The sequence below is a fragment of the Lottia gigantea genome (assembly GCF_000327385.1).
Source record: "Lottia gigantea unplaced genomic scaffold LOTGIsca_30, whole genome shotgun sequence".
Classification (NCBI taxonomy): Eukaryota; Metazoa; Mollusca; class Gastropoda; family Lottiidae; genus Lottia; species Lottia gigantea.
Genome location: NW_008708987.1, coordinates 330,961 through 403,049, shown reverse-complemented (window position 1 = coordinate 403,049; position 72,089 = coordinate 330,961). Strand labels below are relative to the sequence as shown.

At 32.4% G+C, this 72,089-nt stretch overlaps 6 protein-coding genes across 6 annotated transcripts in view; 3 read left to right on the top strand and 3 right to left on the bottom strand.

Moving 5' to 3' along the window:
- The window catches only part of LOTGIDRAFT_161601 (hypothetical protein), a gene marked incomplete at both ends in the record, with an annotated part of 4,131 nt that extends 288 nt beyond the window's left edge, over positions 1 to 3,843 (bottom strand). The window contains 7 exons of the mRNA XM_009057451.1: positions 363 to 419; positions 739 to 821; positions 1,242 to 1,442; positions 2,029 to 2,119; positions 2,387 to 2,459; positions 3,134 to 3,255; positions 3,676 to 3,843. Of these exons, the coding sequence (XP_009055699.1) occupies positions 363 to 419; positions 739 to 821; positions 1,242 to 1,442; positions 2,029 to 2,119; positions 2,387 to 2,459; positions 3,134 to 3,255; positions 3,676 to 3,843 (795 nt within the window). The remainder of the gene's footprint in view (positions 1 to 362; positions 420 to 738; positions 822 to 1,241; positions 1,443 to 2,028; positions 2,120 to 2,386; positions 2,460 to 3,133; positions 3,256 to 3,675) is intronic.
- A 9,075-nt stretch (positions 3,844 to 12,918) lies between these two features.
- Positions 12,919 to 49,245, bottom strand: LOTGIDRAFT_178509 (hypothetical protein; the record flags this gene model as incomplete). Its single annotated transcript, XM_009057450.1, has 29 exons — positions 12,919 to 13,006; positions 21,292 to 21,347; positions 21,712 to 21,782; positions 23,413 to 23,505; positions 23,863 to 23,928; positions 24,319 to 24,401; positions 24,514 to 24,614; positions 25,240 to 25,402; positions 26,013 to 26,098; positions 26,456 to 26,535; positions 27,031 to 27,115; positions 27,871 to 27,921; positions 30,775 to 30,962; positions 31,017 to 31,071; positions 31,309 to 31,348; positions 35,285 to 35,323; positions 36,755 to 36,758; positions 39,313 to 39,394; positions 39,722 to 39,829; positions 40,216 to 40,297; positions 40,574 to 40,636; positions 40,950 to 41,081; positions 41,332 to 41,404; positions 41,812 to 41,854; positions 42,055 to 42,158; positions 42,615 to 42,679; positions 43,970 to 44,060; positions 44,581 to 44,638; positions 49,156 to 49,245. 29 exons carry the CDS (start codon positions 49,243 to 49,245, stop codon positions 12,919 to 12,921), a joined length of 2,340 nt encoding a protein of 779 aa, XP_009055698.1.
- A 2,114-nt stretch (positions 49,246 to 51,359) lies between these two features.
- LOTGIDRAFT_119099 (hypothetical protein) lies at positions 51,360 to 52,049 on the bottom strand (the record flags this gene model as incomplete). The annotated part of the gene is made up of 1 exon (XM_009057449.1): positions 51,360 to 52,049. A coding segment is annotated over one exon (690 nt), but the record flags the coding sequence as incomplete, so codon positions are not given.
- Positions 52,050 to 53,567: 1,518 nt separating this feature from the next.
- Positions 53,568 to 54,182, top strand: LOTGIDRAFT_74212 (hypothetical protein; the record flags this gene model as incomplete). Its single annotated transcript, XM_009057427.1, has 1 exon — positions 53,568 to 54,182. A coding segment is annotated over one exon (615 nt), but the record flags the coding sequence as incomplete, so codon positions are not given.
- A 2,361-nt stretch (positions 54,183 to 56,543) lies between these two features.
- LOTGIDRAFT_161597 (hypothetical protein) lies at positions 56,544 to 60,801 on the top strand (the record flags this gene model as incomplete). The annotated part of the gene is made up of 10 exons (XM_009057448.1): positions 56,544 to 56,711; positions 57,077 to 57,225; positions 57,834 to 57,984; positions 58,331 to 58,390; positions 58,539 to 58,582; positions 58,867 to 58,950; positions 59,171 to 59,231; positions 59,618 to 59,660; positions 60,150 to 60,268; positions 60,658 to 60,801. 10 exons carry the CDS (start codon positions 56,544 to 56,546, stop codon positions 60,799 to 60,801), a joined length of 1,023 nt encoding a protein of 340 aa, XP_009055696.1.
- Positions 60,802 to 64,228: 3,427 nt separating this feature from the next.
- Positions 64,229 to 68,353, top strand: LOTGIDRAFT_119273 (hypothetical protein; the record flags this gene model as incomplete). The annotated part of the gene is made up of 10 exons (XM_009057447.1): positions 64,229 to 64,333; positions 64,698 to 64,857; positions 65,171 to 65,250; positions 65,742 to 65,827; positions 66,268 to 66,504; positions 66,850 to 66,929; positions 67,056 to 67,156; positions 67,369 to 67,441; positions 67,662 to 67,756; positions 68,255 to 68,353. Coding segments are annotated over 10 exons (1,116 nt in total), but the record flags the coding sequence as incomplete, so codon positions are not given.
- Between the last annotated feature and the right edge of the window lie 3,736 nt (positions 68,354 to 72,089).

Genomic DNA, 72,089 nt, shown 5'->3' with positions numbered 1-72,089 from the left:
GCACTAGGGTCGATTCAATCCAACGTCTTAAACCTGACGATTTTTGGTCCTTAGCCAAACCTCTTGGCACTGATCTTTCCTCAATTATCATACCCATTCAAAGCTGGGTCATCTGCAGACCAAGATTACAGTCCACATAAACAGACAAAAGACATCAAATCTTATCTCTCTATCCAACTGAGTTACAGGCTGACCTCAATGATGAAGACAGTCAAAAGAAGCATGTATCTACTAAATTGTATTTGGTAAATGTCCATTGTCCAAATTGTTTATAAATTCAACTAGAAAAAGAGTTCAATATTTCAATATTCACTGAAATGATAAGTAAGCTCATTAGACAGGAGGGAAGAATATATACTTACATTTAAAAAGGAGATAGCTTCTTTACTAAACCTTGGAAATTTTTCTTCTAAAGGTTCCTAGATTAATGAAATTAGAAAATGAATCATAAGAATCGTAAGAAATTCTTTCAAAAATATTTTAAAAGCTTTCACGAACAAATTTGTCCCAAAACTAAATTAAAAATCTCACACAGTTTTGCCAAATTTGGCTTTTGTTATTGTGGAATTTTTATCAGAGCAGCACCCATAAAATGTGACCTTTTGAGTCTGTCCCTAAACACTGATATCCCAATCATATATCAAGTAGGGTATGGCAACATTTTTCGGGCCACCCAGACCTAAACTTCTAATATCTATCAAAAAATTTAGGAGGAGAACATTAAGAAACGTTACTTACCATTCTCTCAGGGTCAGGTATTATCATACCTTTAAAAAAAGCATTACACGAGAATATCTCCATATGCCGTGGTATTAAATCACCTGAAATAGATCAGGAATAAATAATGGAGATTTACATCAATTTTTTATCATCGTTAGGACCAAAAGTCCTATTTGGTAAGGAAAAAAACAAAAAATCACTACTTTCATATAGACAGAAGCAAACTCAGGAGTCAGACACAGGTCACAGACTGAGGGCGAAGGGATGCTACGAGGCCTTACAACTCTGTTTACAAATATTGCTATTCAGTCTGCCTCAGGCCCGTAGCCAGACTAAATTGTTCGGAGCGTCAGGTTATATATCTGCAGAGGAAATAGTTTAGTTTGCAGTAATGGAATTGGTCAGTTGTCTGAATTTTTTCGGGAGCAATCCTTTTTTTCCCCTTGCCCGCCTGCAGCTTTGGGCCTGGTCTGCCCCTAAATATCTACAAACCATGCCCAGTTTTATGTTTAAATTCTTACCTAAAGTTTTTCTGATAAGATATAACTGATCTAGATCAGATCGTCCAGGCCATAACGCCTGCCCTGTTAATAACTCTGAGAAGACGCAGCCAATCGCCCAGACGTCTACCGAAGGACCATATTGCGTATCACCTACTAATAATTCTGGGGCTCGATACCAACGAGTTGCCACGTAATCTGTATATTCATCACCAGGACCCGCTGCAATAATAAAAAAAATTTGATGATTATATTTTTTCTGTGATAAAAAATCCAAGTAAATATTCTACACTTAATTTTAAAAATCCACATGATCAGAAGCAAGCATATATTGTATAAATGGGGCTTAAGTCCAATTTTTGAAAGTGGATCGTTGACAACCATTTCCAAAAAAGCCATCCTGATAACAATAAGAGGACTCTAATCAATTACAGGTAGATGGTAATCAGAATTGTTATATGGTACACAAGATGACTATTTATTCATTAATAAGCACATTGGTAAGAAGTAAGCTCAAACCCGAAACCAGTCCAATGTGCCAAGGGGGGAGAGAGAGCTAAAGTATGATCTAATTTTTTGGAATTAGATATAGAATTCAATAATAGTGCTATCCACTATAGCAGACAGACAGACAGACAGGGGGGGTCATACTACAGATACAGTCTGATAGTCAGGAAGGCTCAGTTTGGGACTTTATTAATCAATCCATTTCAAATTATCTTAAGGCGAAAAAATGATATGCTCCTTCCCCTCTTTGATTATAGAATGAAAGCCTTAAGAAATTTAATAATAAAAGAATTATACTTACTAAGCATTCTTGCAAAACCAAAATCACATAATTTAACTTGCCCATTTCTTGTTATCAAAATGTTTTCTGGTTTAACATCTCTGTGAATTGCCTAAATTAGAAGAGAGTGGAGAATATTTGAAGATCTTTTCATAGATTTGTTCATTCAATGATGTACAAATATAGATGTATGTTTCAGCAACCATATGAGTTTGAGACAGACTTGGAATACGTAAGTAATCTTAACAGAGCAGCTGACCCAAAAATATACAATCTTGAATTTATTTCAGTCCAGTTTTCATGAATCCTGCATAAGGAAAATTGAGCTCCCAAATTTTCTAAAAAGAAAACTGAAAAAATAAAACTGTTATTGACTTACATTATGTTGATGACAGAAATTGACTGCTAATAAAGTTTGATAAACTATGGTCATTGTAGTATTCTCTCCCACTCTAAATAAAATAAACAAAATATTCAGTACAGTGTTACACAATTTCATTATAGAACATATCATAATATATTCAGTGGTGTAGCCAGTGGGAGTAGGAGTACAGCCCAGAAAAATAGATTATCCCTCCCCCCTCACCTACTTCATTTTGAATTACCGGTATGACTTTTTATAAGTTTTTGCTGCAAATTATGTGTCCAAATGCTTCAAATCAATTCTGTTTTACAAAATTCAACTGGAGAGAGAACCTCCATAAGAGGCCTGTGCCTATTTAGGGGCTTCTATCGCTGAAAACCCTGACAGTTGTCCGCCGCATTTAGTGAGTCTACCCTCTATTTGTACCCCTAGTTCTAAGACTCTGATATGCCACTACATATAAAACATATCTTTCAAATCTTAATTCAATATTTCAATAAAATTTCAAGCCATAAACTTTCACTTTTTCACTTTTGCAGTAATATTTGAATCTTATTTTATTTCAAAATAATCAAAGCATTGGCAAAAGTAAGTTTTGAATACTGACAATGTATATATATTTGACACTATGCAATTCTTAAATTAGTTCATTTGGCTTCTCTACTGGATTACAATTCTGAATTATCACTGAAATAATTTGCAATAAAGTCATCGATGATGGAATATTAAATGGCAAATAATATGTATTGTTTTAAAACGTACCCATTAGGATGAGAATCTAACTCGTGTAGCGCTGTATGATCAACATATTCAAAAACAAGATGGAGTCTTTTTCTTCTTCTAAACACTTCTATTAAATTCACTAAATTATTGTGTTTTAATTGCTGAAATGGCAGAATTAAACACATTTAAATCATTTAATTCTCTTTCACCTTGTATAACAACTCTCAATTTTGTGCCAAGTAAAATCTCAACATACTTTGAAAGGCCTTTCTCTATCTATCAATTTTTGACATCATTGCCACCTTTGACCTTTACAAGGATTCCCTCATGAAGGGTAGCCTATTAAAATCTTTTCATTCAAGAGTTTTTTTTGGATATTGACAATTCTTGGCAATCACAATTTCAATATAGATTTGAATTAAAATCTTTTTAAAGAACATCAAAATTTCAGATTAATAGAGATACGTTTTTCAGACGCTTCACTTCAGTGATAGCCTAGCCTACATACGTGAGTTAAAAAATTAATTTCAAATACAAATTTCTTTGAAACATCCATTTTGAATATTTATTACTATTCTCACCTTCAACATTCTGATTTCTCTCATCGCTATTTTCCGTATTAACGGATCATCTTCCGATTCCACAAATTTTTTTATTGCAACTAATTGTCCAGTGTCACGATTTCGACATTTATACACAAGTCCATACGAACCCTCACCAATTTTACTGATTCGTTCATATTTATCCATTTTGTCTTTTCCTTTTTCAGGGTTAAATTCCTTTCTCCCTGATTATAAAATAAATTGGCAGCTAACAACAACAAAGTCGACTAGATGAAATTCAAACATAATCCTGAATGCGTATAATATCCAGAAATAAACAGAATTCGTGTAAAATTATAAACTAAAATTGCAACACTTGCTGAAAGTAGGTTTTTTCTCTGCTTAGCAACACAATTACATAAATAAATTTCTGTCACTTTTTCTGAAAAGAAAAATCAATAGAATCAATTAATACATCCATAAAAAAAATGTCAACAACAGGATATCTCGAACTGTTACTATATTTATCAATTCTTAATGAGCTGTCAAAATTATCGAGTGTTGAATTTCATAGAATGGCCACCTCGGAGACAAACAATAACAAACCATAACGGTTAATCAACTTCAATTTTAACACAACAGCTGATAATTCGGACGCTCGAAACAACACAACCGTAGAACGCATCGATTCCAAAGCAATTTTAATAGATTCCTCGAATACGAGATGATAATTCTCACCAGAATATTCTTTAATCAAGCCATTTTTCTCATGTTATTGCATTCTTTTCTATGTTTCATTATTTCCATTTTTCAAGCACCTGCGACGCCATTTTAGAAATTCCAAGGATAATGCAATTCATACGCACGAGTTAATGTCATTGAGAAAAGAATATCTTCCTGCACAAATAACACAAGTCCCAAAACAACGTTTTTCACGACAAATTATTCCAAAATATTTCTCAAGGTGTCAACAAAAGGTAAAATTCATTAGAAAATGAACTAAAGCAATCTGCACTATTTTGTGTCAAAGTTTATCACCATCGCAACAGTGTCACGTGATGAAAACATTGTATACAGGTATTGATTAACTGAGTTGTACTATCTATGACTTTTATAATAATAACGGTATCCAACATCTTCAGGTTCAACGCCATGAAATTATCATTATTTGATGAAACAAAGCAAAAAATATGAATAACTTATATTAATGATGGTTATATAACGTGTAGTTTTATCTAATCGATAAAAAAGTAGGCTGGAATGATTTGATTTAATTTATAATTCATGATGAGATTAAGAATAAGAACTCTTCTATTATTTATCATTTATTGCATTGAGAAAATTGCTAATGCCTATCAAGTGTCCTTAATGGGTTAGGTTCCTCTACGGCTCTACAGTCGAATAGCCAGTCATTTTAGTCATCGAGGCTTCTTTTAACCTATATTTGGCCAAGTGCTACGTAATTTGGATTTGAAGCAACAATTTTTTGTGAACAAACATACCTCTGAATTTAGTCCAACAATTTTTAGGTCATTAGCCTGCTATGTTATTTTATGGGTTGAATTATGCATGATGTACTGATTAAAAATAAAAAAAAACCAACAAAACCAATAATTTTTCAGAAAAATATAATATTAGAAAAATATAAAAGTAAGATATGAATTGTTGTTCGATGACAATTTTTAACATTAAGCCAACGTCCTGGTTCATATTTACGCAATTTTATCATTAGTGTTCAGAGGATGTTCTCCTATTATCTTTATGCTGTCAGTTTTAACACTTAGGCCTAACTGTCGTTATAGTTTTATAAACTGAAACTGAAATTTGGATTTACCACAGAGTCTTTCCAACATAATTTGTCAATTGGTTGAAAAATATTTACTTTATGGCTTTATTAACTCTCGGAGTCGAATGTACTGTTTGAATTTCTTAAGTGGTTTTCAAATATTACACCAGTCAAATTGAAGTAGGTATTGAATATTATATAAGATATGATAACATTATTAAGTATTTTCATAAGAGCAATATTTTTGTTGTCAACGTTTTTTATGAGATATTAAAATGTTTACTGTTTTAATTCGCGTGCATGTGAGGTTTGGGTTTTTGAGCAAATATGTTAGATTTTTAAGAAGCTCATTGTACAAGAGCGATATCATATGCTTGTTTCTCATGCTCCGCCAAATACCTAAGCATTTTGGAAATGCTGAAAGAAATATGTTGCCTATTGAGAAGTTTGTATATTGAGTTATTTGCACAGAAAGTTACCGTATCAGATTTATTGTCCAGGATCAAAATTTTATTCTTTTCTAACTTGTCGGTCTTTGAAGAAATGACATTTATTGAACCATTTAATAATCAGATAACTTTCAAACTTAATGTTTTAGGATTTTTTCTTGACTCAGTTTTCCCTACTGTTACCGGTTGACATCCTGGTAACTATTTGGAGAGAGACTATTGTTGGCATGTTGATAAATATTAATAAACCACTCCCCAAAACACACCCCATAATAATCTCTCAGAGCCATAGATATTATACAATTTACACAGTCATGAACCTCACTCCCTAACCCACTAGCATGCCATTAGGATTATTTCAATAATCTGAATTCATTAACAAAATTCATCCAGATATTTAAAAAAAAACAAACTCATTAGTGCACTTATTGAACAGGAGAAGAACAAATAACCAATTTCAATTCATAATAGAAAAACAGTTAAAAGTGTTTTTGATCAAGAATATAATGGACTAATATTTGAATAAACTATAAAAATAATGTCATAAATTCTCAGATGAAACTCTGAAAAAGGTGCGCCAATTTTATGCATTTAATTGTAGGCAATCCTTAAGTTAAATTTCATTTTGAAGATCTAGAAATTTTTCTTAAAATTTTTGTAGAAAGTAGTTGACTTCATATTGTACTGGATGAAATGAAATGGAGTTTTACGCCCTACTTTTTCTGCACCTGATTAAGCTACTGATGACAGACAAAGCCATGCAGTGTTCAATGAGAGATTTTTGCCAGTACAGCAGCATAAGCCTATTTTGAATCTGTGAAAGCTATGTCTGTTGTTTCTATAACTAGACGTTAAGATTATAAGATTAAAATCATAAAAATACCAAAATATTAGCCATGTGGACTCTCTGAAGGAGATAATATTAAACCATGGACAATGAAAACAGTCTTGAATACCAAATTATGAAAATAAATACCGTATGAATGATTAGTCTTTAAGATTTGCGAGTGTGAAAAGGAAATGAGGATTATAGTTAAATCCAGATTACCGCTTGTCTAAGTTGTCAAATTTGATCTGGCTACAGAAATTAAGTCCCATTAAGTCCCCTTATCCCTAGTTATACAAAGGCCCTATCCTAAGTCATATTAGCTGATTATCTGTGGATCAGAATAATATTCGTTGAGACAGGTCGACTATTAGAGAAGATTACGGTTTGGTCATCTGCTAGATTAACATGAGGTCTATGGCTAAATTTGGCTGTGTTATTGTTCTTTCCATTACAATGGTTATAGCCCTAAAAATAACTATTATAAATTGGGGTCTTATTCTGAAAAACCTTAATTTAACTCTAGATTTAATAGATGCAGTAATCTGATTGGATAATAAAACTAAATTTAATGTCAATTTTAATGATTGACCAATCAGGTGACTGAAAAGTAAAATCATCTGTAAAGTTTTCGAGCACAAAAAATTCTTATAAGTTTGTCATAAGTGTTTTCTTGTTAATTTTTAAATGGAAAATAATTTTTGACCATTTGAGAACCAAGCCAACATCTATAGTTATGCTTAATAATTTCCAGGAAAAACTGAATTACTGCCTTGATCAAACAATATAATATGCAAATGAAATGTATTAAATATGCAAATTAATGAATATTCAGTATTACCTTTATCTTTGGATCTATGTCCATTTAAAATTCTTTAAATGCCACTCAAAATATGGAAAAAGCTAGCAACAATAATTTCGATGAAATATGAGTCATGGAATTAGAGCCTCAAGGAGAAAAAACACAATATCCTACCTTTCTTCAGTACGAAAGTTTATGCCACAGTTTTGCACAATGGTTGCATCTATCTTATACCTACTGTAGCATTATCAACTATCAGATGTTGCCATAGAATTCTATAATATATTTATCAGGAGCTATATGTGATAAGTATATTGGTTAAAACTGTGTAATAAATATTATTATCACACCTGCTGATATCAATAGGGAAGCAAAGGTGACGTTTACAACAACTTGTTTACTTGAGAGGACAGGCTTTAAACACTGGTAATTAGAGCGTTGGGATCCTTTCCTTGTTACATCAAATAAATGGTGGTTGTGGGCTATAATATCAGTTATGTTTTTTTAGAATAAGTCATCTTTCCTCATAGTTCCGGTCAACCCAGCTGTAAATGGGTGCAGATGATCTGCAAAAGATCAATACCAAGGCACAGCTGGTAGAAAGGATCTTTGTCAACTTAAGTTGGTATCTTTGTAAAAAAGGTTGTTTCTTTTAAACCTTCGAGAAAAAAAAGTCCTTTTCTTATCACATTTTATTGAAATGATAAAACATAGTATGATAAAAATGAGGAGAAGATTATTTGATATCGTTAGCAAATGACTAGTAAGAACAATACAGTACATTACAATTTTATATCTTAATTAAAATCAGCTGGTCTTAATTAACTAATTAACATAACTTATCTTATTATCTTATCTTATTATGTATGAGTTGAAAGAATTATTAGTGTCACAAAACATCAGATACAGACTTTAAGATTTCTAAATGTCCGTTAAGAAACCCTTTGAAGATTCAGTGTAATAAATTTATTTTTCATATATCCTAAACTCAACTTCAAGTTATATACTTATAAGGGGATGATGTTTACGTTATGTGACGTCATTTGATAACAGATATAGCATTCCAATATATTGAGAAGAATTAACACTAGAAACTGATCCTACAATGGAAAACAAATTGTGACTTAAAGATTAAAGGTGGAATAGACGAAGTACAGTGTCGGGCGGGGTATTATCCATATAATAGAAGACTGTTCGGTAGGGTAGGGGTTCAGACACATTCAGAACACAATTAACGTCTTCTAGTTTCTACTGTATGTATAATCCATCACCTAACAGAGCACCTTACCTCGTGTATTCCCACTTCTTAAGAAATAAAAACAATGAAAAAAGTGTGCACATTTGACAGTTCATAAATTTGGCACATGAAAATGAAAAGAAAACTTGCACATACAGAAATTAAATCTCAGGGAGATAATACCTTTATAATGCAATTTAACAGACTTGCTACCTTTAGCAATGTACACTTGCAACAAGGCAAAAATAGGAAAAATGAAAGTTAAAACTATTGCTACAAGAGTATATGATAATATGAAATTATAAAGTAACGAAAAGATTATTGCATACTATTTAAAGCTTTTACAGTGTCTATTTACGCCTTAATTTACATAAATTTACATATTTCTTTATTTTAATTACTTCATTACTTAATTACAAATCAAAATATTCATTATGTCAGTAAATTATTAAAAAAAAATTAACTTAAAAGAATGATAACTCCAAAATATGAAGATATTTTTTTAATCTAAGTATGACAAACTAAATTATTTCTTAAGTAATTAACAACAAAATTTCTACTTCCAATCAATTAATTAATTAAAATAATTGATTAGTAAAGATGGCTAAATCTGTTAATTGAGTATTCATGAAAATACAAAAATCTGTCACAATTTTTTAAGGGAAAATATGAAAAGATGAATGAGATCGTTGAGGGGAAACACAGCAGAAAGAGATTGGAGCAAGTTTCAAAACTTGGTAACAATAAAAAGCTTTTTGCATATTAGGTAACATACACTTAGATAATGCTAGGCTGTCCCTTTAACATATTTTTACACTAAAAATTCAAATGATGAATGTAAAAATCTAATATTGATGCCAATTTGTTATAAATGATGAAAATTTGATTCAAATTGATAATGCAAAACAAATGTCCTTAAGGAATTGGCAACTGGAAGAGTAGGGGTAAGATAGCATAGAAACCTAATTCAGAAAATTTAAAGGACGCAAGAATTTGGGGCCCATGTCTCAAAAGCCAACAAAAATATGAACATTTACCTTTAAAAATCCACACTTGTCATAGAAAATTCAATTTGATGTTTTTTTCAGAAATGGGCTCAATAAACTTTGAACTTTGAGTTGAATTCAGCACTGAACTTACAAATAAATAGCAAGGTACACAAAGTTATAATTTAAAAACAAATATATGGTTAATAATAATAATAATAATGATAATTCTAAATGAATATATATTTGTATATTTACAAAATTAATATTTATATACAATATAAGAATAATATTGAACAGTCAGACTTGAGATATGATCATATTAAAATATTTCAAGTTTTAATTTTGACTGATACACAAAGGAGAAACGGCCATTTTAAACTTTGACTTTTACATTGAAAATTCTGTATGTAAATGATTTACAAAATTGAATATGCCATGTTTTTATAGTCTGAATTAGACAGTCTACGTTCAGCAAAGCTTTATTTATTTATGCCAACATTCTGCACGGAAATTTTTACAAGGCGGCTTACATGCGTTAAAAATTCAACAATTACCTTAAAATTCAAATAATTTACAGCAGAAATCAGAACTTCATAAAGAAATGCTGCTAACAGTTAAAAGAATGCTTCACAAAATATAACAATTTATACCTACAAAGTTGTGTCGATTTCTTGAAAGAAAAGCAGTCTATCTTGACAAAATACAAATTTCTATAGGTCACACAAATTCATATTTTAGTTTTTTGAGCCTTTTCTCAGTTTTCAGAGCTTTACATCAGGAGAAATGAGATATTGCCATAACAACGACTTATTCTGATTCAGTATACAAAGAAACTGATGGATATGGTAAACTACATAAGAAATCTTCATTTAAACCTTTCTCAAAATAAAATCTTTCTCTATTCCATTCACTAATCTCTTAAAACTGCCATGTTTAAATTGAAATATTTAGGGAAGCAATCCCTTTAAACATTTATATCATATTCATTAACACATTCATACAAAAATATGAAACAGTTTATATATGGTACTTACAGAAACATAACATCACAACCAATATAATATAATTTCAACAGTTATAAGAGACATAGTCATCTAGATATTAATGTTATTCTATTTTTCAACTAACGGTCTTAAGAGTGTGCTATTTGCGTCATGTCAATTAAATTGGCTGCAAATTTTTACTCCTGATCACAAAGGGGCATATACACAGCCAATTTTTTTTTGGGCATTTGCAACTCAGTGTATGAAGTTGTTGTCAATGTAACAAATTTTTGAGCGATGTGAAAATTTGTCGCGTACAGACAAGATTTGGGCTTTAGCCGTTAGCCTACAAAAGTATCTGGCAGGTGATCCTACAAAACTGGTCACCATGGAAATTCAAATTTTATTCCATTGCAGAAAACATATCATTATTTTATTCTGAGTAATTGAAATAAATTCAGCTGGTAGAAAGAATATTTAGATGACGATGTCCCTTCACTAATGAAGAAGAATTGAGTCTGTACAGTTAAAAATATTTATATATCTTTTATTAATAATATGCTAACAGCTTTGCCATTTTTTATAAATAAACTATTGCAAGGCAACACTACATGTAAGAAAGCCTATCAATAATTTTAAACCGAAATACATTGGGTAGTGTCATTTTGAAGCTACAATGAAGAGAGTATTAGCTATTTGATTGGTCAATATTCAAAGCTAATTCAAAATCTACCAATCAAATAACTGTATTCTTCAAATCTTAAATTTGCAAGCATGGGTTGATGAATATAGCCTTACTACAAAATGTTATATGCAAATGAGACATTATAATTTTGGTTGGTTCCGAATACTGCAATTAAAATCTGAACACATATCACATGATCCAATCAAATCAAAGAATTTTTCATACAGCACAAAATTAAGATCACTAGAAATTTAACATCTTCACTGTGTCAAGTTACTACAAACAACGTCTAATACCTTGACTGCAATAGTCACCTTTCTTGTATCATGGAAGTTTGTAAATGAAGCCACTTGATTGGATTGTACACTAACGAATACAGCCCATTAGAGCCCTTGACAGAAAGACTGTAAACAATTTTATGCATGTGTAACCGAGGGCACTGATTGGCTGTATTCAGTATACAATCCAATCAAATCGCTATATTATAAACTTTATTCACTGGCGTACAATCCAATCAAATCACTATATTACAAACTTCAGTAATACAAGAGAGTTTGCTATTGCAGTCAAGTATCAGGCACAGTTTATAATAACTTGATATAGTGAAGATGGTAACTTAGCTGCAGAATGAAATTAACAATTAGGCAAAAAACGTCAAGTATATCACATTTCACATAAAAAAAAATCAATCACAATTTAGTTTTGCAATTAGATCTCAGTCACTGGAAGTAATGATTAATTTAAAATAACGATTCACATTCAAAGCTTCTCCATCACCATTAATTATACTAGAGTTCTGTCATTAAATCTACGGCCAATATCACAAAAACTTAACGCAGGATTAAATCATAATTCTACGAAATACAGTGATCTGATTGGAGGATAGGACTTGAATGTCGGTTGAATTTTACTATGTTGCTTGAATGCTATAAAGGTAATTAAATTTTTTTTTTAATTTCCACATGATCTGACTGGTCAATCATTAAATTTTCCAATTGACCAATTAGATTGCTTGATGTTTTTTTTAAAATTTCCTAGTAATCTAATTGGTCAATCATTAAATTAAAAATTTTCTAATTGACCAATTAGATTGCTTGATGTCTTTTTTTAAATTTCCTAGTTATCTAACTGGTCAATCACTAAATTTTAAACTTTCCAATTGACCAATTAGATTACTTGAACGCTATCAATATCCATATGTTTTTTCTGAAGGGTTCTAGTTATCCAAGCAGTCAAAGTTGTTCATTTGGAGATGATAGATTAATATCTGCTTCCTGATAATTTGTATCACAGACAACTCTTTCACATAATTTTAATTTTAATTCTCAATTCGGAAATTTACATTCATCAACCAATCAGATTACTGTATTATCAAAGTCTGTGTTAATCTTGTTTAAGTTTTTGTGACATACAGGCAATCTCAAACCGTTGCAATATGTTACACTGAAGTTGACATCACTTCAAGAAGTTTAAATATATTTATAACACAGCACAGTTTAAAACACAGAACACATTGTATATTGAACTAATAAGTATTCTCGTGTCCAGCTAGCACGTATAAATTAGAATTTGAAGATGGGTCATTTGTTGGTCGAGATTCCAAAACTATTACCCTGAAAGTAGAAAAAGATTTTGTTGAGTTCAACTATTAGTGCTGGGCTATACAGGAGATATCATCAAAGAATGGAAAACAATAGTATCACAATACAGGATATTCAACATAAAGTAACCCTTCATTGTAAAAACAAGTTTCATGATTTTTAACAATCATATTTTTTGTAAACAGTAATTCCTTGTCCATAAGTCAATATTTCCACTCTCACTGTATTTGTCACAGTGAACCCTTTGACAAGAAATGCATTCAAATTCGCGTAAACTGCAGTGGGTCACGTGGTCACATTCCTGGGCAATATGGCTGCTGTTGAGGCCTTATTTTTGTAACGGCAATCTTTTTGAAATATAATTTATCAATCGGAAACTTAATGAAAAGAATACATTAGACAGTGGAAATATAAACAATGAACGATGGACCCACTGCAGTTAGGGTGATATGAATACATTGGTCAAGGTGCCTTCGGCAGCTCATTTAATTTGGCACCTTGCCCAATGTATTCATATCACCGTAACTGCAGTGGGTCCATCGTTCATTGCTTAATTGACGGCTTACTGTTGTCTTACTATGGAACTTCAAATCTCTTCTGTATTTTGATGATACTAAGTTATATGTATATACATGTTTTTGTTTTTGAGCTAATTATGAAGGACAATGCCATCAGTGTGCAATAAGGAACATCATTCCAAGGTCATCTGCATTATAGCTTACTTGTTTCTGATTTCCATTTATTAAGGGATCATTAAAGATGGGTTTCCTTATTTTTTAGTGTCAAATTAAGCAAACTATTTCACTGATTGGTGTTTCTAATGAATAATCATGTATTCTTAATCATATCATTTTTTTCTTATCGCATATAATCAAGAGTTTTAACCAATCATAAATGTCCATGTATGTACAGTCTGGATAAACAAAAAAAGACTTTTTGATCTTTCTTGATCGGTCACTCATTGGAATTCTGCTGGTAATTCTCCTCTAATTTAGCTAATTATGAATTAATTATGGATATACTGATATTTTTCCAAGTCATTAGAACACCTCTACTTTCTATTCATATAAGTATTAGCATTTTCGTTTTCATAAATGAAAATAGGGAAACCCATCTTTAACGTGCACAGCCTGTTGCACAAGGGACCTTAGTGCGGCCCCTAATCAATTAATGCATAAACATGCCATAACATAAGAGACACTTTAAGTCAAAAAGCTTTTAGACTGGCATGCCCATTCACTGATAAAAACAGGAAGCTTAAAACATATATTATATGAATACAATATTTTCTATTATTTCAAAATACAAATATATTGCTTTGATATTTCATAGAAAGACTCTTGTGAATTGATACTGCATGCTGAATTATGTGCTTTATAATCAAATACAATAGCAGACTGTTTGTTATTGAAGATTACCAAGCAACAGTGATAGCAGATAGAGAGATATTAACTGGTTTACTAGTGTATATTGTGAGGTGTATAATGATATACAAGGGTTTATGAGTTAATATCAATGGTCCAATATCAATATATACTAAATATCAAAACATGATATACTGAAGTATAATCCCATATACAACCAATTTCAGTTGTACATGTTCAAAAATGTTCTTATATAGTTTATATTGTAATGAAAATGTAAATTTATTGAAAGCTATCAAAAACATTTCAAGCTCCATTTAGAATATTCTTAATAATTTGGGAGTGTAAAGAATTAGCTGTATACCACAAAAAGTAAAGAAATAAAAGATTTGAATTGAATTTGAAGTAATTTGATTTGTACATGTTTTAAAATGTTCTAATATAGGTTTCTGTGGTGTTTTTAATGTAAACTTATTGTAAGCTATGATAATATTAATAAAAGATGGTTTCCCTTATTTTCATATATTCGATAACTGGACGGCCGATACTTATATCAATCGAATGTAGAGGTATTCTAATGGATGGGGAAAATACCAGTTCGTCCCTAATTAGCCCATAATTATTACGACGAGGATTTCCATAGTGTGACCGTGATAAAAAAAATTTCCAGTCTTTTTTCGAATAACTAGTGTATACAGTAAGGGACATCCGTGATTGGTTAAAAATCGTTTAAATATGCGCGCATGTGCACTCCCCGCATTCCTTCCTTTTCTCACAACAACAATATGGCGGCTTGAAAAATGCACAGTTTACAATTTAAAAAGGCTTCAGATTCAGAAAATAAAGGGAACAAAGAAGAAATAGATAAGGATGTCTATGAACATTTCATGGAGGGGAATCAGTTAAAATCTCATAGTGAGGCAGCCACTCACTTGCTCAACAGTCAGTAAGAATGACGTCATTTGGTCACGTGAACAACCATGGAGTTTAAATTTAGTTTCTCAAAGCAGATTTGAGTAAATGACTTCCCCAAGCCTTTCTACATCCACATACAGTATTGTAACATATGAATATTTTTATAATTCATTAGAAACTCTCATTAATCAATTAGTAAATATGATTTGACCAAGAAAATGAGCTAAGGCATAATGTATCAAAAATAAATCATGGTCTTTTTAAAAATGTTCTGAACAATTAGGAATCGTCAAGAATATCCTGTTTCATTTTAATTCCATTTATTAAATGCATTGAAAAGTCTTTGAATTGTTAAGAGCAGAATTTCAGAAAAATGAATGAAAATAATTTTCTAGGGGGTTCTGGAAGGGAAGAAGAACCACTGCTTATAATTCTTACAGCAGACTAAAAAATATCCTCGAGAAAAGCTCACTTACAAATTTTTATACTAATCAAAGAAAGTCAGTAACATTCAAATCATCATCCTTAAAGGGACAAGTGCACCATTTTTTTTGAACAATCATACCTTAGTCTCAGAAACGGAAATTTTTAGCTAAGCCAATCGGTAATAGTGTTCACAGCTCACTGTCGAAATATGAGTCTTCAAATCTATGTGTGTCTAGAATTATCTGCGTTTGAATGTTAAAATAACCACTCATCAATTTAAGATATTCTGTGATATAAGGTATAGAAAAGACATATATGGAAATAGTGAGTAAAATTCCTAGATATCATGTGATTTTAGTACATTTCTAGTATTTCTCAAGACTATTTACATATATTGAAGACTAAAATCAACCCCCAAAAATAGCACACCTGTCCCTTTAACGGGTCAATTTGTATGGAATTGAAGGTAACAAAGGAGTCACAAACAATTTTAGGCAAATAACTAAATAATAAATGAGATTGTCTTAACTTTTGTGTGTATTGGAGACACTGATAGCATCGATTTGCAACATTCCAATATTCAGTCAGAAGTCTGTGAGAGAGAGAGGATGAGAGAGCAATATATTTGTATAATATATAATAAATAATTCTTCAATGAATAAAAATATCATAAAGTCTCTTTGAAGTGATGTACTATAAAAAATGCAAGATATCTTCAAAGGCTGAATATTTAGGTAAAGCACTTTTTGGAAAAATCAAAATAAAAACTTGTGTAAATTCAAGAGATTGTAAAGAGGTTTTTCTATGTGTATTGAAGTGGTTCTTGCAGTTCAACTAGAAATTAGCGTTTTATGACATAGCTATCACAATGTCATTAGTCCACCTATCATCTTATTTCAGTTACTTTACTATAAGTAATGAATATCACATACCCAATCACTTTAATATAAGTAATAAATATGACATACTCAATCCCTTTAATATAAGCAATGACTTCATTATTTCACCAACTTATTCAAAAACTTATTTACATACCTAGCCACTTTAAGTTAAGGAATGACTATTACATACCCAGTCACTTTAATTAAATCAATTACTTATTTACATACCTAGCCACTTTAAGTTAAGTAATGAATATCACATACCCAATCACTTTAATATAAGTAATAAATATGACATACTCAATCCCTTTAATATAAGCAATGACTTCATTATTTCACCAACTTATTCAAAAACTTATTTACATACCTAGCCACTTTAAGTTAAGGAATGACTATCACATACTCAGTCACTTTAATTAAATCAACAACTTATTTACATACCTAGCCACTTTAAGTTAAGGAATGACTATCACATACTCAGTCACTTTAATTAAATCAATTACTTATTTACATACCTAGCCACTTTAAGTTAAGGAATGACTACCACATACTCAATCACTTTACTAAAATCAATGAATGTAATTATTCCACCTAACAACATTTCATAATATTTACTCTTTAATTATTCTTTTATTTCCTGGATTACATTCCAACAGTCCCTAACATTGTATTCTATTGAACTCAATTTTTATATATTGACCAAGGAGAGTTTCATATTTTTTTAAGGGTCTTCCTGGATCAAATTCCATAACCCACATTGTATTCTATTGAAGTTTACTTTTACATATAAACCAAGAGCAGTTTTTAAATTTTTTAGGGTTTTCTTCAATCAAATTCCATAACTAACATTGTATTCTATTGAAGTTTACTTTAACATATTAACCAAGGAGAGTTTCATATTTTTTTAAGGGTTTTCTTGAATCAAATTCCATAACCCACATTGTATTCTAAAGTTTACTTGAACATATTAACCAAGAGCAGTTTTTGTAATTTTTTTGGGGTTTTCCTGGATCAAATTCCAACAGTCCCCAACATTGTATTCTATTCATTTTTCATTTTTTAGGGTCTAACATGGTAATCTATTGAACTCAACTTTTATATATTAACCAAGGGGAGTTTCATATTTCTTTTAAGGTCTTCCAGGATCAAATTGGTGACATTGCAGATATTTACCACTTCTAGGGTCATCTGACAAAGAGTTATATTATTGGTTGAGCATGTTTGAAAAAGTTGGACCAAAAGATTTCCAAAATTTTCTTTTATTTAGTGCGGCTCTCCAATATTGAGATACATGTACCAAAGATGCTCAATAAGCAGTCAAGCAGTCATTGCTTTTTCAGAATTCAAGATCCCAAAAGTAATAATCTTGTTGTATTGGATTTCTAATGAAATATTCCGAACTCAGTAACTTATTGGCAATAAGCAGGAATAATCAATTATGTTGCTGCAGTTTCTATAGAAAATTTAGAAAAACTTGCACATTGAATATATATTGAATATTTCACATACAATAAGCTGTACTGAAAACTTAAAGATTAGGGTGGTTGAAAGATAACAATTTACTATCCAACAGAGGGCACTCAAAACTTAAAGATTAGGGTGGTCGAAAGATAACAATTTACTATCCAACAGAGGGCACTGAAAACTTAAAGATTAGGGTGGTTGAAAGATAACAATTTACTATCCAACAGAGGGCACTCAAAACTTAAAGATTAGGGTGGTCGAAAGATAACAATTTACTATCCAACAGAGGGCACTCAAAACTTAAAGATTAGGGTGGTTGAAAGGTAACAATTTACTATCCAACAGAGGGCACTGAAAACTTAAAGATTAGGGTGGTTGAAAGATAACAATTTACTATCCAACAGAGGGCACTCAAAACTTAAAGATTAGGGTGGTTGAAAGATAACAATTTACTATCCAACAGAGGGCACTCAAAACTTAAAGATTAGGGTGGTTGAAAGATAACAATTTACTATCCAACAGAGGGCACTCAAAACTTAAAGATTAGGGTGGTTGAAAGGTAACAATTTACTATCCAACAGAGGGCACTCAAAACTTAAAGATTAGGGTGGTTGAAAGATAACAATTTACTATCCAACAGAGGGCACTCAAAACTTAAAGATTAGGGTGGTTGAATGGTAACAATTTACTATCCAACAGAGGGCACTGGCACTTAGAGCAATAGTTAAAGGGATGTACAGAGGATTTGTAAAAAATTTTATGTGTATCAGGGACACTGATAGCATCAATTTGCAACATTCCAATTTTCAATCAGATGTCTGTGGTTCTCGCAATTCCACTTAAAGTAAGCATTTATGACATCACTAATCGCACAAGTTGCTATTGATATATAAGGAACTTTGCGATAGTGACATCATAAAATGCTATACTTTAAGTGGAATTGCAAGAAACTTAGACATTTAATTGCAAATTGGAAAGGTTCAAATTAATAATATCAGTGCCCCTGATACACATTTAAAGTTTAGAAAATCTATTTATTATTCCTTTAAATGTATGAACACTGATTATCTATGGAATTTTCTATACAATCAATGACAGACTGTAACTTGTATTTTGTCTGTGATATTTCTAAAGAATTTCTAATCAAATTGTGCAACAACCAGAATCAAGACAGATCAAGCTGAAATAATAATTGTCTTGGAGCTCACTAGATTAAAACCAACATAAACCTAAACAGAATTGCCTTTTGTTTTTATTTTCCATCAAAACAATAGATAATGAAAGTTGTCTAGTGGCTTGGTCTAGAGAAGTAGGTTACTGGCACACGCAGAAACCATAAATAATATTTTCAATTAAGCAGAAATACTCATTGTCTTGGAGCTAGATACAGTGAAATAGGGCAAAAAAAACTGTGCATTGTACACCAATATAAACCTAATAAACATAAGTGTCTTCTGTTATTATATTCCATACAAACAATAGATTATGTATGCTGAGTAGTTGAAAAATAGTTTACTAGCACATTAAAAGACAAAGAATAATATTTTCAAAAACCATTAAAGATGGGTTTCCTTCTTGTTTGGTGTCAAATTAAGCAAACTATTTGATTAATTGGTTTTTCTAATGAAATATCATGTATTCTTAATCATATCATTAGGTTCATAATTCAGTTTTAATCATAAATGTCCATGTATGTACAGTCTGGATACTAAAAAAGAGAAGACTTTTTGACCTTTCTTGATAGGTCACTCTTTCTACTGGCTATTCTTTCTATTCATATAAGTATTAGCATGAAAATAAGGGAACCCATCTTAAAACAAGAATTCTATTTGTTTTTGTTGCAGCTAGAGAAGAATTTGTATGAATAAGGGAGGAAAAAACTTCAAAGAAGAAAAGTCTTTTTACTCTCCAGAAAAGATATACGCAGTGGCTTGCCTTGGAAAACAACAATACAATCACATACAGAGACTAAGGCTAAAACAATGCTGGTAGGATGAATAGGAATGCTCATTTTTGTAATGTTACATAAAAAAAAGTAGGTCACTAGCACATGAACAATTTGTGCAATGACCATATAAAGAAAAGTAGGTGAAAAGCATGTGCAATGACCATATAAAGAAAAGTAGGTGAAAAGCATGTGTAATGACCATATAAAGAAAAGTAGGTGAAAAGCATGTGCAATGACCATATAAAGAAAAGTAGGTGAAAAGCATGTGCAATGACCGTATAAAGAAAAGTAGGTGAAAAGCATGTGCAATGACCATATAAAGAAAAGTAGGTGAAAAGCATGTGCAATGACCGTATAAAGAAAAGTAGGTGAAACGCATGTGCAATGACGTATAAAGAAAAGTAGGTGAAAAGCATGTGCAATGACCATATAAAGAAAAGTAGGTGAAAAGCATGTGCAATGACCGTATAAAGAAAAGTAGGTGAAAAGCATGTGCAATGACTGTATAAAGAAAAGTAGGTGAAAAGCATGTGCAATGACCGTATAAAGAAAAGTAGGTGAAAAGCATGTGCAATGACTGTATAAAGAAAAGTAGGTGAAAAGCATGTGCAATGACTGTATAAAGAAAAGTAGGTGAAAAGCATGTGCAATGACTGTATAAAGAAAAGTAGGTGAAAAGCATGTGCAATGACTGTATAAAGAAAAGTAGGTGAAAAGCATGTGCAATGACTGTATAAAGAAAAGTAGGTGAAAAGCATGTGCAATGACTGTATAAAGAAAAGTAGGTGAAAAGCATGTGCAATGACTGTATAAAGAAAAGTAGGTGAAAAGCATGTGCAATGACTGTATAAAGAAAAGTAGGTGAAGAGCATGTGTAATGACCATAACTGAATGACTGTATTGTGTATTATCAGTGATGTAATTAATATTGATTGATTAGCTTCATTAATCAATAACTTTTAACTATCTACAAACGTTTATTTCTTTTATCATTAATTTTAATCCTGTATTTTCTAGCTGTCTGATCTTTTTTATTGTTTTCGTAATCATATGACACGTTTCATGAAATCAATGACATTATTTCTAACCAATCAAAGCATGAATTGTAGAAATAGCGAAAGAGGCTGTCATATTGCTTTTCTTTGGGTTTCACTATCCCATAATTCACCTTTGGTATAAAGACACATTTTGATTGGTTAAAATAAAGTCATTATAACAGAACTGTGGTAGAAAATTTGATAAACTACAGTGCAGACATATAATTCTAAATATATTGTTTGAAAAAGTAAAAGTACTCACCTATCTGAGCCTAATAATCGAAATATTCTCGATTTATCACAAATTTCTTGAGTTACCTTTAAAACAAAATATTATTACATGATTCAGGTGTGTGACTTGCTCAGAAAAATTTTTCAGATGAAAAGGAATTTTACTTCTTAGTATTAAGAAACCATGGTTTGGGAATTGCAAAAAGTACCCTTTTTTCAAGCATGTACAACTAATTATGTACCCAAAGTGTACAATATAATCTGCCAACCAATAATGTGCCCAGCAGGCAGCGCTGTAACTAGGGAGTTTGTAAATCCAAGAATTAAACAGCCAATCAGAGCCCCTGACAGAAAGACTATAACTGTATGTGTAACAAAGGGATCTGATTGGCTGTATTCACTAGTGTCCAATCCAATCAAATAAAGAATCAGCTATAATATAGAATCTCACCTCATTGGCTTTAAAACTCCGACCTTGCATACCATGTTTATGAAAGGCTAAGACACTATCTTGTAAACAAACTGAAAATCAAAATTATGTAAAACTTGATAAGTCTTGCAAAGAAAGGGCATGCATACTGTGAACAACTTCTTACACTCAAGTAAATCTGGGAAAATCTCTATCACACATACAAGAGAAAATAACAAGACCCATCAAAACAAAAGAATGAATTTAATATTTTGCATCATATGTATATTTTTCCACAAGCTTTAGTGATGCTCATTTAATGCATTTTCCATGGCCACAGCAAGTGATGCATTTTCCATGGCCACAGCAAGTGATGCATTTTCCATGGCCACAGCAAGTGATGCATTTTCCATGGCCACAGCAAGTGATGCATTTTCCATGGCCACAGCAAGTGATGCATTTTCCATGGCCACAGCAAGTGATGCATTTTCCATGGCCACAGCAAGTGATGCATTTTCCATGGCCACAGCAAGTGATGCATTTTCTTCGATCGTAAGAGGAAAGATCCAAAGGTGTAAAGGGCATATTTCAATATACATAATTTATCTATCAAGTTATCAAAACAAAACAGGGTGAGGGGCATTCTTCAATACACATAATTAATCAAAAAGTTTTCAAAAAATTTGTTAAAGGAGATCGTTTCAATACAATAATTGCAAAGTAGAGAAGGTAATATCTTATGTAAATTCTTGAACCAATTGAATCTACAAGGAAGTGATATGCAAGTTCATGAATACACTTATAAATATTAAATTCATTTTTTTCTGAAGGATTTTATTTGATTATTTGATGTTTTTTCTGAAAAACTTCTTGAAGGATCAACATTTAATATCATTTATATTGCCTGAACTATTTACTGTTTCATTTTGATTTATATCAAACAAAACTTGATCGTTTGAACTTTGATCAATAAATTGATTTAACCAAAGTAGCAATATTATCAGTAATATGCAAATAAAATTATCTGTTGCTAGGTCAGGTAAAATTGTTGACCTTAGTAACCAAGGTAAATATGTATTATTCTAAATAGTAACAATGTTGAACTAAGCTCTAGTTTGAAGATAACATTATATACAATATGGTTATAAATCTGTTATAAATTGAAAGACAGAGTATACGAAAGTAGACAGGGGTATTTGAGGTGATACCGGGATTATATCTCGATAACTAATTTGTTATTGGTTTATACACATGTCAATAATCTCTAATCTGTCAAAGATTATCTTCTATATACTACAAGTATATTGTTATTAAAGGGGTTATTGAGAGGTTTTATATATATAGGAAACGCTGATAGTATCAGTTGTAAAGAGGTTTTTATATGTGTATTAGGAACACTGATAGCATTGATTGTAAAGAGGTTTTTATATATGTATCAGGGACACTGATGGTATCGGTTGTAGGAGGTTTTTATATGTATATTAGGAACACTGATAGCATTGATTTGCACTATTCCAATTTTCAGTCAGTTGCCTAATTGAGCAAATTGGAATGATTCAAAAAGAATGTTCATTGATAAAAAAACTTTGCTTTGAGAGATTTTAAAGAGATTGTCAAGAGGTTTTTAGGTGTATCAGGTACAGTTATTGCATCATCATTTCTGGTTATTGGTATCATTCCAATTTGTAGTCACATCTGCAGCTCCTGCAATTCCGTGCAGCAAAGATATATAGGATAACGTACCTAAAGATTCAACAGGAAAATCAACGTGTAATTCAGCTTGTTGTCTTTTGCTTGATTTCATTTTACCACCCATATTTACAACTTTTACATATTCTACAAAATACAGTAATAAAGAAAGGTGAACCTCAAAATAGAAAGTCATTAATCTATTTTAAATAATGGTGTATAGGTAACTGTTTGGTTCCTGTAGCAACAACTTCAATGAAACATTTTACCATTTCTTTTTTAATGTAGTAATGCTGATTAATCTATATTTGCCAGTCATGTTTGTTAGGAGCTCCAAAATGACTGACTGTATTTTTGATCATTAGGACATTTTCTATGCACATGTGCTATGTCCTGTCACAGACTTTCTTGGCCTTTTTTGCAGAAAACTCGAACCAGTTTTGTCAACTCAGCATCCCTTTCTAGATACCAAAAATAACAATTATAGATATTATATATACTTACTATCATAACAAATAACAACAGTATCTTTTTCTACCTGAGTAACATTAACAACAGGTAACTTCTCACCTGTAATAACAATTTTTAAAGTGATATACCGGTAGGCATCTGAATAATTTTCATGATGACAGAGTTTAACTTCAGCCGTCCACAGCACTTTTTAGAATAAAAATCTGATGTTCATTTTTCAAAATCTTGAACATAATAATAGTGACATAAACCATTATACAGTGGCAGGTCAAAATTAAAGATATACTTTCCATCACCACTGTAATCTAACAAATTTTCTACCACAGTTCTGGTATAATGACGTTATTTTCAACCAATCAAAGCGTGGCAAGTTGAACAGGTTTTTTGATAACAATGACCAATTGTGGGATGGCGAGTACAAGTATAAGATTGAAATTCAATCATTATCAGTTTTCATCTCATTACTAGAAAGAAAGCTAAAGAAATTACCTGAAAATGATTCTATATCTGTAAACCAACTTGAAGTGGAATTTAAATTAATAATATCAAACTTCACATGATTTCTATCAGTGCTGCAAAAATACAAAAATATCATAAATTATTACAAATATTAAAACTCATAACATGTTGTTACTCAAAGTTTCACGATGTTTGATCTCCAGACAAATGCATAAAAATATTTACCCTTTTCTGACTCCCAAACACACCATGGGATATTCTAATTCAGGACTAATAAACATTTCAAATACATCTAATTGTAGTGGAATACAGTCTATATCAAATGTCTGAAATAAACAAAAAATACAGTCTAACTTGTATTAAGCATGAGGTCAAGGGAATGCTCAAAAATAACTGCTTACTACAGCACGGTGCTTGGCAGAGGTTTGATGTACACACAGATACAAATGACAAGTTAACAAGGAATACTGACAATTGGCTGTTGATTGAAGGGTCACATGACTGTTCAACGTAAAGAAATTGAAGGTGGTAGTGAATGGAGGTAAAATTGTTTGAAAATTGCATAGGAGAAACTTGGGTGACTGGTCATTGGAGGATGGTGCTAAATACAAGTGACCGTTGGTACAAGTTTGACTGCAGTACAGTTAATAATCTTATGATCCAAGATAATTCTTCAAAGGCTGCCTGAAATTTTCTAGCCTTTTGCAGTAATTGTGCCAAATGTGCAATATTCTTTCTGTCTCTGCATCATTGTTCAGTTTAAACAATATACATGTGATATTTTACAAATTGTAAATAGGGTTTCGGAAACAGACCGAGGCTTATTTTAATCCGCCACCATAACACCCTAAACAATAATACATTATAACATGGTTAACTTTCATTTTAAACAGTCAAAGTAGCAAACATTTTCATGCACATATAAAATCAATTAAAATGTGAAAATCGTACCTTTAATAACATGAATTTATTGAGTGGTTCATACCATTGCATGAGTATAATACCAGTTGGTAGAGACCCACATAAATATCTATAGCCATTATAGGGATTCCTTCCAACACAACATTTCATACAACCTCTAGTATCAGGTACTTTAGTCGTTAATTGTAATTTCCTGAAATGCAAAACATTGTCAGAATTTATCTGCTTTATCTACAATTAAACCAGAATGCACTGTGGAAATCCAGACGGATATAACAGACTGTTATTAACAATAATGAGAAATTATGACCCATGATATCAGTTAGACTTTTAGATTTAGATTTTAAATGACTACTACTTTAGTTCATAGGTGTAGTGAATTGTTTTAACAAGAGTGCTATAGTTCTATCCTCTTGTGACCTTCAGGTGCGACCCCTCTACCCCCAGATAATTTAAGCTTACTCTTACCTTGGGACCAGCTTTTCAGGAAATTTATTCATAGATAATAAGCTCCTAGTTTTAGATGAATGTAACATCATTAAATCATGGCGAAACAGGTGAGGAGTTTTACCTAATAAAAATAGAACAGAATACAAAAATACAAAAATAATTTAGATAAGTATAATAATCTACTTTTACAAAAATAAGTTCAGCTTAGGAAGATATTGTCTACCAGCTAGTCCTTGGCCAGAACTGTTGGCATTGATCTTTCCCAGATTTTCCTACCAATGTAAAGTTCGATTGACTAGAATAATGAGGTAAGAGATACTGAGATTAGAACTTATTAGAGCCAATTAATATACTTGTAAAATGATGGTAAGAACTTACCCGAAATGGACATTAAAACATCCTTTATCACATATAACCATGTACATCTTCTAGCATGTAACTAGAATAAAAATTATCATAGCAATTTATACACTTCTTTGAACTTTTCTCTAATAATAATATCAAAATCAAAATTCGAGTGAAACAGATTGAAGGCTGTCTACTCTAAACTAAAAGGATGGCTGAACAGGTCTTAGCCTCAAGGCTTGAAATAAGCTTCTCGACACGGACGTTGTCTGGTACAATTTCGGAAAATGTCTGGTACAATCTTGTTTGAGTCAGACATTTTTGTCCAGTACCAAATCTATGAATAACTATTTATTGCATGTTGAAAAGATCATGGATTATCAGAAGTCAAAGTTGTGTGTTCTTGTAAAATGTTCTTTTCAATGTAACAGATGTAGATGTAGATACTTACCAATTCTATAGAAGATTCATGTATTTCATTTAAATTGAGTGTATATAATCCTTCATTAGCACCAATTAATATTCTCTGATCTGAAACAATATACAGATGTTAATATCTCAAACTCTGCAATATCTATATACTCTAAGACACAAATATTTGAATATTTACTAAAATAGATCAGTTGGTTGAAGTTCGCACACATTGAGTAACAACATGTTTCAGTTTCTGTTTTAATATTCTATATTGCTCTACAACTGATGCATTGAGCACTATTTTAACAATGATATATTTACAGAATTAACCATGAAAGGAAAAGAAATTCTGCACCTTATTGTGCTATGGTAGACAGCGACACCATGCAGTATCCATTGAGGAAAGTTTAGTCAGGACAGAAACATTAACTTACACTATACCTCTATTAAAATTTGAAGGTTATATAATGTTTATAATCAACAAAATTTGAGATTTGATCACAGGAACTTTAACTCATTACAGCACATCACAAAATAGTCCTACATGGCTATTGAATATTTCAAAATGTGAAAAATTCAAGATGTTATTATCTTTTCTTATATTAGACCTACCTCGAGTATCAGGATGAACCCAACTTGCTGTACAGTTTATATGTATTGGACAACCATTGAATACTTTTGAAAAACATGCCCCCATCTATAAGAGAAATAATACTTTAAATAATAGAGAAAAACGTCAAGTCAGACACGATATTTCGGTGAAAAATTATCCGATCATCACGAAAATCAATAGGGATCATCTTCATAACAACATTGACATACAAAATAAAAATCAAAAGAATCCATAAAGTACTGTAGCCTGTAGAGTGAGCACGAGCCAAATGTGAATGGACGGACTGACCGACGGACCGAAGGGGTGATTACAATATACGCCCATCTTACGTGTGGGCGTATAAACATGAGCACTGTGAAGAATAGTTTGATTATTTCAATGTTTATCATTGTCTAAATAATATTCTAGAAATAGTAATCACAACCCCTGTAAAAATGGCATATTCTCATGCCATTTGCAAAGTTCAGACGCTCTTCTAACCTGGCTGTAATTATTTGGTAAGTGATGATCCCTTAAAGGATATGATACGTCTGGAAACGAAACGAAATGGAATGGTGTTTCAAGTCTTACTATTTTTGCACTTGATTGGATTAGAGTGTGAAATGAAGTGTTTTTAAGCCTTTTCTTTGTCAATTTCTGATTGTCAAGGGATCTTTAACATAAACAGCCTGTAGCACACAGGACCCTGGCCACGTATTCTGGAAACGATCTTAGCGCTAGGATAACCTAGGTTCTTATCTTCTAATATTGATTCTGGGACATCCTAGCACTAAGATGTTTGGCCTGATTCATATAGTATATCATGAGACTATTATCTCTGTGGACAATGTGGTACTTACATGTACTTTAGGTGTTGGTGGAAGCCCATTACTAACAGGTCTCGGCACAGACTGAAAAAAAGGGCAAGATGCATGACAACTAACTTATAACATAATAATTGCATTTCTGAAAAATTTATTTATCTTGTAAATCTCTCCAGAAGTAGGTAGTTTTCTATCAAATTGATGTATTCCAATGCTGAAATCCACAATCCCTACTTGTGACCTAGGCCAGTGCTTCTATAAGAGAATATCTCTTTTAAAACCTTATACAATGATACTTTAAATCAAGAAGATAATTCAGAAACAATGTAAAAATGGCAATGACACAATATATAATAGAGATTAGGGTGATTGAAGAGTAACAAGTTACTATTCAATATAAGGCACTGGCACAGGGTTATAATAGACAAATTCTTAAAATATTGTCCCCCATATTTTTGATAAAAGACAAAGAAATAATATAAATATAAACATTCACCATGGTAGACAGAATATCATAAACAAATATATACATAAATACAATATGTTTGATAAAAATATTTAATCAATAATCTGATTCAGTATGAATAATATTCAACTAAAAATTATACTTTATTAACTTATTATATAACTATGTCTGTAATTCAACTAGAGGTTATTACAAGTTAATAATTTACATAAATCTTATATAAAACATCATATCTTGGCTACCCCCTATAGCAGTGAATCTAAACAGGGTAAGGAGGGAACTGGATGACAATGAGGAGGAATTATTGCCAGGGGAGAAATGAGGTGGAATCGTCAGACAGCGAAGAAAATGAGAAGCAAGGTACCCTGAAATTGACATTATTCACTAAACAAACGTTTCGAACTCGTCTCGAAGTGTAGACATGAGAATAAGTTATACTTGTCTAACTTCAGTAGGGACACAGGCTGAATAATTATATTGGTCAGTTGTCTGAAGATCGCATAGCGTGTTACTCTGAGTAACAACAACGTGTTTTTTTAGGTTCTGTTTTGATATTTCTATATCACTTTACAATTGATGTATCGAGCATTATTTTAACAGTGGTATTTCTATATCACTCTACAATTGATGTATTGAGAACTATTTTAACAGTGGTATTTCTATATCACTCTACAATTGATGTATTGAGCACTATTTTAACAGTGGTATTTCTATATCACTCTACAATAGATGTATCGAGCATTATTTTAACAATGGTATTTCTATATCAATTTACAATTGATGTATCGAGCATTATTTTAACAGTGAAAATATTTATCATTCTATTATTCACCTCATACATACAGAAAACCATGAATTAATATTCAGTCAAAGAGTCACATTGACCTATCTCGATATATGGATTATGATTTTATTACCATTCATGGTTAATCGTTGAATATATTTTTTGATTGAAATATGTTTCAAAATGACTGCTTTATTTTTGAGAGGAATAGATAGATTCAGGGAGGATTTCACTGAGGTAGAGAAGAACTGGTCTGAAGTGTTATTTTGATAGACTATACTTACTGGACTATCATTTTGATCTTCCTCATTATTACTAGACTGAAATATAGTTAAAATATACATAGCAAAGCAATAAGCTAGGATCACATTCTCCATGCAACATAATAGCAACACATGATATTGATAGGAAACCATCTTCACAATGAATAAGATATTACAAACATCGTCTTATACCTTGACTTCAATAGTCACCTTTCTTGTATCATGGAAGTTTGTAAATGCAACAATTTGATTGGATTGTACATTGTGCAGGGTGCAGTGAGGGAAATTTTGCCAGGACAGCCGCATTAGCCTGCTCTTTTTTCGATTTCAAACTGTCAAGGGGTTTTTAACGTGCACAGCCTGTAGCACATGGGGCCTCGGGCCAGAACGACTAGACGCTTTTTCCATGTCAGCCTTTCTTACCCGTTCAATGGCATACAATCCAATCAAAGTGTTACATTCAGTGAAACAAGAAATGTGGCTATTGCAGTCAAGGTTAAGATCGTAAGAACTTGACATTGTAAAGATGATGGGAAAAAGAATGTTAATGAAAAAAGTTATTCTCAAATCTAACATAATGATTTTAGTATTCCAAACATCTGATTGGTTAATGCCTAAAATCAATATTTAATCTGAGTTTGATTATCCATTCAGATAACTGTATTTCTTAAATTCTAAATTTTATCTAGGTGAAGTTTTCAAGAATAAGGCCCCAAGAAATAATCTGATTTGGTAATACAACTATTTCTATAGACTCAAGAATATTATTAAAAATTTTAATGTTGTTAATTCAATTTGGTTGTTAATTACTTGCCACATTTTGCACTTTCAAGCTATGAATTAATTATTAACTTTGCTTGTTTTCAGAAAGAAATTATATGAATATACTGACAGATGGCTTAAGTTGATAAAGGCTAAGGGTTAAGGATTCAATACAATATTTGCAGCTAAACTACGCAGCTCAGGAAATGGCAACAAGAAACATTTTACTCCAAACCCTGATTAACAGCCTGCTTTAACGAATTGTAAAAAGGTTTCCTAAATTTTCCTAAATGTATCTAGATAATAATAGCATTGATTTGCACCATTTCAATTTTCAATCAGATGTCTATGGTTCTTGCAATTCCACTAAAACAAAGCCTTTTCTGACACCACTATTGAAAAATCTGCTAATATCATATAGGGCCCTTTGCGATAGTGAAGTCATAAAATGCTCATATGTAGTGGAATTACAAGACCCACAAACTGGAATTGGGCAAATTGATGCGATCAGTGTTCCTGATACACATAAAAATCTTAAATCAAGGGATCTAGTTCAACTGACTGCATACTGACTGTATCATTAAGGGTTATATAGCACTGGAGAATTTGATTAAAAGCCTGCAAAAATCACGAAAACATGCAATAAAACACCTAACAGTACTAACTGTATCTTTTTTGACTCTTCTTCGTGGAGGTAATTCTGGTGGTTCTTCCTTCTGTGGACTTCCACCATTTAATTCTGGCTTAACGCTGCCATTTTGATGTTGCCGTTTTGGTGGTAACTCGGGAGGTTCGTCATCTTCAGGGAAATGTGTGGGTAGCGTTGAGTTTGGAGTCAAGGTTAACATACGGTCTATAAGTCGGTCTATATCAGGTCCCTCATCTAAAGATCTCTCTTCATTATTACTCGTCTCTGTCTCGTGTTTCTCCTTACCATCTAATGGCGACGAAAAACTTGTGGGCTGCAAAAGATTGCAAGCATTTTTAACAATAGCTTAATCTTTAAGATCTATAGACCTTTGGTACATAATAAACATTCCAAATACCCTTTAGCTAGCTATGTGAACTCTCTGAAAGGGATGATAAATTGAAAACTACCAGAAAATATCAAGGGTGAATTGCCTTGGTGGCATTACTTCCAGATTTGTGTTGTATTATTTTCAAGTCTATGTTGGTAAAAAACTGCTTTCGACATTTACCTTGGGTGGTGTTGGAGGGGGGATAACTTGTAACGTTGACCTGAAAATACAAGACAACAGTAAATTCATCCACCACAAACATCAATTTCACTAAACAGAAGTTATGATTTTTAACATTCAAATAGCAAAACCAGTTAATGTCAAAGCTGAAAAAAATATATCTTGGTTTCCCAGGCTTATTTAGTTATCTTGCATTAATTCATTAATTAAATCATTCACTAATTCATCTTAATTGGCTTAATATTAAAAAGCAATCAAATTTAATGAGTGGTTTCATTCAAGCATTCACAGGGGAGATCAACAATGAAAGGGAGAGGGTCTCAATGTTTGTTTGTTTGTTTGTTTTGTTGGAATTAACATCAAGCCTTGCATGAATAAAAATAAACAAAATTGTATCATTTTGAGATAATTAATACTAGCAAAATAATTCTTGTTTATTGTGAATTTATAAGTAAATGCTTCAATAAGAGTAATACTATTTGCTTTCAAAATCAATAACAAGCTTTTAATCTACAAAATTAAATGTAGCAGAGAATTAAAAAAAAAATTTCTAACTCTATGTTAAAAAGATGTAAGATCTTTATCAATCATTGTATAAAACTAATACAGAGTTAAAATTATTTAAAATTATTTTAAACAATAATTTCTAATTCAGTAGACAACTTTGTCAATTTGTGGTAATTTAAAGGTATACTTCTTCTTAGAATGAACTTGGCTTAAATGAGTCTTCGTTCATCAGTGGATTTAGGCCTACCTCTCAAATGACAGAATCCCTCTATAATCCAATTAATCTATAAAACTAAGTAATAATTAATTCAAATAATTTTGAAACATGCTTAAAAACGTGTTTCAATAATTATTTAGTTGTATGATTATATCGTGTTACATAGAGATTCTATTTAACAGCCATGACACCTGGTAAGTCTAACTGATAGATATATACTCTTATTGAACAAGTTTGAGACTCTATGTGCATTCTAAGAAATAGTATCCTTTAATAGATCAGAAAACAAAATCTAATTATTTCAAATAAAATTTGGGTGAACAAAACGTGATATTTTAGAATGAACCAGTTTAAATGAAAAGTGAACTAAGCAAGACAGCTGAACAAAACTGGCAAACCAAAATTATGAACCAATAACAAGCAATAACTCAGACAAGGCAACAAGGAAAATGCCTTACGCCTCCGTAGGTGAATCTTTATCCAATACTAGACTGTTCCGATGGCCTCTGGAAGGGAAATTATACAGAGCTATAGATACAGGAAAGAGGATTTTAGGGAGTCAGAGTTCAAACAGATATGATAGGTTTATACACCACCCTTGTCCAAAAACTAAGCCATTCAAGGAACACAGAGTTTTGCCAAGACAACTCTAGAAATTTATTGCCTTAGTTGTTAAAGATCCCAACACACTATAGCCATTACATGGTTGTGAATAATGGAAGTGGTCATGAGTTCTGAACACAACTCACTAACATGAGAGTTGTGTGTGAAACTTATGAAGGCTATTTTTATTCACAACTATACAACTAGTAATCACTAATGGTGTAATGGCCAATTAAGATTATGCTGTAAAACGTTCTAATCTTATCATGTAAATACCAAATAAACATTATTAGCTATGTGGAATCTCCAAAAGTGATGAGAAGTTGACAATCCCAAACAGAGAGTGTCATAAAAGTGTTACCAGACAGAAATTGTTTTACTTTTATATTGGAAGGATAAGAGATGGACTATATAACCAACACCAAAGTTAAGAACCTCAACTGGTTTTATATATATATTTCAATTCTGGGTTTATGTTTTGACTATGATATTGACCTGGCTGGATACACGGTGCACATAAATGACTGGACCAGTTTAAAGATAAAATAATCTATGTAAGCACATTTTGAGGTTTTGCTAACATGAACAATACATCAACTACTATTTTCTCATCAGTGTAATAAAATTGCAAAAATTTGCAAGACAGACCAAAATATCAAGAGAGATTCGTGTGTAGCACTGTATCCAACCTTGACAACATTTAATTTACAGACAGATGAAGAACAGATTATATTACATGAATAAGACGAAATAGAATGTTGAATTTAATATTGATCACTTTGGTAACAATTAATTACACGAAAAATTTATTTGTTTTATGTCTCTGCTGCAAATAGCGCAAAAAAGGGTCTTACTTAGAATGTATGAATGAAATAGAAGGAGTTGTACACCTAATACAGACATGTAACACCATGTTATGGGGTATATTTGTGCCAGGACAGTGGCATTTGCAGACACTTTGTTGATGTCTACTGTCAAGAGATTTTACATACAGAGCCTCTAGCACACAAGGTCACAGATTATTTTCCATTGAAAGGAGAAGACACTTTGTCATTGTCAGCTCCTCCATTCTCAATCACTGAGAGAGAATTCAGTTTAAAATAAGATTATATAAGAAATGTTAAAGATGGGTGTAAGATATAGATTTGGTAGGTAGATTATCCTCTATATATAGTACTATAATATATATTGTGTTTGTTTTCAGTTTACTTACTTCGCATCATAAAACCTAAAGATAATTAAATTAAATAGTTAACCTCCATATTCAAAGTTTATAAAATTATTAGAAAATAAACTAAATGGGCAACTCTAAAAATATGTATTAAATTCAATAACTCTTTCATTAATTAATTAAAAAGTTTAGGATTAATAAAATATATGCCAAGTTTCAAAAAATACATTACATGCTAGATGTGTTTACTAGAACTAGTGTTTTAACAAAAACCTCAAAAAGTCAGATGATTAGTACATCCAGAACAATTCAAAACATACACAAATGCAGTCCATTCTATTTTGAGTTATAAATTGTAATCTGAATGACAATTAAGCTAAGATATTTATGAAAATTTGAATCTGATAATATAAAATAAACATAAACCATCCATTTTATGTTAAGGTAGAAGAAAAAGTTATCTTATCTACCATATAACAAAGTGGTCTGCACGTGTTAATGTTGCCAAAAGGACCCAGGTGTGCATAATTATATATCTTATCTTTAAATGAAATGAAATGAATGGAGTTTTACGTCCTACTTTTCTGCAATATCTTATCTTTAAGGAGAACCTTCTCTATCTGTTTGACCAATCATACCTTAGTTTCAGAAACAGGAATTATTTTAGCTTACATAATCAGTAATAGTGTTCACAGCTCGTCGAAATTTGAGCCTTCAAATCCATGTGTAACTATAATTATTCATGTTTGAAAGTTAAAAATTCGACTCAAATTTTAGTGAGACTATGCCATATATAGAAAACACATATATAGAAATAGACGTTGAAATTTCTAGTTTGAAGTATATTTGAAGGGATTATGCGATTAACGTGTGATTTAATACTTTAGCACAATAAAGACCCATTTCAATCCCCGAAAATACCGACTGTTCCCCTTTAACTATATATTGCAATCTTTACATGCAATAAAATAGACAGGACTGTGTTAGTGTTTATATTTTGAATCTGACCTGGATGATACAAACATCTTAACTTGACTTCATCTTTGCTGGACTCATCTTTACAATGTCAAGTTTTACAAACTTCGTATTTATACCTTGACTGCAATAGCCACCTTTCCTGTATCACGAAAGTTTAAAAAAAAAGTGGTTTGATTCGTTTGTTGGCGAATACAGCCAATCAGAGGCCTTGACAGAAAGTCTGTGAACACGATGCCTTAATGCTTATAGCCTTTCTGTCAAGGATCTTGATTGGCTGTATTCCCTGACGTACAATCCAATCAAATAACTTCATTTACAAACTTCCGTGATACAAAAACAGGAACTAGTGCAGTTAAGGTATAAGTACGAAGTTCGTAGCTTGACATTGTGAAGATGTGTTGGACTATGATAATGTGATGGTGAATTGGTGATGTGTTAGAATGAGATGTCAATACAGAGTTATCTGCCCCTACTAACAGAATGGTGAACATGGTTCATACCTTTGTAATAATTCTTCATCTACAGACTCTAAAAGGGATCTGTGATAACAAAAACATAAATTACATAAAAAATAAATAAAACTTAAAAGAATGTGCAATAGATTATAGGTAGTGAAAAGTTAAGGAAATTAAGATTAAATAATAAAATTAAGATAACAGAAGATAAAATGATTATATTCAGATAAAGAAAAGAAATGTAAATTTTTAAATTAAGATAGATTAGAACTCAACTACCACCAAAACTATATTCACTAGAGATTATAGAAACAGAAAGTAGTAGAGTTTAAGACATCTGTCCATTCATATTGCTAATGTAACTTATTTTAATCAAAAAGTAAATAATTTATGACCATGGGTTAGAAAATAAATGAGTTTTGGCAAAAGTGACCATTGTCTAAGCCAACAGAATCTTATTCTTGAAAACTGAACTAAGATGTAGATTTAAAAAAAAAAAACATTAATATGATATGTAACTATAAACAGAAAAGTCATATTTGTTTCCATTTAAGTTCAGAGAAAAATCTATATTCTGCGTCTAAAGAATGGGAGTAAGAATATTGGTCAATATAAAGAAATAACCATGCAGAAAAAACACAAAAAGTTGAAGTGAACATGCAATAATTAGGGGATCGCTCGATTGGTCAGTTCTGCACTCATGGAAACAACTGGACGTTGAATAAAACAAGTTGGAACAGTTCAGAAAAAAGTTGGTGCAAGCAGAATTCAAAATGGAGGAGAAGGAAATAAATGGGGAAATTTTTAACAAGAACTGAAACTGATGGAACCTGTTCAGAACTGTCCAATCGAACGCCAAGACAATTACTAGGTACAACTCTGGTTAGGACTCTGGGAATATTACAAGAACTATATATACTAAGACAACCCAAAACTTCTATATCTATATCAAAATACAGCATGCAAATTCAGTTTAATTTATATTAGACCATCCAGTCCGTTTTTATTAGCTTTTATTATTAATATAGCCACTTCAGTTAGGGTCTTAAGACAGCCCTCTCAAACATATATCAAAATAAACTTTTGACCTAATCTGATAACCACTGCATCACATTATACCAGTGCTGGAGAGGGCAGAAATTTGATTGGTTAAAGCAGACGTCATTGAGTTGTATCAAAAGGTTAATTTGAGGCACAATCAAAAGGGCTGTCGTTAGACCCTGACTGAAGTGGCTATATCAAAATATCAAAAATATGAGCTAATAAAGATACAGAACGAAAGTTTGGTATAATCTGAATTAGACTAGCAAACTTCTCAGTTACAAGTTATAATATTAGATTATTTAATATACAAATATATCATACAGAATGCCTCAAAAATCCTAGAATTTCTCTAAAAAGAAGTTACAAGGCAGAAAATCCAAAATTACTGGTAACAAACTTTAGTGTTTTATTTTATTATTAAAATAATCATTTAAACATTCAATATTAAACATCAGCAGACAAGAAACGTACATGACTGGAAAACAGAAATATTTAAACCTAAATTCAGGATTGAATATTTAGAATAGTTATAGAAAACTACTCATATACATTGTATAGACATAGTTTTATGGAACAACAATCAATGGTTAAAGTTTTATGTTACGTTTCGACGTGTTTCCCCCGTCGTCCTCAGTGATTGTTGTTCCATAAAGCTGTGTCTATATATCGTACTCACAATTACTAAATGCCATTCAAAGACTTTACCCATATACATTTTGTTAAAACAGAAATTCTAAACCAAAATTCATGATTAATTTTATAGGAATTGGAAATTTACATAAGAAGAATTCAAATATTTTTAAGCTCTAGTTAATAGCCAAATTTAATCAAATTTGACGCTACTCAAACCAGTCATATACATTTCCTGTTATAAACTAGTCATTTGATAATTATGTTCTTCTGGGAATTTTCAAAACAAAGCCAGAAACTAACAAACAAGTAGGTAACATAGAAACAGATAAATTGTCTACATTTTGGTTTTACCAGCTGATATAGCTCAATTTCAGACATCAGTATCAAAAACACACCCACATTTCTGTAAATATTTTAGAGATGACACCATAAGTTATATTTGTAGGTTTCTAATTAATAAAATTTCTCTACAATCGATGGACAGCTGAAATGGAGCTCTACCCACTGGAAAAGCAAGTATTTGGATGACAATTTGTTTCATAAGTTCCACATGAACATAAATATCAACCAAGATTCCAATAAAATAAGTAATTTGAGTCAAATCTTACTTGTGAGAGAGATCATCTTCTGGCCAGGCTTTAGCTGTATTATAACGGTCCTACAGAAATAGAAATGTCATAATCATAGAAATATTAACATAGAACCTGAAACATGTTGTTACTCCGAGTTTCAAGTAATGCCATCTTCACACAACTGAAATTTTACAGCCTCCTGCATTCTTACTGAAGTTGGACAAGTAATACTTTTTCTCATTGATAATTAAACTGAATTGATGTGTTCTGTTTAAACAAATGATGATTTTGAACCTACAGGTAAGCAAAGCAAGCACCTGCACTGTTAAACAGAGAACCTACATTTTGATCTTCATCTGTGGAATGCCAAGGTTGAGCAAATTCATAACCTGCAGCGCCCTGTATAAAATATAAAACAATATCTATGATATGATGATGACAGGGGTGCAGGAATACTTTATGGTGTTTTTGCGAAAAAAACTTGTGTCATTTTGGATACTAAAAGTAGGATAATACAAGATGATTCTAGTTCCACGGCCCTTTTGAAAACATCAAAGAAATGTTATATGCAAGATCAAATTCAGTCTCAAAATGTAAACAAGTATAAATTCTAGGATGAGAACAGTATTGAATACTGTTTTTTTTTTCAGTTTAATTCAATTGCCATTAAAAACTAAGTATTTATAAGTTTCATAGTCAAACAATACTACTAAATGAATGAAAAAATAATTAAATACTGTTATTTTCAATGTTTGCTCAAAAACAATTAAGCAGTAGACCCTACTATTCAAGCTTAAAAATTAAAAATAAGAAAGAGAATAAATAACAAATTGATTTAACTACTGTTCTATTTAAATATAAAAAATATGCTTTTTCGGCATAAGTTTTTTTCTTTGAATTTTAACCCTCATGTTCATGTGTACCGTCGAATTATATTGAAAACTGATATATTAGTGAAGAGTGCATTGTAAAAATAAAGTGTCCTCTGTGAATTCCTTCAGCACTATGTTATTATTTCTATTTTTTCTTTCCATATATATTATACTTTTGTGTGATATTGCTCTCCATATAATTGACTCATTATTCCTGTCTGACTTCCGGTTGAGAATAAAGTTTATGTTGTTTTCACAATCAGCAAAGTTATCCTTAATTCTTTAACGTCCAAAGAACTGTCGCTTTTATGAGTCTCGATTTATTTTCTTCTTAAAAGCACTTTGAGTAATACAATATTCCTTATTTTCTGAAAAATCTCTTACGGGCCAATAGGATTTCACAGAGTACACATTGTAGTTAAAATACTAAAAACTAAATTAGTATTACTGCATCCCTGTCTATGATCTATGAGATATTATTATGAGAAAACATAAACTCGTAAAAAACGAATCGTAAAAAATATCAACATACCTTGGGCGACTTAAAATTCATATTCACTGAAAAAAAGAGAAAAGATTCATTATTACTATTTCTAAAAATTCATTTTTCTTCATATCCCACATCCACATCTAGGGCTCATAATAATATTAAACTCTTTATTTTACATGGGTCAGAATTAGGCCCATTACACAAGGACATGGTCCTGTCTAACTTTCAGCGGTGGCATCAGAAAAATTTAGCTCTACGCTGGTGTCTTAGTTACCTCTACACAAGCTATTTTTCATGCATGACAAAAATTATCAACCATGTTTAGATATTTTCTATGTTAATTTCTAGATTTTGAAATTTTCATGCATTATCATTGAAATTCTGCAGGCTACAAGATCTTGATTAATTGTAAAAATGTCTGTCTAAATGAACAGCCCTGTAATTAACAATTAGAATAATTACCTGTTAATTCTATACTATTGGTAGCTTGTGACTGGCGTGCTGATTTACCTGATGGTATTCTACGAGGTACATCTTGAAGTTGCTGTAACAATAATATCATAGATTTAAAGGGATTGTAAACAGATTTTGTCTTTACTTTTATGTGTCTGTAACTCCGTTAGCAGCAGTTTGAACGTCTGTGGGTCTTGCAATTCCACTGAATTAAGTGTTTTGTGTTTTCACAAAGGTTCCTAGATATTATGAGCCATTATCAGTCTTGATAACAGTGATATTAGCAGACAATAATCTGAGGAAATAGCCAAATCAAAATGAATTTATCAAATACTTTCATTGCAGACAAAATTTTCATATTGCTCATTTGGCCTCATATTTGCAGAAGAAATTTTGGAAAATAACAAAATAAACGTACGCCCTCATCATCTGCTTCCAATATTTCATATTGTTGTGTTGGGTTCCGCGATTTCTCTAATAAATCTTTTGTTAATCTTCGTGATAATTCAGCTTGTAAAAACGGGTGCTGAAATAAATACACAGCTCATCATTTCATCAATATACCAGTCAATTTACATCTTTACAATGTCAAGGTAGTCAATACTTTCGAAGCTGTGTGCTGTGGCTGCCATACACTGATGGCGTACCAAAGTAAAGGTATTATGAACTCTGGCTTATAAATTATTAGGCACTTTCTTGCTTTTTTTCTTATCACACAAATTTGTAAATACAGCGATTGTATTGTATGATGGTGAATCAGCAAATCCGCAAAGAAAACTATTATCTATGTGTGTAGCCATTTGTAGCTAATTGCCTGAACTTATGAGTCAAGAATTGTGCCTTGTGAAGTATTACAAGAAATTCATGGTGGACATGCATTTCATGTAGGCATAAAAATATACAAAATGTTACCTCTAATAATTTATCTGCTGACGGTCTTTTCTTTGGGTTTTTCGTTAAGGCAACCTTTACAAAATGCTGTAACATGGGTGACCTAAAAAACAACAAGACCATTGAAGGATTTATCATAACACTTTATATAGTTATATACCACACACATAACCACAAAGCCCCAAGTTGAGTTGCATCAAAAATTTTGATGGCCGTAGTTTCAAGGAGAAAACTTTTCACAAATTTATGAAGACAATAAGTTATTGGCTACTGCCTTGAACATTCTTTTTCCTCAAGGCAATGAGTAATACAAATCAACGCTTTACTCTATCCCATAGTAATATCTGTACAGAAGAAGGGTGACAATGAAATGACTCACCATTTATTTTTATCTTTGAGCTGTGGAGGTTTAAAACCACTTTTGGACATTAAAAATAATGCTCTGAAATAAAAATTATATCATTAGGCACAGGTAACAGGTGCTGAAAGTGTACTTTCTGAGCACTGTTTACAAGTATCTTACACAGTTTCTGTGTTTCTCATGAATAAATAGACGGGATGGGACCATGACTCACTTTATCCAAATAGCTTCGTATGAGGCAATAAATATCAACCAATCAAAACAACCTTATCATATAAGAAATAAAAAATATTCAGAAGTTTTGTGCATTTGATCATACGATGATGATGCCACAGGGGTACTTCAGAAAGAGCTCTTGGGTCCAAAAGGGGCTAAATTCAGGTTGGATACTCACCTCATAGGATGGAGATCAAACATCGGAGGTTGTAACTCAGCGAATTCTATAGCTGTAATACCCACAGCCCAAATATCACATTGTTGATTATAACCTCCCTTTCTTTCTACTGCTGCTACTTCTGGCGCCATCCTGAAATTACAAGACAGCGTTTCAAAATTTATTACAAATTGGTACATTGTTTTTTGTGCAATTCAAACAACCAATGGGGCTTCTCCAGTGCCATTTTTATGAAACAATCGGTGGGGGGCAATGGGGGCCATAAAATTGTAAACGGGGGCTTACAACACCAGACAAACCTGGGCCAACCTAAGCTCTAGGAGGTGCAAGTACAAAATTTACAGTCAGATACTGTATTTTCTATTCTCTATTAATTACTTACCAATATGGAGTACCAATAAAAGATTTTCTTTTACACATTGTAGCTGTTATTTGAGCAGATACACCAAAATCAGCTGTAAGACAAAGATAAATATAAATATATCTTTCATTCAAATTGTGAGGATCTTCAATATCATAATTACAATGCTTTATAAGATTTTACTGATCTACTTTACAAGTTATTATACAAAAAAAACACTACAGAACAAACTAAATGAAATGAAAATATTATGACATTAAGCAAGCCTAAAAATTATATAGAGCTAAGATAAAGATAAAAGTTTTAAGGAGGGTTTCACTTGTGAAATGAAACAGAACCACTCGTCTATGACAACTGATGCAAATCTACTACTGGGTTTTACAACTCAGCATTAAAAGCTTCAACATGCCTTTTAGAGCATCCACGTGCATTCACGAGTCATAAGGCCCTCCACAACCCCTTAACATTACCCCCTTTAAACTTAGACTATAATAAACCTACCTAATTTAACATCTCCTTCATCTGTTAATAATATATTAGCACCCTGTAATATCAAAGAGAATTGCCAATTAGATTCTAAAAGGTTACTCCAATACTTGAATTTATAACTCATTTATCATAGTTCATAGAGAAAAAAAAATGTCAGATAATAAAATCTATGATAACTGTTCCCTATTGAGTTTTGAAAAATACATGAATTGAAGCATTGCCATCAATCGAATTTCTAAAGCTATAAAAACAAACCTTAATATCTCTATGCATCTTTCCCTTTCTATGTAGATATAATAAACCTTTCAATGTTTCCCGACACAGAAAGGCAATCTGTGGTTCTTGTAATGGTCCAGTTACTGAAAAAACAAGTATTTCTACATTGTTTCTGGGCAATACAAGGTTTAAACTGTTATTGTTTGTTGACTGTCTATTATCACAACCTTAATCTTCTTATACCATATAATTGTGAATAGAACGCGCACCTTTCTCAAGTAATTCTAGATAATTTGTAAATAATATGCACCCTACACTGTCTGGATGTAAAAAATGGACAAGTTGGAGTTATGCTTCAAACATATATCCTTTGGCTGTACTTTCCCTGTCTTGTTTCTTTAAAAAACGTTTTGGGTACCGGTTTTATGAGAGAAACGCTCTTTTAGAAGCACTGGCCTAGGTCACAAGTAGGGACTACCGGTATCGTACTCATAAACTCATAAACATATTGCAGGAATTCCCACCGTGTTTTGATTATGCTCAGTTACCAGTAGTCATAGTAATACAAACCTAACTGATATTTCAATAAAGATACTTACTATGATAAATATCTTGCATAGACCCTCCACCACAATATTCCATAGCTATCCATAGTTTATCTCTCCTACAATACAAATATTACACAGTTATTATATATAAATATTCTATAGCTATCCATAGTTTATCTCTCCTACAATACAGATATTACACAGTTATTATATATAAATATTCTATAGCTATCATAGTTTATCTCTCCTACAATACAAATATTACACAGTTATTATATATAGATATTCTATAGCTATCCATAGTTTATCTCTCCTACAATACAAATATTACACAGTTATTATATATAAATATTCTATAGCTATCCATAGTTTATCTCTCCTACAATACAAATATTACACAGTTATTATATATAGATATTCTATAGCTATCATAGTTTATCTCTCCTACAATACAAATATTACACAGTTATTATATATAGATATTCTATAGCTATTCATAGTTTATCCCTCCTACAATACAAATATTACACAGTTATTATATATAGATATTTTATAGCTATCATAGTTTATCTCTCCTACAATACAAATATTACACAGTTATTATATATAAATATTCTATAGCTATCCATAGTTTATCTCTCCTACAATACAGATATTACACAGTTATTATATATAAATATTCTATAGCTATCATAGTTTATCTCTCCTACAATACAAATATTACACAGTTATTATATATAGATATTCTATAGCTATCCATAGTTTATCTCTCCTACAATACAGATATTACACAGTTATTATATATAAATATTCTATAGCTATCCATAGTTTATCTCTCCTACAATACAAATATTACACAGTTATTATATATAAATATTCTATAGCTATCCATAGTTTATCTCTCCTACAATACAAATATTACACAGTTATTATATATAAATATTCTATAGCTATCCATAGTTTATCTCTCCTACAATACAGATATTACACAGTTATTATATATAGATATTCTATAGCTATCCATAGTTTATCTCTCCTACAATACAGATATTACACAGTTATTATATATAAATATTCTATAGCTATCATAGTTTATCTCTCCTAAATTACAGATATTACACAGTTATTAAATATAAATATTCCATATTGTTTAAACCACATCCCACATCAATAAATTCAAAAAACACTGTTTCATTTTATTCAAACAATGCCATGCAGTGTGCTACAAGGGAAAGTTTGCCAGGACAGCGGAAATAGCTGGGATCGAAGGATCTTTAATGTGCACAGCCTGTGCCACACAGGGCCATGGTTTATTGTTCCATCTGAACAACAAGATGATTTTTAGTGACAGGGGAAACCAGGTGGGAATAACCTTTAAAAGCGGTGCAATATGAAGAAATAATTACCTTAAATAACTACCATAGTAAGCTACAATGTTCTCATTTTTACAATCTTTCATCATAATAATCTCTTGTTGAATGACAGCGAAATCATCACCTGACAAAATATCATCATTATAAATAATCATAAGCTTCTTACTGAGATAAACAAACACCACCATCAGTCAGTAAAAGAAAGAGATGTCAAGATTCTCATGCATCGGTCGGTCCTTGCTGTTCCCTATTGGCAGTCATTATTATAAAAAATCATGGCCTATTGAGATAGTCAAAGAGACATCAATTTACCACAAAGAACACAAATTAGTTCTCTAAGATGCTCTCTGCAAGAAGGTTGCCAAGGCATGATATAGAGTGCCAGTCATCTACTTGACACATCTTAAATTTCTATTGAACTCTTCTACACATGCATACTTTCTATCAATAGCATACTGTATGACTGATGATGTATGATTGGAAGAGCCCATTTAAAATTAGGGGTGTTTTATGTTGCCCGCCAAATTATATCCAGCCTTGCACATCGTCAAATTGGTTCTTTTTATGCCAGGAATCACTATAATGCCAGTGTATACACCAGTTTAAACAGCTCATTGTCAGATTTAAGAGTAGTAGAAGCTTACCTGGCTCTAATTTGATGACTTTAATAGCAGCTAGTTCTCCACTGCTTAGGTCTTTAGCCTGTAAGAAATTTAAAAAAAAATATAGGCTTATTCATAAGGCACTGAATATTTATAGAGTAGGTTATAGGGCAAAGTTCTTATGTCTGGCTATATTCAAGGAATAAGAACACTTGATTGATTTAATAATACCGTACTGGTGCTTAAATAAATGTACTTCAAGGCTCACGATTCATTTGTCAAATATGCCCCCTCCCCTTCACCCCAAACAGTATGACTGTGTACATTTAGAAAACTAATATACTATAGAGAATGCCCTATAATTTGTCTGAATCAAACTATTTGTCAACAGGATGAAGGACATGGGTATTCAATAAAGAGTCTATAATTTTCCATCAAAGTGGATCTTTAAAATTGATGTGACTTTACTTCAGCCAAGACTGAGCAATAACAATAAACATGAATTGTATATAAACATATAGAATGTGGACTTGTGGTATTTGAAATATCTTATGGTATGTACTGGTGTATCATAACACTTGATACCTAGCCAACAAGAGAACAGATACTAGTACATCGATTTACTGTATTACTCTCATGTTGTTTGTGTACATTTAGTAATATCAAATTGGCCAATATTCAAGCAATAAAATCTATCAGCTTTTACTGTAAATATCAAGAAGACAATATCCTTTTGAGACAGAAGTGAGGCATAAATCTAATTATAAATTTGATCAAAAAAGGAAAATCTTTTGAGAACAACAGTAGGAAAATTATTAGTTGTTTTGATTTGATTTTATCTAAAAATGTAAACGAGAACAAGGATCTAGAACTATGACTTCTGTAGTTATAAGTACAAACTAGTCTAGTAATTGAGAACATTACATATGTAAATTATTACAATGAACTTTCTTTTTAATAAGCTGTAATATGAGATGTTAACTGTACAATAGGAAGTCGAAGTTTAAGTAGCCAAAAAACTAGGCAATGAGATAACATGACATTATAGCTATGCACAACTTGTTGTTATGTTTTATATCTGTTTGAGTAAATTGGATAACGACTTATAATGAGGCCCTATTTGCTACAAGAAGATATGATATGATATGATTTAATATTTCATAAAAGCAATTCAATGTTAAACTTAAAGCTACCAATATTTCCATTAACCTGTCACAATCTTGGTGGAATGTTTAAATAAATGAAAATTGAAAAATTTAATGAAATTCCATAAATGAAATAAAAAATTTTGTACACAAAAAGTGTGAAAATCCAGCAAAGAATCTTGTAAAAACCCAAGTTAGAATGATGTACAAATATTTCCTCAAATAATTACAGAATTGAGATGTCAAACCCAGTTGAGACTATGGAAAATTCAACATTTGCAGACAACAGACCCACTTTGAGCCTGTGTCCCTTCTGAAGTTGGAATCTATATCTTGGCCAAAGTAGGAATGATGCCAAACCCAGTTGAGACTATCTGAAATTCAAAATTTGTAGACATTGTAGCTTATATAAAAGGAATTTGGAGTGATAATATCATAAAGAAAACTTCTTGACAATCCTTCCAAGAGCCCTCTTAATTAATTACTTGAAGATATAAATCAGCTGGTCATGATTGTTTCAATATATCAATGAATAATATCAATTAATAATAGACCTAATGATGACTAACGAGTGACCAATTATCGTCATCAATTGAATCTGGCCAATATATATATTATTATTGTCAAATACCTTCCTCATCTTCACAATGTCAAACTGCGTCTAATACCTTGAACTCAATGAACCCTTCAGGATGTTTGATTCATTTTCAAATCTCAATGAATGTCCACTTTCTTTAAACTATTTCCTTTTAGCTTTGTCATTGGGTTATATAAGCCTACAGACTGATTGGTCATCACTATTATGATAAATTTCCCTCATTGCACATGCCAAGACGTCGCTAGTTTTAGACAAATAAGGCGTTGGACTTTAGCGTGCAAGACTCTTCCAGCAATTTCAACAATAGGAGCAAAAAATTAGGAAATTTCATATTCAGAAGTCAGTTAAGGGACAGAGCAGTAGGACTTTAGATTCAATGCATTCCTGAAGCCATATAAAGAGCAGTACACAGCAGCATACAACCATATCTCTCCATTCATTTGCCTAAAGCGCTAATATTTGGATGTAAAACTCCATGTCATTCAATCATTCAAATGAGATACAAAACAGGATGTAGAACTTGATTAATTTCAATCAAATGTAAACAGTGAGGCAAAAAATTAAAATCCAGTCTGATGATTAGAAATCCTCCTCCATTATCAATCCTTTACGATATTGATTTTTGTTGGTGGAAACTAAATCAGTGAGACTTAAGAAATTTCTCGAGAAATCTTCAATGAATATAAAGAATTGGTGATTTCTATAAGATTTTAACAACATTTCATCGGATGAAGACACATCTAAATTGTGTTGAAACATTATGTACTTTGTTATTAAAGAAGTGTTATACCATAGACCATAATAATATTCCCTTGTGTTTTCTGTTAATTAGTGAGATCAATGTTACAAGATCTCAAGGTTGCTCACTGGTAATTTGAGCTGCAGTAGAATGGCAAGGTATGCTGACACTTCTACAAACCTCATGTCACTATGCAACAGAATTTCTGGCCAGGATAAACTAAAACATAGAAAAAGTCTCTAAAAAGAAAGGAAAAGATTTAAAACATAGATAGTCTATACTAACCATAGACAACAATACCAAAAATATCAGATTACAGAAAATATATTTGAAATTGTTGTAGATCTAGTTCTAGGGATCTAGTTTTGTACTACATGTATTTGAATTTTAAGTAAGATTAAATAACCTTAGGATAAGAGACTGAATAATGTTATTTTGCTATTAAAATTACATTCAATGACATTGCTGGCAGGCAGGATTAATTCTTACAGTTATATCTAATATACTACTACAATCTAAGTACATAAGCATTGTGGTAATCCTCTTCGTGCTCACTGTCACCCTTTAAGAACACCTGATGACATTTTGTGACTGATTATCTTACATCTGCATTAGGATCCAGTGGATAATGGATAATCTCGGAAAGATTAAGACTCTGGGCAATTTTGCCTATTATTCTTGCTTGGAAGGTGGTTTTTCTCGTAGAAATCTTTGTTATTGAATTTAGTAAGCTAATGTATCAAATTGGATTCAAAATTCTATTTCATAACAAAATCAAACTGCCGAAATAAAGACTAAAATCACAAGTCAATTATCATCAATCAAATATGTCTAATATAGATTAATTGATATCATGAGTGAAGCGAAGTTCATACCAGTCTTGACCCTTACATCTAACCAGTCACATCTTTAACTTGTACTTATATGTTTTATCATTCTCAATGTTAACTAAATTATGTGTCAATTAATTCAATGACATGACCTACTCTCTGACTACATTGACTTTCAATTGAATTATATCTCTTATTTCATAAATATTCAAATTTTCAACTGTATTTTGTCTTAGAATGTCTTTGGGTCCATAAAAATATAAGATTCAGTGATTTTACATTTGATCCAAAGACAATCCAATATTCTCAGTAGTATTTTGTAGTTGATATTCAAAATTCATACGAAAATGATTGCTAAAATTCAATTCAGTAAATATTTTTTTTTATAAAGATAAGGAATAAAATATTAGTTATTACTAGGAATTGACACTATAACCTTAAGCTTATTCATTTGAAACAATCCGTAATGTTACAGCTCTCGAATTTATGACCATTGTAGTACAACAATTTCTTTTCAAATATGTTGGAAGCCAATTTGACCTAGTGTGGCATCTACAGCAAAAACTGGTGAAGGCTGTCTCATTATTTTGCGATCAATAATAAGTATTTTAATTATCAGGGATGGTCCATAACATTCAAGCCAAAGAAGATCAGCTTTTACCATTCAAAATGACATTGCCTCAGCTTTTATAATAGCATTCAATAATACCGTAATCTTTTGGCTGTTGTAAGTTTGCATTGCTGATAAATATCTTAATGCATTACACCAAAGCATTGAATTCAACACTTTTGATCCAACATTTGTCTGTTTTGATAGCACAGATAAGCTTTTCAAACAGTAACTATAAATGTATTAAGTTAGGCCAGTTATTGTGAGTGTTGTTTAAATACTACAATAGTTTTTTTGGTGTAGTGTAGTGTGAAGAAGTGCAGTTGAACACTACAAAAACCAATGTCACTTAGACTTTTTGATCACAGAAGATGTATTGTTACTTGGTACAAGCTATTTGGGCACTTGAATTAAATTTGCTATCGTAAGACTAAGACTTAAGACAAAAATGACTTTGTTGGTTGTCTTACATACTTCATCAATTTTAATTTTATTAGACAGTAGACATCTTTGACACTGTCAATAAATATTTCATAGCCCAATACATCTGATATTTGATCTCCAACCAACTGATAATTTTAGTCTATACATATCTATACAGGCCCAGACTTATATTCAGCTGTGACTCAACCAAGTTTGTTATGAAAAATGCAAAGATGAGGAGTGGATTGGTAAAAAAAGGTATCAACTCTTACCTTATAAACATCGCCATATGTACCACTTCCAACCCTCTGAATCAACTCAAAGTCGTCCTGAGGGTTTCTACGAAGTATTTCTGCCGACATCATCTCTTTTTACTTCGAGTGAGTGGCCATAAACTTTAAAAATTTACTTTTAATCCGATCATTCCATCTTGGTTTATTTCGATTTCAGTCTGATCATTTAGTTCCGGACATGCGCAGATGAATGTATCATGATTGACAGGTGCTTGTCACTGTTCGTTAAATCAAAATACGATCTAAGGTAGGTAACTCCATTTAATTTAGATTATATGGAAACTTAGACCACAGTAATTTCTTATAACCAGAGATCGAAGCAAGACAACGTGAAATAAAATGGAATGGAATTTACATCCGTATTTCTGCACCTGAATGGACTAATGAATACAGTAAAATCTATGTAGTGTGCAATGAGGGTAATTTTTGCAATTTTATCACATGTGCGTAACTATCTTCACGATGCCAAGGTATTTCGAACTCCTGCTTTATATCAGTAGAAGTTCGTGATAGCTTGACATTGTGAAGATGAACCATGCCGGACCAAATCATATCTCTCCAACCGAACCCATAAGCGCTTTTTCAATCCAAACCTCTCGAAACTGCATAGGGAAATAGCTTTGATAAGAATTAATAAGAACAGACCATTTGAAGTAATACAAATTTATTTACAATCACACAAATAATAGCAGCATATAAATATAATATCACAACTTTACCAAATATAGTAAGATCAATTCAATATGATAATAAATATCAATCAAACGAGTTCATTACAATTAATCAATGAGTCTGAATAATCTTCCAACAACATCGATAACATTACATATATATATCCAACGATCGGTCCTTTTATTACCTACAGTTTCGATAATCTCACACACCAGACACCATATCTCGTCCATTCTCACCAAACACCTTCAAATAATAGAGACCCTGAGATTTATGGTTTTTATATAAACAAGGTCATGTTACGTAATGTATGTAAATGTTAAAGTATATCTATCACATACAGTGATATTAAAGGTACAGATGCGGCATTTGGTGTGGATGATTTCAGTCTTAAATTTATAATAGTCTTCAGAAGTACTAGAAATGTATGAAAAATTGCATTATTCCTTTATAAATACTTCAAACTGGGAATGTTACTCACTATTTCAATTTCTTTATATCACAGAGTATCTTAGATTGACGAGTCAAACATTCAAACGCGGATAATTCTGGACACACATGGATTTGAAGGCTAAAATTTCGAAGGTGATAACTATTACTGATTGGCTTAGCTTAAAAAAAACCCGTTTCTGAGAATAAAGTGTGATTGGTAAAAAAAATGGCACATCTGTCCCTTTAATGTACTTAAAATTGTATATAAAACATAGAATAATTTAGCTATATTGATATGTAACAAGATTTAAATGGATATAAAACATTAAAATAATGTTGCCTGCCTACAATAGGAGCTAACGATCTTAGGGCTAGGATGTCCTAGAATCAATGTTAGAAGATAAAGCAAATAGGCCATCCTAGCGCTAAGATCGTTTCGAGAATACCGGGCGAGGTATTATATTTATGTACATGATTTCTGGAATGTTTCATCTAGTTTGAAGTTTACCTCGCCCACCCCTTTTTCTCATTACAGACCGTTGCACTAAACGTTCAGCTTGTCCTAAATCTATTGCATTCTCTTCGACTGTAAACATTTCATTTTCTCCAGTGATTGCTGGTGAGCCAGATCGTGAACGACTTCTTGATCGGTCCCTACGTCCGCGTGAACGACTTCTTGATCGGTCGCTACGTCCGCGTGAACGACTTCTTGATCGGTCCCTACGTCCGCGTGAACGACTTCTAGATCGTCTTCTACGCTCACGTGAACGACTTCTTGATCGGTCTGTGGGTCCACGTGAAGATTTTCTCATTCTTCCACCCCCACGTGAACCTCTTCCGCCACGACCACCAAAGACGCCACTTCCCATACCAAACGATGGAGCCTCTGGTGTAAATTCATTTCTGACATCAGCGATCTGGGTATATGAAGACCATTTCTTGGCTTTATTGCTAGCTGTACTGAGGGCGTGGGCATTTCTTTTAAGTTGTTTTCCTCTTGCGCCTCTTCCTCGTAAAGCTTCACAAACTCTTCTCGTAACTACAGCAATATCGATATCTTCGGTTTCGGCTGTGTCCATCTCTTTTTGGACTTCTTCGTCAACATCCGCCATCCACTTTTCGAGAGAAATCTCCTCCTGTGCCCCACCGATAATAACTTGCGTTAAAGCTTTAGCACCAGCTAACGGCACATATTGTCCACCCGTCATAAACGCTATGGCCGAAAAGAATTCTTTATATGGTTTAATTGCTGGCTCACATCCGACGGTATATAATGTAATGCAATGTTGAGCCATGTCTCTGACAACTTGCATAGGATCGATCCCTTCGGGACATCCGTTGGGAAATTTGTCGTCATGATCTCCTAATCCATGGGGCGGAGCATCCGAAATAAGCACACATATTTTTGTAGCTTCGTGTCTCCATGACAAGTTGAGCACCTCCTTTAGGGCATCAGCTACTGCTTCCGGTGCATCGCCTCCACCTGAAGCATAACAAAGATTCAACCATCCTTTCATCGTTTTCACTGATGGAGTAAAGTCGTGAGTCCTGGTTACAAAAGTTTTGGCTTGAGGCGGATGATCTCGGTACTCAACCAAAGCTAAACGAATGTCACTCTTTTCGGCAGACACAATAGTTTCGACAATGTTTCGTATATTTCTTTGAGCATTGTCGATATATTGTGTCATACTTCCCGTACAATCCATTGCGAATGCCAGATCTAGAATCGCACTATCATGGTTAGCTAGTGGCGGTTGCGTTTCGTTCATCATGACTGGAATCTAAACAGTTACACTGAAAGCACTGACTTGTCCACAGGAAAGGCTACACTTTGCTACACTATAGATATGCGAGCACCTTTGTTTATATCACCGCTTAGATTGTATGTTGTATATACGTTACTGTGGTGTAGATCATACGTGAATACCAATGATAAGAAGGTAGGATATTATAAACGTATGTATGCGTTCATATTATGTACAGTCTACACCACGTATTGTCACCCGACCGAACGTTGCGATATTATAAAATCTCCAAGTTTATACGCTGAAACGCAGACGTGCATTTACATTATCCTGTTCAATACCACTATGCAAAAGGTTGTACGTACAATACAGTACAATTATGTATAGGGCCTACCGGTATATCTCCGAGTTAAACGCAGATGTATATATACATTATCCTTTTCGATAGCCTACCTCTAACTTATTGCTTACAATAGACCAAATAACAGGTAAACAGGTAAACACTATGGAGTAGGTTGCACGTATCCAAACGTTATACAGACGTATACTCCAGTACGATTATATATCTGTCAGCGTATCTACGCACTTACGCCGACTAGATGCGTACACGTTCCTATATTTTACCTCCTGAACAATTGTCATTGCCTCTTATAATATCATGATAGTCCATTTTTATCTCTCTCAAAAATATTTTCGAAAGTCTGGATATTCAAGGTGATTTAAAGTATTATCAAGGCGTTCAATACGCCATACATTTATAAAGTATTTCACCACACGTAGAAATAGTTCGAAAAATTGTCAGATAAGCGATTTCTGTGTCAGTGTCTATTTTAATAAACTTATTCAAGGATTCTCAGACATCTGAGTAATTGCAATTGCATTCCATAACATTGACGAAAAACAAAATATAAGCCTAGAAATGCCCCCACCCCCCCTTCCAAACAAAATCGCTTGTATTTTCCAAATTTTTCTTTTGTTCAATATGATAAGAACGAAGGCAACTGACTCTAGTAGAGACAGGAAATGCTTCACATTTCATTTAATGTCACCAAAAAGGATTCTAAAAGCAACATTTTACATGATAAATAGATTTCAATTGTGTATATTGTATTGTATTATACCTGCAGTAAATGGTACTCAAATATATACTATGAATAATGGAATATGTAGGCCATGGGCTATGGGACTCGTACATTGTAAAGCAGGGTTAAGACAACCCCGATTAAGATTGGGTCATTTCGTCTTCCCTTAATCTTTCGATGAATGTATATTATACTAATTGCTTATAAATAGAAACCTACTATAACTTGGTTGTTTATATCGACCAGCGTGGCCAATGTTATGAGTCGTTTACTATTTTTAGACCATGACGTATGATCTACTAGGAAAGTATATATATGTGAGAGGATAAAATATTTCATTAGAAATAAATTTTAACGTAAGAAGGGACACTGTTTATGTTATATATTGTGCGATAAAAATCTCAAGATGGCTGCTGATTTGACAAACGTTCAACAACCTCAATTAGCTAAGCATGATGCCACTACCTTGGATTTGGCTTTCGCTATGGACTGTACGGGAAGTATGAGTTCGTATATCAAAACAGCCCAGGACAATATCAGAAATATTGTCGAGGAAATTGTGGCTGCTGAAAAGAGTGATATCCATCTAGCTTTGGTTGAGTACCGAGATCATCCGCCTCAAGACAAGACTTATGTAACCAGGACTCACGACTTTACTCCGTCAGTGAAAACGATGAAAGGATGGTTGGATGGTTGTTCTGCTTCAGGTGGTGGCGATACTCCAGAAGCCGTTGCAGATGCTTTACACGACGTTTTAAAACTCAGTTGGAGAGAAGAGGCCACGAAAATCTGTATTTTGATTTCGGATGCTCCGCCTCACGGACTAAGCAATCGATCCGGTGATTCATTCCCAAACGGATGCCCAGACAATATTGATCCGGTGGAAGTTGTGAGATCTATGGCTCAAAAGGGTATAACTTTATATACCGTTGGTTGTGAACCTAGTATTACCCCCTACAAAGAATTTTTCACTGCTATTGCGTATATCACTGGCGGTCAGTATGTTCCCTTGACTGGTGCGAAATCTTTGACTCAAATTATTATTGGGGGAGCCCAAGAGGAAATGTCTCTTGAAAAATGGATGGAGGATGTGAATAAAGAAGTAACAGCCGAAATGGAAGCGAAAGGTGGTATTGACATAGATGAAGAAGCGGTAACTTCAAAAGTCCAAGCACTTTTCAAATCCAAGGGTGCTAGGTCAAAACAACTCCATCAAAATAAGACCCAGTTAGCAGCTCCGAGTAGCTTTGCGTACAAGATGTCAGGAATGAGCAAACTAAGCGACATAAATGCCATATATGACAAAGAAGCACCAGCCCCAGCTCCAGGGGCTTTCATGAAAAAGGCCAAGAAGAAGGGTCTCTTGAACAGTATGAGGTTCAGAAGCAAAGGAGGAGATTCCGAGGACGATGATGAAGCTTGTGCTCCACCCCTGCCCATGGCCTCCATGTCAACATTTGGTGATTGTGAAGACGTATATGAAGTTGAGGATGGCGAGATTCACATGGAACAAGCAAGAAGAATGGTTCAAAAATCGAAAATGAGGAACATGTCAAAATATAGTTAGTTAATTCCGAAGAAAATTATTGAACTTTAAAAACATGAACTTATGGGATAATTTTTGTAAATAGCTACTGTTTTCCAACTATTTATTTCTCCAAGTCATCGTACGTGTGGAACGAATTAGTGACATGCGTAAGCTATGAAGAAGCAAATTGATAGGGCGAGGGGAGGTTATGTGCAACTTTCATAAAAGCGACTTTGTCCTGCCTCCAGTAGGCTACTTTGCTTAACATGAATGTCAGCCTTGTCAAAAATGTTTTTTTTCTATACTGCCCTACTTTTCTTTTGTTCAGAAGGGTGGAGAAATCTGTAAGCAATTTAAGTCCTTTTTGCTATAGGCCTACTTCTATTCATGCCACATAATTGCCCTACTTTCTATGTAATTACCTCATAGAATATCTCGCATTCCAGTGTATATGTAGGGCATAATTTGATATCCGGGTTGAGAATTCAAGCCCATCCCTCAACACAACGCAACTAATTAAGGAAAATCAAAATTGGCATCAAGCTGCTTTTGTTCTTGCTTTATGCAAAATCTTCATATCCTGCGATTTATTCTACTGCCCAATCGCTTAAATATTTATTTTTTTACGGGCCAGATATAAGCCTATATTGTAACTTCTTTTGAGACTTTTGTTATATTTTTGTTATTTGTTGTAATAAAATAATTAAAATTTTCGTATTTTGTTTATTATCAAATAGTGCCACTTTGCACCCCTAGTCGAGGGTTGGGTAACAGACTTCACCAGAATTGAGAGCCAAATTAGGCATTAGGCAGTTAGTGAGCAAGCGTATAGAGCATAGAGGCCTCTTTGCGTCATTTTTTTTTATCACGCATCTAACTCACGGAGCCACCTCTGTCTTGCCTATTTACTCGTGTTCAATGGGGGACGATGATTTTGCTGGAAGCAGTGTCCACAGAAATAAAGCTGGCCTGGATTTGTCTCTCCCCACTCTTTCAAATCTCTTATTTTACATAAGTAAAGAAAATCCCACTTGACATTTCTCTGGATCGGCCGCTTATGTTTTATGAAAAACGTTATTGGGTGTTTTTCCATTGGGGATAGTTAAAAAGTCACATTGGAAGAAAACTAAACACCTCTCCATTAAGAAGCCTTGAAAAAATTTCAAATGAGATTGATCAAAAGTGGTCTGAGTTGTCTTGTAATGGTACGAGTTGTCTTACGTCTGAATCTGCGACTGGACGATCGAGATTTAAACAATAGTTAGCTCCCGTTACTCCATGCTTTCAGAAAAACGTAAACAAATTTTCTTTTTTATGAAATCAATTCGTTATTTTACACCTATTGCTCTAAAATCTTATTCAAGTATTTTATTTTTAAGTCAATGTAATCAGGATGCATCCTAACGACCTTTGTGCCTACCTGCTGTCCTTTTGGATACGACATTGATAGCAGATTATACAGCGACATGACCAGTACAATAATAATAATAATAATACTCTCTTTTGAGATCTGGCCCCTCATGACCAAGGATCCTAATTAATTCATACTGTCATATTGTATTATTATGGAATGCCCTTGTTGTGTCTTCTATTAATTGTCCCCTTACCTTCATGTTGGTAGATATGTTCTTTTTTTGAGGAGGATGGGTGCGGAATTGAGAAACGCAAAAAGCCTAGCGTAAAGAACATTTGAGAATTTTTTGAATGGAAGTGTCTAGAGAGTTGACTATAACTTATAAGAGCTTTGAGGTCTAGGTTTTGGGGGATATTTTGAGGCTTAAAAGAACAGGTGTGGCATCTGTCCCTTTAATATATGATATGGGTCATGAGACAGGGAAAGGAGTAAGTTCTTGGTTATAATAAATTTACCACTGAAATTTAACTCTCGATTGTTTGTTATAGTTCAAAATGACAGACTATGTTCTTGGTCAAGTGGCGGCTGGTTTAACGAAGTCCAAATCAAAAGTGAAAGAAAATAAGAAGTTAGCTGCTCTTTTCACTGTGAAAGCTAAACCTCCAGAACCACAGAAAGAAAATGTCAAGAAACCTGACGTCAATATAAATGAAAAAGAAAAGGTAATATAACTGTTCAGTCTTAAGAAATATCACCTTCACAGTGTAAGCTTACTTATAAATTGATTGCAATAGTCACCGTTCTTGTATCATGGAAGTTTGTAAATGACCGATTTGATTGGATTGTATGCTAGTGAAGTACAGTGTCCTTTCTATAAGTAAATAGGTAGGGGTGGGGCAGGTAAGGGCTACAGAAGTGTAGAGGGTGGCTCTGAGGCTTTTCTTTCCCTATGTAAAGTGATACAAAATTGAGAGGGGGTTAGGGGCAAAGCAAGTCTAATCTCACTTTTTCAATCTTTGCTTTCCGAAATAAGTTTTTTTCCAAATTTAAACTTGTATGAACATGTATAGTATTTTTCTAATTTCAGAAACCAGTGAAAAAGAAAAGACATATTGAAGAAGAGAAAGAAATAAAAAAGAAGAAACAAAAGATAGATGAAGAAAAATTTAAAGAAAAAGTTAAGGAAAAAGAAATTGAAGAACCTGAGTCAATTAAAACCTTGGGAACAGAAGGAGAGTAAGTGCTGTTGTCAAGAAGCCAAAAAGGGTTAATGATTAGACTTTAATAACCAATCAAGTCCCTCTATGTCTGATGAATGTCATCCAAGGGTATTTTATTTTGTATTATTGCTTGATAAAGACGAAAGCATCATCGTCGAAACGTTATTTATTAAAGTAATTGTTATCCATAAAATTGTGTTCATATACTAATCCAAGGGTGTTTTAAACATTGTCACAAGTAGTTACCAATTATCATATTTATAATGACAGAGTGCTCAAGGGATCGTGAATTTTTTTTTTATATAACTGTTTTATGTGTATAGAAGACACTGATAGCACCACCCCAGTTACAGAGATTCTGTTGTATAGCTATGACACCAGGGAAGACCACTGATGAAAATATACTCTTCAGAGATGTAAGACTTCCGGAAATAGAAATGGGTTGCAGATTCATATTTTTCCGGATAAGAAGCGAGAAACGCTTTGCTGTGTACACTTCCAAAAAGTTCCAGAAATGAATTCAATGATCACTTACATCTGACTCTTATTGACAGAGGTTGTCAATTTAATCTTATGTTAATTTTTACAGGTAATATTTCTTTAAAAGTACAATTTTGTTTGTAGGGAGGACTCGACCGAAAAACCAGTACACTGGAGTAAACTAACTGGAGCTGCTAGAAGAGTGGCTAGTAAAGAATCCAGAAAGCATGATACCAGTAAAGATCATAGAACAATATTTATTGGCAATTTACCATTATCATTAGCTCATAAAACAGTAAGTAAATATTCCTGAATTCCCTTTTCTGAATGTTACATCACCGAAAGGCCTCTTGAACAAAAATTACATATTTTGCTATAATAATCAACAATAAATTACATGTTGTTTAAGATAGCATAGTAGAGGTAAAAGCTGTATGATCTAATTTAAGAAGTGTCTTTTTCTTCTGTTATTATTTGTAAATCCACCCAGACTCCTTTGCCAAATTTGAACTTGTCTTGCGCTATGACCTGGCTTGTATTGCTCTTATGCAGTCAATTGGGTTTAAAAAGATAAGTAACAAAGAAGTACTAGGAATTTGGTTTGGAACCAATGCTTATTAAAATCTGTGGTATCTTTTTAGAAATTAAAGAAGTTATTTGGTAAATATGGTGCTGTAGAGAGTTTACGGTTTAGATGTCCAGTAAGTATATAGAACTAATTTTACAAAAATAACAAATATTATTTTCTAAAAAAAACTTTAAGATTTTAGTGTTCCAGTTATAAGCTAAATTTACTTTTTTATTAGATGTATTTCTTAAATCTTTCAAAGATGTTCTGTATATTTTCAGCCTACTAAAGATTTGACAACTTCTAAACGTGTTGCCGTCATAAAGTAAGTTTTTCTTTTCTTCATTGATTACTCTTTTCCACCAGCCACGTAACTACGATGTTTAGTGGGTGACGTAGTCGTTACTAAGTAATATCAAATAACCTTAAAGTCATACGCTGTAAGAAACATCATTTGATTCCCGCTCAGTATTGCAACAGAAATTTTGTAAATATTAGAATAAAATACACGAACCCACTTTGAATTTGCTTTCAATGGCAGACATTTTGCAGTAAGTAGTACCAAATAACAATAGCCAGTGCTTTCATATAGAAATATTTCTTTTGTAGAAAAGAGTTCCACCCTGAGCGAGATAATATGATAGCTTATGTTTGTTATAAAGAAGAGTTTTCAGCAGAAAAAGCACTTTTTATGTAAGTTTTGTATACCATATACTTATACGAGAAGATTTAAATTGCTTGATTTGAATAAATGAAATTATTTAGTTTTTATTAATATATCCCAATTTCAGATAGCTAACATCTTTTCAACCAGTACACTGGTATCCAGAAATGAAACAAGTATAAATATTGGTTTTTTTTCTGATTTAAAATTTAAAGGTTCTCCTAATCTGTATATTTTATGTTTTAAAAGGAATGGTAAAGAAATTGATGGACATCATTTACGCGTTGATATTTCAACAGCCAATCCAAAGGTGGGTAGAAACTTTTACTGGAGTTACAGTTATTGACCAAATACCTTGGAAACTATGCTAGTGCTTGATTGGCTAGTTCTGCTTGTAGGAATTCCACACAGTTTGATTGACACCTGGAACAGACATAACCTGTTGTTAACTCCCCCAGTTAAGCCCCACCCAAGGAGGAATGAAGTCACTTTGATTGATCAGATTAACTTTTAGATAGAAGTCCTGGATCTACAGATATGCAAATGAACAATTTGAACACAATGGCAGTTGATATTTTGATATTATCAAAGAGTTTTATAAATTCTGAATCACTGACTTCTAAGATAAACCAAAGCCTGAAGCACAGTGTAAGCTTTAATCTCTTATTTATTGATAAATATATGTTACATTTATAGGCCAACCATAACAAGTCAATTTTTGTTGGAAATCTACCATTTGGTAAGTAAAAAAGATATTTGGGGTTTGATTCAAAACGTAAACACAAGCAGCCTATTTTATTTTGAGGTACAAAAATGAAACTTTATAATCCAGATTTAAATTGTTTTCATTAATACTTAAACAACAAAATAAAAGAGATTGCTCATGGGTGCATGTTTTGAAATGTTTTGGATGTGCTCAAACATCGTTGCTTGACTAACAGTTGATATAACAGTGAGCAAACTATTGAATTAATTTATTATTTGCAAATATTGCACTTTGAACAAAATTAAATGACACACTATAGTTCAGCTATTCTTAATGTCCATCAGAGGCTTGGATATTTTCATACATTGAGCTGCCCTAGAGCCAAATCAACAGCAGCTATCTGGGAAGAACAGGCACACCAAATAGGCAAATCAGCTGCCAATCTGCGACTAGTTCATAAAATTTACATCCATTTTGAGAGTGTGTCTAGCTAATATAATAATTATGATATTTTGATTGTAGGTATAGGAGAAGAAGATATACGAGAAATATTTAAAGTTTGTGGTGAAGTTGAAAATGTCAGAATTATTCGGGACAATAAAACAGGGCTTGGTAAAGGTTTCTGCTATGTTGCTTTTAAAGTAAGTGTATAATTCTTAGTTTAATATCATATAATATAGCTTTCATAAACTAACTGTTTAAAGACGTCACTATTGCAAAGGACTTTAGATATTAATAGCAGCTTTTGCAACAGCGACATCTCGAATGGTTGAAATTTATGCTATCATTGTCCGTGATACAGATAAAAAGTTTAGAAACCTCTTTACAGTCAGTGGCGGTGCCAGGTTTACGTCCGAGGAGGGAGCAAAATATCCGAGATTGTCCGAATTTTTAACTAGTTATGAGATTTTTGCCCCAAAAACTTGCTTTCAAGGCTGCGAGGGGGCGTGCCCCCTTTGGCTCCGCCACTGTTTACAGTCCCTTTCAAACTACTAAAATATTTATTTAACTATTAAATTTTGTATTGCAGAAAAAAGACCAAGTTGAGCTAGCTTTAAAATTAGATGGAACAGGATTAAAGAAAAGAGAAATAAGAGTTAAAAGATGTTTGAGAGAACCTAAAAAAGTTCAAATATCCTTTTTAGTTGATCATATTTGTCTTGTATACGACTAACAAACTATCATAAGGTTTTTCCTTGAAACTGTTTATATTTTGTAGCTCAGAACAGCATTAAGTCTTGTACTTTTCTGTACCTAATTCTAATTTGGCAGTGGCATCAATTTTTATATAAAGTTTTCCCTTTGTACTTTCTCAGAGCAGAAGTATTAATCTTTGCTTGTACTGTATGTGAGGAAATTCGACAAGACAATGGCATTATCTTTCACCCCCTGTCATTAGTTTGAGACTGTCAACGTGTACAGCATACGAAACTACTATAGTTCTAACATGGAAATAACACACATGAATGTAGTTGATAACCATTTCAAATCTCTTCTTCGACTTAAAATAACATACACAAACGTAGTTCACAGCCTCGATTTAATAAGTCGAATATTATTTCCATGTAAGAACCATATGTAGTTTTGTATTCATGTACAGGTGCCCAGGTACCACCAGATCTCGGGCCTGCACTTTGAAACTGAATTCTAGCAAACAGGATTTTAAAATAGAAATCTCTGTTGTCTCCTTTACTAGTTTTTATCATTATTCTCCATTTTTATTCCTTAACATTTATTACCAAGATAAAGACAGACAGATAGAATCATCTCGACCGTTCAGACCAAAGAAAAAATTCAACCAACCATCTAACAGTGTGAGACATAGTTTTCAAGGAATGAAAGCCAAGAAAAGTCTGAAAGATAAGATGAAGAAGAGGAAAATTCCGAGAATGAATTCTTCCAACAGTTCAAAACAGAGACACCCTAGAAAGGATTCTAAGGAATTCAAGAACTCAAAACCTAAACAATTTGACAGTGGAAACAAGGCTCATAAGAGGTTTAAATGATTCGTGAATGAAGTGATTGGTGAAATAGGCTTACCCATTATTGACAAAAAGCAGTTGGACATGAAAATGAATTTGCATTCAAGAATTCTGTAAGATCTGAAATGATTTGTGCTGTGAAAGCTACATTCAAGACTAGTTTTAGGTTAGCTTTTGTAAATGAACAAAAACTGAATCTAATATATGAACAGAGAACACCTATAAGTTTACAAAGAACTCTTCCAATCACACATATTCAGTTTCTTATCTAGAGAAAGTCAAAGTATACGTCATGTTTGGAAAAGATAAAAAGAAAGTTAAGAATGTAAAATAGATTTCAGGCAAACTATATAAGGCCTGAAATAAAATGTATTAGTTCTTGAAAAATACAAACAAAATTTGCCATCAATGTGCGTAAATATTGTTATTTTAATGAATTATTAAAGAATATTTGTCAAAGATTTGCCTCATTTTTTCATTCACATTTTAATCTGTATGAATAATGCCTTGCCTTTTGAAAGGAAAATTTCTGCCAGACATTTGCATTTATCATTTGATAGAGCTCAATTTCATCAAAGCACTTTGCTAAATGACAATTTGACATCTCATTCCCCTAAAATAAACCTTGACTGTTAAATAGATTGTAAAAAAGGTTTTCTCAACTTTTTATGTGTGTTCGGGACACTGATATACACCAATCCAATTTTCAATCAGATGTCAATCCCACTAAGACTTTTAGGACATCACTCTTGCAAAAGCTGCTAATAATATTGTGATCTTTGTGACTGCTATTATGAACCACTTGGGTTTAGTGGAATAGCAACAACCACAGATGTCTGACTGAAAACTGGAATGGTGCAAATCGATGCTATCAGTGTCCCTGGATACACATTCTAGCTCACTTTCTATGAATTGTAAACTAACTATATATCAATGTCACTTGAAAAGTGATAAGGGAAATTGAAATAAATATCAAAGAGCTAATAGAGTATTGCAGAAGAAATATCTCCAAAAAGGACAGTCAATTTGTCTCTTTTTAAAGGACTCAACTGGGAAACCCCTATAAACAGCTGTCCATAATAGAGAGGTTCACCTGTCAAATCACTGCCCACGTGACAATGTATTTTTATTTATAAAACCCACCCACGCCATCTGACGGAAAATGTAGGCCGACATGAAAGTTACCCGGATGTTGATTTAAAAAGCTAATTTAAATTAACATTTATACAAAATCAAAACAATTTGTCTGAAAAAAAAACAATTAAGTCGACTAAATATACACATGGGGCAGCTAAAAAGGCAAAAATATCAATTCAAAGCACAGTAACTTAGGAAATAACTAAGTTTGCCCACTTGCTCCATCAGATATGCAATATCCAAGGTCACAAATCAATATAAACAACACGCATGCGCTAGGCGCAATTATGGGGCATGCTCGACGAAACAGCCAATGGAAAAGAAGGAATCCCTTGTCAAGTTGTTGTTCTCATCGTGGTCTACCGATAGTCAAGTTATGATATTTCTGACTTGTTTCTTTCCTCAACTCAGCACAAATTTACTGTAACCTTTTTATATTGGTGGAACACGTCAAGTTATCAATTGTGATTCGAGATTGAACAATATTAAAAATGGTAAGTGGACAGACACGTTTGTTTAGTCTCTGAAATATTTCCTAGCCATCAGCTGGGACGTTTTCTTTCAAGTTTATTGAATAACTGTATCACTCAGATACTGCGAATTTGAAGCTATGTAATGATCGAATAACGAAGAGAAAACGAAATCCACATTGACAAAACTATGAAAATTTGATTGAGAAATGTTTTGGGGTCATTATTTAACAAGAATTCACCCTTGATCTGATTTGGTTGTCTTGTTTCATGAGAACGAAAAGTCATAATTTTGAAGGAAAATTGAGTGTCTGCCATTATTTTCTGGTCTATGTAGACAGACACTGACTGTAGTCGCAGGTATTAATCATCCACCTTGGGTCTTGACTTCATATGGAGTGATATAATCTTTTGGTACTCATCCAACAACAATAATGGCTAACGAAATTTGTCTCTATTATTTACTGAATTAATTTTGTTGACCACAAATATTCACAAACAAACAGGAACAAGTCATTTCCTTTCAAAACAGGAGGAAATAGTTTGTCCTTTTTTGATGACTTGAATTTTCATTTGAAAAACTCATTAAAATCACAGTCAAATTTCAAATATGTTAAATTTTATTATGAAATGCCTGGAAGTGAAACCATCAAAGTCTGCGTTTACACATTTTTTCCCATGATATAAAATGCTTGTCCCTCCTTTATTATCATGTAAGGTAAAGCTGAAGGTTTTTAAAATCAATGCCATCCCTTTTTTGTGCTAAGTGTTGATAATCCATTGCTTTGGTTGTGATTTTAATTGTATATTTAGGAAATCATCTAAATATTTCAAGAAATTACATCAAAAGAAATATTAAAAACATGTAATTTGAAAAACTTTTTCATAGTTAAGTAACAAAAATATCAAGAAATGTAAGACAGTTACAGTTAAATCTGCTATTTTATCAGTTTCATTGCGAATGTGCAGTATTTATATATAATAATTCAATATTTGTATTTTGTAGGCTGGTAACGAGCCACCGTACCTTAATGTAGGTACAGATGTTAGTGCTAAATATAAAGGAGCATTTTGTGAAGCCAAAGTTAAGAAAGTTAATCGTTCTGTTAAAGTTAAAGTAAGTTCTGAGTATTTTCACATTATGATGTCTGATATTAGTTGAATGAATGAATAAATTTCATGTCAAAATTAGCCTTATCACACACTGCATAGCATTGCATGTATATATTGATTTAGTCCAACTATCAATAGCAGAAATGCTAGACGTACAATTTAGTATAGTGATATAAGAATTATATTTTGTGAATTGCCTTGAACAAGAAGTAATCGTTCATTTTCAGTTTATTTTAAAAGCATGGTATTGTATGTTTGCTATTTTTTAGGTTGGTTTCAGAGTGTGATTTAATATGGTTATATTTTTATGTTTTTTCAGGTTATTTTAAAGAGTGATTTAATATGGTTATATTTTTATGTTTTTTCAGGTTATTTTAAAGGAGTGTCATAGTTCTATTATTGTTACTGATGATAATGTTAAGGGTCAGCTACAAGTAGGTAATAGTGTGGAGGTGAAACAGCCTAGTAATGGTCAGGTGGTAGAGGGTGTTATTAATAAATTAACTGATTCCAGCACTTATACTGTTGGTAAGTCACTGTTGTATTTGTCAATAGGCTTTCACTTGGGATTAAGACAAACTGGATATTTTGGCTTCATCGCTACAATTGTTAAGATCTCACTTAGTCATTTCGTCCTGAAAAGGTAGACAAGAATTTCCTCAAATATTTTTAGGTTTTATTCTCAATTGGTACTCCAACTATGTCTCCACAAAAAATTTCTATAATAATCTAATATAACAAAGTTGGTTTATTTCAATTGGCATAATATATTGGTATTTCTTAATATCATATGTTTAAAGACACTATAGAACAGTTATTTACTTGTATCTGATTATTACAGTGTTTGATGATGGTGATGAGGCCACTTTAAGAAGAAGTCAGTTGTGTTTAAAGGGGGATAAACATTTTACAGAGAGTGAGGTAATTTATTTACTTGTCAACTTGTTTGTCTAATAACACATGTATAACTTAGTCTGTATCTAGGTGAATTGAGATTGCTCAATGATCTTAATAAAATGTATTCAAGCAATACAATTCCGTCAATCATAAATCTCGTCCAAAGCATTACAAAATTGGGAGTAAATCTTGTATAGTAGTGGACTCCAAAGAGAAGTTCCATCAGATGTAAGAACATTCAGTTTCCCAGGCGACACACATGCTTTCAGTACTTTCAATATCTCTGAAGGCAAATCTTAAATTATCTGAAGCCATAGCCAATGTTTAAGATAGCTAGCCTAATGTTGACGTTTTACCTCTTTTATCTAAGTATATTACAGCTGATGCTTTCAAGAAAAGCATGTGAGTCTTATTTCAGAGATCGTTCTTAAGTTCCACTTTCAAAAATCCTGAAATACCCGTTCTATGAAATCCACAGCCATCATAGCTTATAATTGTATATGTTATCATTTCAGACATTAGATAATTTACCCTTGTCTCATCCTGAACATTTTGGTACCCCTGTTTTACAGAAGAAAAATAAAAAAGCTGTTAATCAAGGGTAAGTCTCTATTTTTTTTATTTTCTAGATAAATTCTATCGTTTTCTTTTTGAGAAAGCTTTCCATCAGTAGTGTTTAGATTTGTTGACAAGCACAACATAAAGTCTCAGAAATATTCACCAGTGTGTAAAAGTCCGATGTCATTGAATAAGCCATCCTTTCTCGTTATCCAAGTTACCATAGCTGTTTTAGGGTATAGATCGTTGAATGGATCAATGCCAAGAGGTTTGACAAATTACCAGCTGGTAGTAAGGATCTTGGTGAACCTAACTTGTAATCCTTCCATAAAATTATTGTTTGAATTTGGTTCTTGCTTTTTCTTTAACATATTTGAAAGAAAAACATTATTTGGAGATCAATTTCCCCAAAAAAACATCATTGTCCTCTTCCTGAGTGACTTTTTAAAAAATTTTCAATGAATGAAATGAATTTGATTCCAGAAATGAAAGTGAATCAGAAGAAGAGAGTGATTCTGATGAAAGTTTACCCAAACGCCAGACATATAAACTGAGCAGACATCAAGAGTTGGTGGGGAAAGTCATGATGTATGAGAATACTGAAAGACGTAAGGGGACACCACTCTCTGTGCCTGTGATAATTGTAATGCCTGATGCCCATGATACTGATCTACGTACTAAAGATCACTTACTAGTTAGATCTTTTAAAGATAGCAAATAGTAAGTACTAACTTGATTCGTGTATATCTAGAAAATATACTACCGGTACATCATAAGTTGTTATTGTTGACTTCAACCAATCTAAAACTGAAACGAGTGTGCTACAGGCTATGCACATTAAAGATCCCTTGACAGTAGGAAATGAAAAGGATAGCAGGCGAATGTCACTGTCCAGGCAAAATTCTCCTCATGAAGGACTGCATGGTATTGCCTGTTCTCATTAGCCCAAACAGGTGCAGAAAAGTAGGATTTAAAACTCAATTTCATGCAAGGTTAGTTGTATCAGTGTTAAGTTGAATTATAAAGAGCTGTTAATATTATAAATATGAATGTTTTTTGTTTCAGTTTTTCTGTATTAAAGAAAGAATTAAAAGAATTCAATCGTGATACAGCTGTCAAGTCAGAGATTCCTGCTTTAAAGAGTGGTAAGTTTTCATCGTTTCTTTTTACTTTATCTTTAAAGATTTCTCAAAACAAATAAAATATAGTCTCAGTTTTGATCTTTAACCCCAATTACCATGTTATCAATTGTCTAATGTATCTAATTGTAGCTATGGAGAAGGCGTTAAGTTATTTTGATAATAATGACCTACCTACATCATGGAAGAGAGAAGATTTATTGGGATCAGATGATGAAAATGAAGAAGAAGAGGTTGGTTTTTGTGAAATATTTTTCTGAAGATTTGCTTTTTACTTATGAAGAGTTTTATCAGAATCCTTGATACACATTAAACGTTAAAAAAATCTTTTGATCTAATCCCAAGTTCCTTATTGTGGTTTACATTTTTTGATGGGTGTTGTCACACATTGAAATTTTACAAACTCTAACAGAATTCTGTTTATTTCTGATTTAATTTATTTCAGTCGTCTGATGATGAACAAAATGAAGAAAAAGACAGATTTGTAGCTCAACTTTATAAATTTATGGATGATAGAGGTTAGCATATTCAATAGTTTTCTTTACCCATTGTCGTTAAAACCATGCACTCTTATTAAAACAGAGATTGGACTGTGGTTCACTTTATCAAAATAGCTTAGTATGAGGCAATGCACATTTTAACTAGTCAAAACAACCTTCTCTAATCTTTGAAATGATGATTTAATGCCATTATGATTTTACCCATAATTTATTTGAATTGTTTATGTATTTTTTCTAGGAACACCTATTAATAAAGGACCATCAGTTGGTGTTTATGATTTAAACCTGTACAGATTGTTTAAAATTGTTCAGAATCTAGGTGGTTATAACAAGGTAAGATAATACTGCTATTAGATGTACTCTTCCAAATAACTTCATTCTCTATGCCAAGGAATGCCGAGTTGTTGAGTGACATCAGAGGCCATATTCTCTAAAACTTAACTCAGATAAATCCAGATTTTAAGAAATGCTGTAATCTGATTGAATTACAAAACTTAATTTAAAATCAATTTTAGTGATTGACCAATCAGATGACTGAAATTGTGTTAAGTTAAGGTTTCGAGAAAAAGGCTCAGGTATTAAAAATTTTCAGGTGTTGATTTAAAAGTATTGGCTAGTCATGCCCAGTGGGAGCAATAAAATGCAGTTATGTGTATATATTATGTTTTTTTATTTTTCATTTTAGCATGAAATATTTAATAATATAATATATTAATAATAAATAATGACGATGTATGTATTGCACAGCAATTAAATCATCGTGGAATTTCTCATATTTGATAATAAGCCCCAAGTACCCAAATATAAATTTTGAAATTAAATTTTTTTCAGGTGACAAATCATGATAAATGGAGAGTTGTTTATAATAAAATGGGTTTACCATCTTCTAACTCAGCATCCAGTCAGATGAAAAACGCTTATAAAAAGTAAGTTTGATGATGTCTTCTGCTCATAGATTTTCAAATTATGGTTTTTTCTTTGGTTGCTCGACTTTCATCATTTGAAAGATACAGTGTGAGGTTTTAAAAGTAAGGGGTTTCTGAAGTGGGTTGCTTGCCCTTATATACAGACCTGGATTATATCCTTTCAAATAGCTATGTCTGTGGTTTCATAAATACTTTGTCCAAGTAACTGTCGCAATACTGTTTTGATCTTAACGATCATTTAGATATTCAACTCAACTCCGTCTCATTCATGCTGTTATATATTTATTCACTTCCAGGTATTTACATGCATTTGAAGATTTTTACCGTAAACTAGGCAGCACCATGGGAACATTAAGTCGTCCAGGAAGACATAGAAATAATTCTGGGAGAAGTATCCTACCGTTTAGGGGACGGGATAAAGACACGCCCATTTCACCCCGAGTCAAGAAAGAAGATAAGGAGGTAAAGTATTTTTATATATTGGTTGCTTTTTTAAATTTTTGATCAATTTATTAGGGTCATTTATTGTTTCTATTTTCTGGCAGACGTCTGTTGTTACTGTTATTACTTTCGGAGAGTCATTTCATGCAAACGAACATTTTTTTAAAAAGGATTGCTGTTTCTGTTTGAGTAAAAGATTAGCAATTTACTTCTTGAAATTATCGAAGAAATTCTCTCAAAACTTTCACTTTCGCAAATTAACTAACTGGATATAAAAATGAAATGAAGTTTTACATCCTTCTGTAGTGCTCCTGAAAATGGCGATGATTTTGTTAAAATTCATTTCAACCGGTACCAATCATTCAACCATAATTTTTTTTGCAGATTGATGATTCTTGTAGTGATAGATCTAAAACAACTAAATCTGATGATACATCAGACACAGATTCTATGTTTAAAGAAGACTCGGACAGCGAAACACTCACGACCAAACGCTCCGTGACCAGACGCGACAAACAGAAGGAAGAAAAAGAGAAGAGAGAATCGCTGAAAGTGAAAGTAGAAGAAGAGGAAAAAAGATCGAGCAGACGCGATAAAGATGATGATAAAAATAGTTTGAAAGATGAAAAGGTGACGCCTAAAAAAGAGAAGAATGACAGTGATGACAAAGAAGATTCAGTCAAGAAAAGGGTAGGTTCAAAGCTAATATAGAATAAAAATATTATCTTGGAAGAAGGGTCATTTGATTGGTAAATTTTACTTGTTAGGGATTCACACTATTAATCTGGCCACGTATTCTCGAAACGATCTTAGCGCTAGGATGTCCTAGTTGCTTTATCTTCTATCATTGATTCTAGGACATCCTAGCCCTAAGATTGTTTCGAGAATACGTAGCCAGAACTCTGAAAGATCAAGAAAATAAACTGGAAAAGGATTCAAAGTGGACACTTTGCTGAAAAGGTAGGTGTAGACAGAATTCAAAATGGCAGAAAAAGGAAAAGATTTGTAGAAGGTGACATCATCTGGTTCTGTACTATTTGATTATTGCCTAGAATTCAAACAGTGAAACAGACAGAACCTCACCATTTGAGCATCACCAGTATTTGTTTCTTGTATGCATATGCCTTAATGTGCTCTTGGTAATTCCAGGTAACACGGAGAAAGTCTGGACGAGGTGGTGAAGACGGTAAAAAAGACGAAGAAGAGGAAGAGGAAGAGAAGGCGGAAGTGAAGAAAAAGGGAAAGGGAAGTGACAAGGAAGAAAAGAAGCCCGAAGATAAAAAATTAACAAGGAAAGATTTAAAAGAGAAGAAGGCAGACGTCAAACCGAAAGAAGATAAAAATAGTAAAGATGAGAAGAGCTCTGTTAAAGATGAAACTGAAGAGTAAGTATTTAGATTTTGGGTTTTTCGCAGAGGTATTTTGTAGCAGTGTATGGATCAATTGAAAGGGGATAATAAGTCTCAAGTAAGAACTGAGGGGGAACTATTTTTGTACACATTCCAATTTTAAATATTCAATATATCCAAATATTTTTTTAGTGATGAAGAGGAACTGAATTTTAAGATGGAGGATGATGATAAGAAAAAAGAGTTACCACTGGGTACGAAGGTCCGAGTTAAATATGGCCGTGGTAAAAATATCAAACTTTATGAAGCTAAGGTGAGCATAATTTGATTTGTCATGTTTTTTTTCTTTTGAATTTTGAAAATTTGCAAAAGTGTCTATGAGGTTTTAGAAGATTATGCGAGAAATGAATTGGAATTTTATGTCCTTCTGTTCCTAGAACTATGTGAGAAAGCAGCCATGATAATCAAGATGATTTTCTTTTAGCAATTGTTGCGAGTGATATATTGATGCCAATGAATTTTTGCTGAAAATTGGGCTCTCCAATGGTTGTGTATTTTGCTTCTAATTTCATTCTACAGGTTGTTGAAGCAGGGAAAGATGGAGGACAGAAGACATATTTAGTTCATTATGCTGGCTGGAATAATAGGTCAGTTTTATTTCATCAAATTTTTATTTTATAGCTTTGGCATATTAGTAGAAGTGTTGTTTATAATCAGGCCACATATTCGATCTTAGCGTTAGGATGTCCTAGAATCAATGTTAGAAGATAAGAACCTAGGACATCCTAGCTCTAAGATCGTTTACAGAAAACGCCGCCAGATTTTAAGTCGGGGCCTTATTCTTGGAAACTGAACTGCTAACGATGATTTTAATGTTCCAGTCATCTTATTGGTCAATCACTTAAACTGATTTATAATTATTATCCAATCAGGTATTTCTTAACCCCTTATCTAATTTACGTTTTTAAGAATCAGGCTCTTTCTAAATGGTCTCTAATTTCAGCCTTATATTATATTATGCTACAATGTTGCATCAGAAATTGAATAAGGATGATAACTGTAATTAATGAAGTTCTATTATTATATTTTAGATATGATGAGTGGATAAAGAGAGAAAGAATAGTTGGAATATTAGATAGACCTGATTCAGCTAAAAAACATGCTAAAAAACCAGAATCCATGGTACCTAGTCCTGGTCCTAAAATGTCACCTAAAACCTCTCTCAAGGTGAGTCACTTAAAATACTTCATAGGTCTACTTAAAAATTAGATTACTAAATCTGGGTCCTTATTCTCGAAAACTTAACTTAAAATGATTTTAGTGTTCCAGACATTTGATTGGTCAATCACTAAAAATTGATTTTAAATTCAGTTTTGATTACTGTATTTCTTAAAATCTTGATTTTATATTAGTTAAGTTTTGGAGAAAAAGGCTCCTGAAGATTCATTTCATTGAATACAAGCATTCTAGATAGTAAAATGATTTCTTAGACTATAACATCTTGATTCCAAATGACGTAAACATAAATAAACCATTTTCAAATTCTTAATTTCAGCAACAGTTGGTCAATCAAATACAGAAGAAACGTGGTCGCCCTGGGGTAGGGACCCCACCCCCTAATAAATCTTCAGAGTTCCGTATACCAACAACACGATCACCCCAGCCAACCCAACCTACCACTACTACAACTACCCCCGTTGCTAAAAATAGACCTACCAGATCGAATAGTCTGGATAATAAAACAGCTCTAGAGTTAACTCCAGGTAAAATGTCAGCAATATTTTTAAATCAATTCTTCGATTCACAAAAAAAATCTAAGTTAACTTATCTATTTCTTCCTAAGCATAAGTAATAAGTTTTAACATTCAGATTTGTTTAGAATGGGCCTGATTTAGCTTTCAAATAATCTGGGTCCATTTCCAAAAAATCTTCCGGTCAATTTTGTCGTAA